The sequence below is a fragment of the Eurytemora carolleeae genome, unplaced genomic scaffold, assembly GCF_000591075.1.
Source record: "Eurytemora carolleeae unplaced genomic scaffold, Eaff_2.0 scaffold479, whole genome shotgun sequence".
Taxonomy (NCBI): Eukaryota; Metazoa; Arthropoda; class Copepoda; order Calanoida; family Temoridae; genus Eurytemora; species Eurytemora carolleeae.
The window spans coordinates 31,708-103,796 of record NW_019396369.1 but is presented as its reverse complement, the minus strand read 5'-3'; the positions used below and the strand labels follow the sequence as shown (position 1 = coordinate 103,796).

The 72,089-nt window shown below is 30.4% G+C and overlaps 1 protein-coding gene across 2 annotated transcripts; it reads left to right on the top strand.

Moving 5' to 3' along the window:
- Positions 1 to 13,415: 13,415 nt before the first annotated feature.
- On the top strand, positions 13,416 to 47,688 carry LOC111701867 (diuretic hormone receptor). 2 transcript variants are annotated; one of them, XM_023473335.1, is made up of 19 exons: positions 13,416 to 13,506; positions 14,197 to 14,513; positions 14,766 to 14,783; positions 22,041 to 22,106; positions 23,916 to 24,030; positions 24,483 to 24,542; positions 24,920 to 25,048; positions 25,858 to 25,915; positions 27,756 to 27,849; positions 29,350 to 29,420; positions 29,688 to 29,728; positions 31,563 to 31,643; positions 31,824 to 31,921; positions 32,126 to 32,245; positions 37,163 to 37,259; positions 42,700 to 42,800; positions 43,840 to 43,928; positions 46,077 to 46,198; positions 46,867 to 47,688. In XM_023473335.1, exons 2-19 carry the CDS (start codon positions 14,391 to 14,393, stop codon positions 46,938 to 46,940), a joined length of 1,557 nt encoding a protein of 518 aa, XP_023329103.1. In that variant the 5' UTR covers positions 13,416 to 13,506; positions 14,197 to 14,390; the 3' UTR covers positions 46,941 to 47,688. The 2 variants fall into 2 exon arrangements, with proteins under 2 accessions (XP_023329103.1, XP_023329104.1); XM_023473336.1 differs by lacking the exon at positions 14,766 to 14,783.
- Positions 47,689 to 72,089: the final 24,401 nt, after the last annotated feature.

Below are 72,089 nucleotides of genomic sequence, written 5' to 3'. Positions count from 1 at the left end.
AAAACTTGAAAATCAAATTTAGATTAATTTTTATATATTTGTATTTTAACTGACATTTTCTGTTTATGTCTGGTGTTCTAGGTCAGCAGTGTACACTAATTTTAAAACAAATACGGCATTGGTGTTGGGATTAATAAAAATCAATTGTTTTAAACGATTTTTTTATCATTATTGAAATTGTCGAAACAATTTGTTATGAATTAAAGAACTGAGTTTTTGCCACAAACTCAAATCCCTATTTCTTTACAATTTAATAGTTTAATCCTTTTATATTTTAAACTCAGATTATTTAATCTAACAGAATTCATAGTTTGAAATATCAAAGGTCTGAGACATTCGGTTGCAGAGTGATAAAGAGATTACAAAATTAAAAGTTGTGGCTAAAATTCAATTTCTTTAAAGGTTTTTTTTTAAATGTCTAAGAAAAAATAAAACAATGAACCAACCTTTTTTGAGAATTTTAAATAGCAAATGTCTAGGCATGTGTGATGTAACGGTGGGATTTTTCTAATTGAATTTGATCGATTTTATGTGCATTAAGCAAGAATGTAAGTATTTTGTTAGAAGGGCGAGTTTTAGATTTGTTTTTACATTGGATTGGATAGATTTAAACTGAATTGGAAAAATAAGAAAAGTATAATAATTATACTAAATCGAGTCTTAAATTTGAAATGTTAAAGAGAGACTACTGTTGGTTAAGTTATAGGTGTTCCTTAGACCGAATATAATGAATTTGAGTTATGTCATTAAACTACTTATTGCGGTCGGTTCAAATTTGAACCCCCATTTCAAAGTTGACGATTAAAATTCAAAGTTGATTAAAGCAGGATTTGAAATTTGAAACGGAGGTAGGCAGTACAAAGTCATGGCTCCTTGATATACTAATTTAATCTTGTTATTGGATTTTACACGGTTTATCTTTTATTTACCTTTTTTCTTAACTAAATGCGTAGTATGTGGTGTGTTCGTCAGTGTTCCCGTTCTCTGGTTCCAACTACCCACGGAGTAGGACGGAGAATATTCGCAGTTTACTCCGGGGGTCCGTAGAGACAGGAGCAAACTCGGGTTAATCTTACTCCATGAGTCCGTAGAGACACGAGCAAACTCGGTTTGATTAATATTATCCCGCCAAAACAAACCAAAGCAGGAGAATGGACCAAAGTGTCTTAAGTGACTTTTGGACAAGAAAGTTATGATTTCAATAAATGTAATGTTTGCATTAAAACCGGCCCTTTACATAGTTTCTGAATATCTGAGTAATTGTCTAAATTCTTCACAACCAAGTTTATGTAATAAGTGTTAAAAGAAAAGGACAAAAATGCAAAGGAAATCTAAGGTTAACAAAGTTGTTAAAAAGAGAACGCATCAAGGTATTAAGTGCAGTAAAATGCGCTAAAGGTAAGATGCTAAAAAACACTGGAGGTAAAGTTAAAGAGAAGTTAAGAATAAGATTACTTGTATGTGTCAGATTCTTGAGTAAATAAGTATTAAACAGTTACTAAAGGTCATTAATTACAGGTGAAGTGCTTTAAGGTAATGTACAAGAGGGCAAGAGAATATGGTCAGATAATAGAGGTCAGATAATAGAGGTCAGATACTAGAGGTCAGATACGAGAGGAGAGATACTAAATACTAAAGGTCAGAAACTAGACTAGAAATGAAGATACTATAGTATCAAATACAAAAGGTGTGATACTAGAGTTAAGGTAATAAAGAAGTGATACTAGAGTTCAGATACCAGAGGCCATATACAAGAGGTCAGATACCAGAGTTCAAACACAAGAGGTCATTCACAAGAGGTCATTCACAAGAGGTCATAAACTAAATCTCATACACTACAGGTCAAATACTAGAGGTCAGTTACTAGAGGACTGATACTAGAGGTCAGATTTTAGAGGTGGGGTACTAGAGGTTAGATACTATAGGTCGGATACAAGAGGTCAGATACTAGAAGTTAAGTTAATAGAGGTCAGAAATATAGGTCGTATACTATAGGTTGGATACTATAGGTCAGATATTAGAGGTAAGATATTAAAGTTCAGATACTTGAGGTCGAATACTAGAAATCAGATAATAGAGGTCGGATACTAGTAGTCAGATCCTATAGGTCAGATGCTAGAGGTTAGATACTAGAGGTTAAATAATAGAGGTAAGATACTATAGGTCAGTTACTAAAGGTCATATACTGGAGGTAAGATGCTAGAGGTCAGCTACTACTACTAGAGGTCTGATACTAGAGGTAGGGTACTATAGGTCAGATACTAGAGGTCAGTCAGATACTAGAGGTGGGGTACTGGAGGTCATATACTAGAGGTGGGGTACTGAAGTTCGGATACTATGGTCGGATACTAAAGGTCAGATGCTTGATGTCAGATACTATAGAGGTCAGGCAGTGCCGAAATTTCTAGTAAATATTTTCTTCAATTTTTTTATTAGAAATTAAGTTTAAATTTAGATTTAATTACAAGTGAGAAGTAGATATGTTTTTGCACAACAATGTTAAAAATACTTCCCGAAAAGCGGATGGGAGAGGTGGGGGTAGACGTCAGGGGTTCTTACTTTTGACAATTTTACTTTAATCACAGTGATAAAAACTTCAGCCTAAATTTTGGCGTTATGAAACAAGTACATTTTAATATCATAGCTTGGGAACCCAGCGCTGTCAAGGTTACTAAAAGTTACTCCCGCCGTTTACCCGCACTTCAACGATTTTACCGGGAAATTTAGAATCTCAAAACAAAGCTAAGAACATTCCTGTGGTTCCCCAAGCTCCCTAATCAAAATTGAGCCAAATCGGTAAAGGGGTTCCCGAGTTATGATCTGACAAAGAAACAGACATATATACAGACACCCTAACAGAGATGATTACAACTTTATATTTAGATGCGTGACGCAGTGTGAGGGTCTAAAAGTACAGATTATACGCATTTTATTTATATTTGTTATAACATTAATATCTTTCAAACAAACCGGCCCACATATGCGTTTACAAATGTGTTTCTTTCTTTTTTTGACAGATTTATGTTAAAATCAATTCAAATATATTAAATTTATATAGAAATTTGGTGAATTATAAAAAAGTAAATTCCGCTGTTTAGAAATACTGAATGACAATATAAATCTAATTTGTCTATATTACCTAAATCGTGTATTTTCCAAGCTTCACCTAGTTAAACAATTAAATGTTTTAAAAATTTCAAGAAATTCCGGCAAAATAAGAGGAAAGAAAAATGAAAACTATTTGTGTCTTTTGTAAATTTACATTATATTGTTTTGAATAAAACGAAGTGGTTGTCGTATAATTTAAATATTTTATTGTTTCAAGAGTTGATTAAAAAATAACATTTTATATTTGACACTTTTAATTCTTAAGCTTTAATTTTATTTAGCCACACGTTTCCAATCATCTGCCAGACTCCATTTATAGATATTATGGACGATTGTGGGTGGTATCATTTTGGCTCTTATTTATTCAAAGGAATTGAGTCTTTGCCACAAACTTTCTTTGCATCCCAATGTCTTAAAGCTTTGATATTTGCAAAAAATGAGAAACTAGAAAAGGAATTAAGTCTTTGCCACAAACTTAATCAATTTGATTTTACAGAACTAATAGTTTGAAATAGCTAAGGTATGCAACATTGGTTTGGAAAGATATAGATAATACTCTCAATTCCTTTGAGTTTGTGGAAAATACTCATTCTCTTTGGAAACTAAATAAAAAGGTGTATTGATAATCCAATAAAATATGCAAAAAAAGGTGAAAAAAAAATTTTCTTCCAAAAAATATTATTATTGTTGAAAATTCCAATCTATCGTTGAATAAATAAATAAATAAAGACTCGAAACATATGTTTATTCAATTCACAGATATTTATTTGAAATACAAGCTTTTTAGATTCCATTAACTAAATCATAATATATTGCATACAAAAGTTCAAATTACAATATTGTTTACAAATATTTTAAAACAGAAACTTTAGAAAAAATTGTATTTGATACATTTTTTTAATAGGAAGGTAAAATGTTAATCGCATCACATCGAAACTATAAGCAAAGTACATCCAGTCTGTTTCGAAATATTGTCAATCATATTTGGATTAATAATTCATAATCCGTCTAAAATATTAAAATATTAGCAATACGAAAAATCTACTTTTTTGGGGCACAAATGGGTTCTGAAATTTAGATTGGATTTTAACCAGGACCTCTATTCAAATCCCTGAATCTATTCAACTCAATTAAGTAAACCTATGATATTTAAAAAAATCTAAGTTTCTGACTTAATGTATATTTGAATTTGATAGGCATGAAGCAGAATTATTAATCTGTGATATTAATCTGAAAACATCTGTCGTCATATTAGCAGTTTAGGAAAACTTTATTTTTGGAAAAAATATTTTAAACTTTAACTTCTCCGATTTTTCACGTTAAACTAGAGTAAATAGGACGTTAGATCGAAATCTTGTTTTTAATCTTAACCCCTCTTAGTGTTCTAATACTTGTGGCGTAAAATCAAAACTAGATGAGCGCTGGACTGCGGGTCACAACATATGGCAAAAAAAAAATTGAGTATTTGCCACAAACTCTGATTTTCTAATCCCTATATCTACTTAACCCAATGTCGTAGACCTTAGATATTTCAAACTATATTTTCTGTTATATCAAATAGTCTAAGTTTGAAATATCAAAAGTTTTCACAATCAGTGTCCGAATTTAATGAATTTGAGCCGCGTCTTAAATCCGCCAAAAACCGGTTTCAATTGAGTGCCGGCTTAAATCTTGAAACATTGAATACAATTTTAAGTGAAACCAACCATATTTGAGCCGCGGCTTAAATTTAGGCCGCCGCTCAAATTCTTTAAATTCGGCCTCAGGTTGCAAAGATATCTGGATTAGAAACTTTGAGTTTGTGACAAAGATTCAATCCTTTGACCTACTCCTTCTGTCTAGTATGCAATGGTGTATTTCAGAAACTAAATTTGATATTTTGAAATTAATCATTGACCTTAAAATCACTAAATGATTTTCTTGCATAAAGACAAAATAAAAAAAAACATACGAACCCATAAAATAATGAATACTCCCGTACGACCTGTAGAAAAGGCCGACTTTTATCCAATTTAAAAGTGATACTTTTCTTGTTATAAAAATTCTACATCCTTTTTTAAAAAAATATAACACCGTTTCAGTTTTTTAAAACAACGCGTTTTCAAGACGAAAAATTTCAAACGCGTAAACAATCCTTTTTTATTCTAATTTATTTTCGTTTTTTTACCCTCAACAGTAGAAGTTAAGTATAAAAACTAGAAAATTATAAGTTATATTTGAAAAAAGAAAACTTTGAATACCATGCAGTAGTGTTTATGTTTTTGTTTATTTCCCTTTAGGTTTTTCTTTTCTATTAACTGTTGAAGTCTTTGATATAAATGATTATATTGAGCTTATGCCTAGACGAATATTCATTTATATATTTTCCTCGGAATATTCCCCTAAGCCAGCCTGGAATCCCCCTGGGCTACCCTGGAATCCCCCCACCTCAAGAATGTATAGACTAAAGCACGAAGAAATTATAAATGCTTTTTGGTAGTCAATCATCTTTTGTCAAAAAAAGCTTTTATGTTTAAATATTCTTTAAATATACCCGTAATGTAATATTTTTCTATGCATGATAAATCATGATGTATTGTCATAAATTATTATGATATAATTGGTTATAATTCGTAAAGAGTTTAGATACAAATATTTTCAACATCTGAGATTCTTATTGCTGGTCATTTTTTAAGTGCCCATATCTAGACCAAAGTACACCCGTAAAATCTGAGTGGGGGGGGGGGGGGGGGGGGGGTCAAGGTTATTCCCCTCGAAACAACTTTTAGTTAATGCGTCAATCTAGGTCTTTTGTTGACTTAATTTGTTGAAGGTCTGAAGCCAGGGATTTCTTCCTCTCTAAACCTTTATTAATCCTTAAACAAAGAAAGAAAAGGTTCTTCTAACTATTCTTCCTTCTTCAAACAAATCATTCGTTAATGCGGAATCATTAGTTACAAAATACAGAATATAGGATACAAAATAAAGGATTTAAAATGTAGGATACAGGATCCAGAACAGAATACAGAATACAGAATACAAAATTAGAATACAGGTTATAGAAAAAAAAGAATACAGGCTTTAGAAAAAAAGAATACATTATTTCACTTCGTATTTATTTCAATTTATCGTACAAAATATTATTCATGCTATTCTCTTGACAGAGACAACTGTTTCAACCCCATAGGCCCAAGGGTTTCGGTTTTACCTTAGTAAACTTGTCTTTTTGGGGCCATGTTTAAAACTGAAAAACCGCACTGGCTTTAATTTTAAAGTAATTTGCAAAATGCTGATATATTTTTGCATTAGAGCATGCACACTTAAAGAAATCTCTTTTTGTGTACCACAAGGGTCGATATTAGGCCCAATTTTATTTCTAATTCTTATCAATGACCTTCCTAAAGCATCATTTTTTACAATTCTTTTGGTCTTTGATACAATACTGCAACTTTATTCAAAAAGCTTACATGTCTTATATGATATGGCAAATTTTGAGCACTCTAAAATAGAAGATTGGTTTAAAGCAAACCAACTGACTTTGAATGCCTCTAAAACAAAGTGTATTCTCTTCAAAAAGAAAAAAGAAAATGTAAATATCACCTCTCTTAACTTCTATTAGATAATAAAGATATAGAAAGAGTAGGAACTGGATGTAAAAATGAATCTTTTAGGTTTGTAGGTGTTCATTTAGACAAAAATCTTAACTGGAACCATCATCTTAACTCGTAAAAAAAAGCATCTAGTGCAGTTTTTGCTTTGTCAAGTGTAAAAATATTATTCCTATAGTAATATTGATCTAACCATTTACAACTCTTTATTCTAATCATATATAGAATATGGAATTTTAGCCTGGGGAAGAAATTCACATTTTATGCAAACAAGCAATAAGATTAATTGATAACTCAAAAGCCAAGTCTTATATTGATCCTCTTTTCCTTAAGTATAAGATTCTAAAGATTATTGATCTGGTAGACTTTAACCAAGCTTTATTTATGTATAAATATACACATAAACTTCTTTCTGCATCTTCTAAAAAGCTTGGAAACTTTAAAAGATCTCTTAACTATCAACTTGACATTCTCAAAATGTGCTCATTACAGTATTTACCATCAAGCTCTCTTCTTAAGATGTGGAATAACTAATTAGATATGTTTTAATATGCTTTGAAATTCGTTGTGTACATGTCAGAAATTTACTATAAACTCTAGTTATTCTAACAAATGTATAAACTACTTTGCATAAGATAAAATCGCACCCTGATCTCTAATAGTTCTCCTCAAATCTATTTAAATGAATCATTTTGTTATCATTATTGAAATTAGGTGGACAAATAATCAAAACAGAGCTTTTTTCCACCTAAGTGCTTTATACTTTTACTGTATTTTAGCAATATACTTTATTTATCTTTCTATCTATAAATGAGGAGACACCAGGGAAATAACATTTATATCCTTAAACTTGGTCAGTGTAGGCTTACTTACAGCCTCTGACTTGAATTGATTATCAGCAAAATATTAAAACAATTTGTCAAAACTGCCTCAGCTCATACACTTTCAGCAACAGTGGACATATTTGTTTTCACAACATAATTTTTCAGGAAGAAAAAGCTCTGAAAAAGAAGTAAAACACAATCTGATGATTGCAAGAAAATCCTTGGCTCTTTGATATTCTCTCTACACAGCAAACTAAAATAAATTGTTCCTGAACTGGTTAGAGATAGGGTTTCCATGCGCAAAAACGTTTTATTCAATTTTAGGAAAGTTTAGCCAAATTTTGCTAAACATTTATTTTAATAAAAATCTATACATGATGGAGAAAATTGGTACTTCTTCTGACATACATTACAAGTCACAACAGACACACTGAAAAATAGTTTTTTGTCAGACCAATAGGAATTTGTTGTGGCATGCAATAGAATAAGTTTTAAAGTTGTTGAGGTAATTAAGCCAACTACAGATAAAGTTTTGTTGTTTTTATGCCCTATTGCAAATGAAACCCCTAGTTAAAAACAATCAGCCCATGTATTATTATAAACTAAAATTTTTAGATATGCTAACATTTTATATAAACGTGTATTTGCAGAAAAAGATTAAAACTTGTGGAGATGTTCTTGTTTTTCTCTGATAATTCTAAATTTTCTCTTTTGTTTAATCTTATCTTCTTAAAATAAAACATATTATCAATACATTAACCAACAGTAATTATCTTATCAATCAATTATACACATGAATTTTATCTTGAAATAAATCTCTAAGAAATTCTAGAATATACATGTACACAAGCTTAATACCCTAATTTGTAATTTTATAATTTACATTATAAAATATACATTTTATAATTTACATTATAAAACATACATTTTATGAGGGAAAGTAATCGGAAAAAGTCCTAAAGTAGAAAAATAAGAAAAAAGAAGATTTTTAAAATAAAGAAATTTTTTTCCATTATCTCCATAAAAAAATAGATCTAAAGTAAAAAAGTATGATTCCATGGCTTAACAACTTTTTATCATTTTAATTGAATAAAATAATCATAGAATGGAGGAGAATGATATAACCTCTCTTCAAGATCTAGGTTCAATAAATACTTTGAAGTGTAAGTTTTAGGGACTCTAATGCAAAGATGGCAATGCATGATTCCTTTGCCTCGAAATTTTTGTATAATTGTCATATTTCCTTTATGCTTTCCTGTTGCGCAATTCACTTTTAAAGAGAATCCATAATTGAAAATTTTAAAATGATAAACATTGCTATATAATTCATTCTTTTTCAAACAAAGCTTTTAAGGATGCTGTTGGGAATTGGACATTGTAATCTTTCATCTACGATCCATAACGGGTCAATTCTTAATTTTACTCTGAGAAACGATGACAAAGATAATTTCTGTTTAATTCTGAAAACACAATCCCTTTAAGAATGTTTTGATTAATTATCCCATTATTCACTAGACTTGGCACAACCCTGCTGGAAAACCTATTCATAGAATAATAAAGAACCAATAATAAATATACAGGATTAATATTAAAAAGAATCAATAATAAATATACAGGGTGATAAAAAGAGCTTACTTCTTTAACTGTAACAACTATCATTTTATCAACAGCTTAGTTAAAAACTAGCCACATTTGTATAATTTACATTGTACATACTCAATGTAAATCGTAATTGTTACGTCAAAAGTAAATTTCCTTTTTAGATGGAAATCTTAAATGTTTTCACTTATAAATTCAATTGTTTTTGCTTTGTAGGAAGTTCAGTAATTTCAAGTGATCCACCATTCACAGAGTTGCACTGGCACATCATCGATTCACAAAGGTCCCGGAAATTCGTTGTCTGATATCAAGATTTAACTTATTTATATCGATGTATTTCTCTTTGAAAACTAATCATTTTTAAATGAGGTTTCTCTACAAAATTGACTTGCGCTTGCGCATATTTTCAGCAAAAAAAGATTGAGTAATTGTCAGAATTGAAGAATTTTAAGCTAGAAATATAACAATATCCTCAAGATAAATAAAATCATTAGAAATTACCTCAACAGTCTCCTAATGTGTGGAAACAGAACAGTGTTATGATTCTATAGATATATAAATACATGCATGGTGCAGATATATATATATATATGCATGGTGCAGATATATATATATATATATGCATGGTGCAGATATATATATATATTGATTTATGGTCTCCCCCCGCGCCGAGAGAGCATAGATATATATTATATATATGCACCATGCATATATATATATTTCTGCACCATGCATATATATATATATATCTGCACCCTGCATATATATATATCTGCATCATGCATATACATATATATATCTGCACCATGCATATATATATGCACGATGCATATATATATATGCACAATGCATATATATATATATATATATATCTGCACCATGAATATATATATATATATATATCTGCACCATGTATATATATATATATATATATATATATTGCAGGCATAGAGATTAAGAATGATGGCCTATAACTGCTTCACAATTCCATTTAGAGACTTTTGGCAATTTGCTATATAAACTTGGCTTTTGTAGAATAATTTTAGATTTTTGGGCGGCAACATTTTTAAATTAGAAAAATCCGTTTACCTTTGAAGAGTTACACATAGATAGACAGATACAATTCATAAAAAGATTAAAAAAACAGAAGAATGTAAATGTGAATGAGAAAAGGAAAACATGCAGCAAAAAAATAAAAGAATATTGAAAACCAGTGTAAAAGCTAAACAGGCTTTTTTTGCCCTAGCACTCTAATTTTTGACACTATCACATTGACACTATGCAGCACAGCTTTCTTAGAATTCTTGGTTTTTACATGTAATAAAGTATTTTTAAATTTTTTTCTACTTAGTGATATAAGAATTCATTTAAGATTAATGTTGTTTATTGATTGTCAGGATTTGTAACTTAAATTGACTCATAAAAGTTGTTAATACGATTTATATTTTACAATAAAACATTTCTTATACGCAGTAAGGAGGTTATTTCGGAATTCATTTCTTAATTGAACTTTGTTTATTTTGTTTTAATCTTTGGTTTATGCAATACCTTTTCTGAAAAATTTATTTAGATTCAGATTATTTGTCAATGTCAAATTTTTGATTATCGTAATCTTATAAAAATTAAAATAAAAGTATCGCTTAAATCAAATATTTTAAAATATCAAATAAAATTACGATTAAAATTTATTCTCTAAATGTTTTTAATTTTGCGTAAAAAATGTTTTAAGTTTTATAAACCATTTTACTAGTAATCATTTGTCACTATTTATGATATTTGATTAATACTTCTGATCTTTGATAAACTTGTTATGCTAGTATCTTGAAAAGAAATGAAAAAGTTCTATATTACATGTGAAAACCTGGAGTCATTGGAGCTGTGCTGTATAGCAAAGGCTTGTTTACTGCATAGCGAAGGCACAGCGCGCGGAGGTTCATTGGGTCCAGGGGTTCTCTCCCTCCCGTAGCCTTCATACCAATACAGAATATGCTGACAATATTATTAAAGCAAATTATCAACTTTCTAAAGGTTTAAAACTGATGATAAAAACTTTTGACTTAAGTTTTCATTTAACCAATAACAGAAAACATATCTAACTGGCAGTGATTTGTGAAATCTATTTTATAAAAGAATTGAGTTTTTCTCACAAGTTCAAAGTCTGTAATCCCTATCTTCACGACCTGAGGGTGTAAACCTTTAATATTTCAAACTATTTGAACTAACAGAACTTCAAGTTTGAAATATCAAAATTCTCAAACAACTATTTGAACTAACAGAACTTCAAGTTTGAAATATCAAAATTCTCAAACAGCAAAGATATTGGGATTAGAAAAGCAGAGTTTTTGTCAAAAACTCAAATTCTAACAATCTAATTCATGTAAATATAACCACTTTTAATCTTTTTTTAAGTTTTCAAATACTTTTTCTTCATACTTTCATTTGAAATAATCTTTTGTGAATTGTTTATAAATGATCATAATTCATAATTCCTCTAATTGGTAATTTGTTAATTGCAATTAATAATTTTGAATAATTAGTTCACTTATAAAACATCAATTGATGGTAAAATTATAATTATTAATATATAATTATAATATATATAATTATTATAATTGTCTTTCTTTTCGTGTGTTTTTTTATTATTTAGCCTTGAATAGGATAAGAGCATTAAAAACTACCAACGGAGTCTTTGCCGCAAAGTCTGATTTTCTAATTCCTAAAACTTTGCAGCCTAATGTCAAAGACCTTAAATATTTTAGACTATGGATACTGCTAGATTAATTAATCTTTAAGTTTGAAATATCAAAAATTTGCAATATCAGGATTGTAAAGATATATGAGATCTGAGATTAAATATTAGGATTGTAAAGATATATGAGATCTGAGATTAAATATCAGGATTGTAAAGATATATGAAATCTGAGATTAAATATCAGGATTGTAAAGATATATGAGATCTGAGATTAAATATCAGGATTGTAAAGATATATGAGATCTGAGATTAAATATCAGGATTGTAAAGAAATATGAGATCTGAGATTAAATTTGAGGTTGTGGCTAAGACTCAGTTCCCTTAGAAAGGAAGCATATAAAATAATAAAAAATTTAAAATCTCTTTTTTTAAGTTTAACAAAGTTTTTTTATACTATTTTTTTGAGTAGTTTGATAAAAGAAATCCAGGAAAATAGGCCCTTTTCCTGGTTTCGAATCTCATCTCTAATATTTCCCCCATGAAGTCATGACACCCTTTCTGGCACAATAATTTAGGTCAAGCATGAGACAGGAGATAATATAGGAAAAAAGGGGTTTTGGCAAACTAGAATTTGGTTCACTTTCTCTAGTAATTTATTCAAGTTTATTTTTAAGATCTAAATATTTATTCTGCGAATAAAACTTAAAGATTATAATCACTGGTATTTAGACAACTCTTAAAGGGACAGACCAGCTTTGAAAGGTAGTTAAACTGAAAATCCTAAAGAATTTTTCCACAACACTGCATACTCACTTTAACTACCTTACATAGCCGGTCTGTTCCTTTTAAGTTGGGATCATCTAATTTATAGACAGCGTAGAATTTAACGTGTCGTAACGCCCGGCCTTTTGTTTTACTCCTAACCAACTTACTTGGCATTTTTTTAGGCATAAATATATTTTAACAATTCAACACGCTAGTTTCGAGATTTAGTTAAAAAGGAGTAATGGGCAAAATACTGCTCGATTTTTGCACGAAAGCGTGCAAATATTGGTTTGCAGTGCAATGATCGCAGCAGAGATTATCACTCATTAGCATAAGATTTCAATTTCTAAGATTACATTGTCCAAGTTATTTAACAACCTTTTTCATCCATACCTTTTACCCATCTGATATAATAGCTACACAAAATAAAGGAGTTTTATCATCTTTTTTCATTGCTACGATAAAAAGCTTGCTTACAAAGGAAGTGAACGCTCGCCACAAATTCTAATTTTCTATTCCCAGAGATTTGCAACTTCTTGCAGTAAATATTTGGTATTTTAAAATTAGAATTCCGTTTGATAAGATAGTCTTTAAAGTTTAAAATATCATAGGTTTACACTATCAGGCTGCAAAGATAAGTGGATTCCAAAATTTGAGTTTTTGGCAAGGATTCAGTTTTTCAATGTAATGTAATGTAATTATAATTTTAGAGAAATATTAAGCATATATCTCGATAAAATAGCGTTAAAAACAACTGATTTAAATAAGTAGACTTATATATTTTTTGACTTCAGGTTTAAAAGTTTTTGAATACTTGATATACATTCAAAACTTCATTTTAACACTTTTTTCATACATTTCAATTTTATTTCAGAATTTCAGAATGCACTGCTCAAATTGGGGGCTGAACTAAATTCAACACTAAAAACAGGTTATAAAGACTTTTTTTACGTACCCTGCACATATACTGTATACTGTACAGTGTACATTGACTGGACAGTGGGCATATTAAATCATAGACAAAGACAGTGCAGTGTGCATACTGCACAAAGACTTTTTTATTGTATTGGACATAGACTTTCATATTGTATTGGACATCAACTGTACAGAGTACACAGAATTTTATGGGCTGTACTGTACAATATTTGGACATTGAACAAAGACTGTCCATAGATTTTATGTAGACTGTATAAACTGATGACTGAAATCAGTAGACAGTGGACTGTAGTCTGTATACTGTAGACTGAAGACTGTAGACTGTAGACTGTAGACTGTAGACTGTAGACTGTAGACTGTAGACTGCAGACTGTAGACTGTAGACCGTAGAATATAGGATGTAGACTGTAGACTGTAGACTTTAAATTGTAGGCTGTAAACTTTAAACTGTAGACTGTAGACTGTAGACTGTAGACTTGACTGTATACTGTAGACTGGAGACTGTATACTGTAGACTGTAAACTTTAAACTGTAGACTGTAGACTGTATAAACTGTTGATTGAAGACTGTAGACTGTAGACTGTATAAACTGTTGATTGAAGACTGTAGACTGTAGACTGTAGACTGGTAGACTGTAGACAGTAGACTGTAGACTGTAAATTGTAGACTGTAGACTGCTGTATAGGATGTGAGGAAGATATGAGCTGGTGTTCTTAATACATCTTAGCTTTGGACAGATCTTGCCTTTTCTTGAACATTGTCCAAAAAAGGACAATTAGCTCACAAATACAAATAACCAAGTATCTAGTAAAGAAAATTACATAAAAGCCACATTAACAAAACAAGAAATCTGTGAAAAATCTCTAAAAAATCCGCGAAATGATAACGGAAGATGATACAGCAGAGTTCAAAATATCATGGGAGACTGGCCCACTAGTTTCCAGGCCAGGATTCGGCTTTTATCCAGACTCTGTATGGAATTGGTTGGATAAAACTACGGAGGTAATTACATTAAAAAATGTTGTTAAATAGAAATATAAAAAAGTACTTCACAAGACAAATTAGAATAAAATTAAAACTGAGAAAATTCAGGACTTAAATCTTCTCGAATACCAAAAGCATGAGAATTAAAAGAGTGGCATAGGTTGTTTTAATTAATCAACTTTAAAACAGATTTAACTTAGAAGTTTTGTGAGAAGCTTAAATAATTTTAGAATAAAAATGCTTTTTAGTAACTAATATTAATTATTTCAGTACTTTTTAGAAACGAAGGTAACAATTAGTAAGTCTTTTGGTTTAAAGCTAAAAAAAAAAAGTTTCAATTTTTTCACCTAAAAATTTAGGCTTTTTACATCTAGTTGTAGTGTAAAGCAGGATATCACTTTGTGCTAATTTGACTTTTTTCTTGTTGTGGGAGTGGTTCACCAAGCTTTATGCTTTCACTTTCACTTTACAAATTAAATACTTTTTTTCTACTAAAACCTTTTTTAAAGATCAAATAAAAAACATACATCCAGAGCTGGGAACTTTAGAATGGATAAACTTTAATCCTGACTTCTTGATCCGAATATCCACTGTGGAAACTTTTCATTTTAGTCCTTCATCCACTCTTTTTCTCTCTCCTTGGATATCCGTAAATTGTTTTCTCCAATGAGAATATTCTTGTTCTCTCATTGGTTGCCCGCTTTTCTCTGATTGGCTGCTACACTTTCTCAGATGATTAAATATTAATTTGAATTTTATCGTTTTTCATACACTTTTAAGATAATCTTGCAAGATTATGTTAATCTTGAGATTATCAAAAAGAGAGGATCAAGCATTAATCCCGATATCCACCATTCTAAAGTTTTCAGCTCAGAGGCCAACACTTTTGTATCCAACAGCGCTAATCTACAATTCTTTAGCACGATATCCACAGTGTTAACTTTTTATTTGATCCTTGATTCTTCAATTTCAGTCACATTATGGGATATCCGAGATAAATTAATATTAATCCAAAGGACTGCAAACTCTTTAATCCAAGGATTCGCCACTCAAACGTTTTTATCTCAACTGTTCCAAAATATTTGCTGAAACAAAACTAATCATAATTTTTTTATTATTCCGATTTATTTTCAAGGTTTTGGGACACCTTGGATATCCATTTATTTTGCAAAATTCAATTTATCATTTTTATCTAAAAAAAATACATTTTTACTGAACAGGCTGAATTAACAAACTTAAAAAAAATTCTAAAATGAATCAAAATTATAGTTTTTAAGAATGCATCTGGGTGAGATGAAAATAAACTTTATAACTTTTTGCCAAATCATTTTTCACAGACGCAAAATTTGCGCAGAATTTTGAGCAGTGCTTTACACTATTCTAAATCAATGTCCCCAACAAAAGAGTGAATCTCTGAAGTATATAAAAATCGGCAAGAACACTTGTCCCGAGATTCACTCTTTCATTTCCTTTATTAACTAAATAATAAAAAATGTAAATATAAACTCTTTTTTATGTAACAGCTCTTGTATATTGCAGTTCAATCGTAGGTATAGGTATTCACATACAGTATAACCAATCAAAGATAACACTATTTTGACGATTTTAATTTTTCAAGTTTAATTTCGATTTTCTAGGTTTAAACAAAAATTGTGGCAAATTGATGTTGTAAGTATGAAAGGTTGATTTTAGAAAAAAATACTTTGTTTTATCGTTTGTGGGTAACACTATATGAATAGCATCTGGCTTTATTTGGGGTTGGATGCAAAAATTATCCTAAAAATTCATCACTTATGAGAAGGTAGACACCTATAAATCTTTTTTTGTTTTTGAGCTGAATAAATTGAAACTAAGCAGTCACACCTAAATGACAGGTTTCTGTTGCCTGCATACATTGAAAGATCCTCCATTTATTATAACTTTGCTTTAGATAATAATCTTTAGGAATTCTAAAAGTTAACAGCCTAGCTTTTCAGCTTTTTATTGTAATAATGCTCTTAATCACAAATCCAGTGCAAGTCTTTAGAAAATGATGTTTTAGAATTTTTAAAGTTAAAGGGACTGTATGTGTTTATTTAAGTGACCCTCCATGCAAAGATGACAATGCCCGATTTACAACAGTACCCCTAAAGCTTTGTTCGTTCAAGTATGAATTTGATATTAATGCTTTTATTTTTGAAATCTAACTATTTTCAATTGTTCGGTTTAAACCTAGAAAAACGGCAATATCTTCCATGATATTGATTAGATAAAGGTTTCAAGGGTACCGAATGATCTGTATATGGAGGATCACTTTAAATAAAGCATGTAGTCCCTTTTATTGCAATATTTTTCTTAATTCTTAAGGGAATGCTAGATCTTGAATCTTGATACAAAATCCGTCAACAAGTAAATAAGATTTTAAACATTTAATGCTTAGTTAAACACAAAATAAAGATTAGTAGGTTTCCTTTTTGATGTGTTTAAAGGGACTGTACAAAATTAAAGGGGGTATAGACTGAAAGCTGAGAATCTCAGGAGTTGAACGATACATATAAAACATCTATCAGATGTTCCTGTCTCGAGAAATTGACATAAAACTGTGTCAAAATTATATCAAAACTTTATATGTAAGATATATGTCCGTATCACGTGACCAGAACTCCCTCTGATGGCAGTGCAGTATACTGGTCACGTGATACAGAAGGAGACACATGACAATAATAATGCAATGCTATTGGTTCTGGTGACATGTTCTGGATGTACAAATAATATTATCAATCATATCTATTAAAAATGAAAAATTAGTAAATTCAAATAATTATAGGAGCAAACCTAATTTCAGGCTCCTCTCTGTGATATCGTCATTTTCAGATTGATTGCGTATTTGTTGAATATGATCTGTTTAATACTACAAATCTACAACATCTTACATATAGACGTGTTGGTATAATTTTTATACAGTTTTATATCAATTTCTGGAGACAGGAACATCAGATAAAACTCTTATAGGTCTCAATCAACTCCCGTGATTCTCACGTTTCCGCTTATATCCCCTATCATTTTCCCCCTACAGTCCCTTTAAGCAAAACATTAATGGATAAAGTGCTCTTTTTTCCAAGGATCCGCTTTTAGAGTTTTTTCGGCATTAAATATTTAATTCATATTTTTACTTTTATCGAGTTTTTAAAGTTTATATGTGTCCTATGTATAACGCAGAGAATACTTGATGGTTTTTTTCCCAAAATTTCTGTATATTTGAATCCAAAGGATTTATTTTGTATTCAGATATTCTTTGTCAAAACTTGAAAAGGTTGAAAAAGCATAAAACTTACAGCTTTTAATTGTAGAGACTGTAAGGTCTAATTTCAAACGACTTTCATTTTCAAGAGGGAACTTTTCAATACACAATCACAATGCTAACCTTAATTTTTTTTATCCAGAGAAATTGAGTTTTTGCCACAAACTAAAATTTTCTAATTCCTATATCTTTTCAACCATATGGTATAAACTTAGACCATTTGGATCTAACAGAAGTCATAGTTTGATATATCAAAGGTCTACGACATCGGGTTGCAAAAAATAGGGGGAAACAGTTAGAGTTTGTGGCAAAAACTCATTTCCTTTGTTGTTTCTTTCTTTGTAGTTTCTCTTTAAATGTGATGGAGGGAATTGTCAAACTGTTACTCGTTGAAATGAGGTTCACAAGAAAATATGTCAACAATCTCTTTAAGCTTATCTTATTTGATGCTAATAAAACACTAAATATAGGACAAATTTACGTGAAAAAACAATATTTTGCTTAACATTTTTTTTTCTTTTGGGGTCAAAAATCGTTCTCTAGGAATATGCCTTCTTTTGAATTTTGGAAACCTTGTTCATTCCCCTCTCACCTTTTGTATAAAATTTGATAAACAGCTGTGTAAATAAATAATATTTCTCGCAAACCATATTAGGATAAAGATCAGTAAAAAGGAAAGTTCACTTTATGGCACGTTGTGAGTTGAAACAATACTGGTTTAGGAGTTAACTATTTAAAGGGACAGACCGGCTATGTAAGGTAGTTAAACTGAGTATGCAGTGTTGTGGACAAATTCATTTGAGACGTATAACACGTTTACACGATGTATAATTACTGAGTGTGAGTGCAAAGTCACCGTTCTAAATCTTGCATTTTGGTGGGTACGTTTACAGAATCGTTTTTTTATTATTAAAAAATAACGATAATCAGAGATTATAGACACAAATAATTAAATAAGATCACTTATTTTCGATGATAAGATTAATTTTTATTTTCTTAACCTGTTCCTAAACAACTGATTAGTTTACTGTAGTTTTTTGTTTACATTGTTTACAAAAAAAAATTCCGAAAACTTATCCACCCAAAAATACGTTTTTGAACGTCGACTTTGCCCAAAAAGTTAGGATTTAAAGATCTTTAAAAAGTTTATGTGTCTCAAATGCATCCAAAAGAATTTGTCCACAACACTGCATAATCAGTTTAACTACCTTACATAGCCGGTCACTCCCTTTAATTATAACTCACATTTGGACATTAGGATAGTGGTAGAAAATATAGTATTGCATTCAATATTTTAATTACAATGAAAGATAAACAAGAGCAATTCCGATTAATTATATTTAATATTCATTTATTTATTATTTCATTGATTTAAATTGAGTCTTTGCCTGAACTCTGATTTTCTAATCCTTATATCTCTGCAGCCTTTAGATATTTCAAACTATGAATACTGAGTCTAAAACTAAAGAACGAAAAGTTTTGACTTAAATTTAAGTTCATGGTTAAATGCCACTTCTGACTTAATTTAAACCTGAACTTTAAGCGTGAGGTTAAATATTTAACCCTGTGGTTAAATATTTAACTCTCCGAAATCGACGAGTTAAAATTTAAACACAGGGTTAAAATCTTGAAATCCCGCAATCCCATATTTGTCTATCATCATTCAGTGCTAAGCGGCATTCAACTAATTACGATATATTTAAAAGTAAAAACCTTGATTTAATAAAATTTCACGTTTTAGATTAATTAATGTTTGCACGCAAACCCAAAATATGGTTGTAACTGGAAATATGTTTTGTTTTCCGTCACGTAAATCATTTAAATTTAAAAAAACAGCTGATTACCGAATACCGATACTTACGTAATAATTCTTTAAATCCTTTTCTCTGATTAATTCAGATTTTTCCCGGGAAATTCAAATTTAAATTTGAGAAAGTTTAATATTTAAGTAGCTATTCATTATTTTACAGAACTTTTAACCTCGAACTTAAAATTCGCGCATTCTTTAGTTTTAGACTCAGAGTCTAATAATATAATAATCTAAGTTTGAAATTTACACCATGAGGTTTTCAAATGTGGGGATGAGAAATTTAGACTTTATGGCAGAGACTCAATTCATTGATCATAATCATTTGACATGGAATTAGTATGGTTGTATATATATAGTTTTCTTAGTTTAGAATGGAATATTTTATAGAACAAATGTTAGAATAGATTTCATAAAACCATCCAGCAGATCAAAGACATATTGCTGCAAACTGCGCAATGCAGCCTACAAAGTGCAGAAAAACAAAACTATAAATTAGATCATGATTTTTATTTATTAAAGAGACACTGACTTGTCTTCATTTAAACTAAATCCGATATTTGAAAAATAAAAACGATCCTTACTTGAGCAGAGTAAAAGCAAGTACTTAACACCAGAAACTCTCATACCATATTTTACGTAAAAATGTCCTACAGTGTCTTTGAGGAATATACACAAAACTCTGAATACTAGAGATGGGCATTGTTTTTGTCAAACGATCAAAATTTTTCGTGAAAAAAGATGTCGCACAGAAAAAAAGGACGATGGACAAACTATTTGGATTGTTCAGAGAACAAAAACTATCGCTTATTAAAACAAACAAAAACCGAACCATTTAAAATCGTGCGAACAAACTTGAAAACACTATCGTCTTTTTGCTAAAAAAATTAATTTTCCAGTAGGATTTGAAAAAACAATAGTATATTAACTGAAAGGACAAATTTTGGAACAAACTTTTTGAACAATGATTGTTTTAACTGAACAATCAATTTGACTGAAGCAACGATTTTACAAAACGATCATTCAGCGAGAAGAAAACAAAATATCTAAACAATTGTTCAGATAGAAACAACAAAATATCAGGAAAACGAACGATAATTTGAGAATAAACAAAAACAATTTTTTTAACCATTGACAAAAAGAATGAAGGGTCGTTAGCGAACGATGAACAAAAAATAAATAAAGGCAAACGCGCCCATCTCTAATAATACAACTTGGGTTGTTTTCATTTCTTACAAAAATGTCAGTCCACAAGCTTCTTTCAGTTGTAGACTTGTTTTTAGATAAACAGATATGATTGATTTTACGATTCAAAGTGATCATTAATAACAATTTAGCTTGGACAATTTTTGTAATATCAAAACTCATGGAATTGATTCCGTGTTTATCATTGGCTGATTTATTATATTGTTTAACCAATAAGAAGCCATCAGGTTCCAATCAAAGAACCTGGCGAAAATAAAGATCAAGGGTACCGAAGTTTGAGCTTTTATGATCTCAGCTCTCTGTGCCCGACATAAACTCAAGCCACGTACACTAGTCTTGGCACCTGTTTGGTTCTGATTCGACCATTGAGACTTCTTCAAAAACATATCTCTGGATTTGCAGACCGATTATATCTGATAAGGCGGAGATTTGCAGATGTAAATTTCAAACACTGAAATTTTACAAATGTGCATTATTTCAGAGTGTTTATTTTAAAAATCTAGCCATTTATGATACAACAGATAATTCCTGAGATTTTAAATGTAAAAATATAATAGTTTTCACGAAAATCTCTTGCTTAACTTAGAACCGAGTATAAGCATAGATAAGACCAACTAAATTGGTTTTATCTAATATGTAAATAGTCTAGAGCTAAAACTCCTTACTTTGACATAACTGGCCTCTAGAGATGGGGTTTAATCTGGTTTAATCTGCAAAATCCTCGTTATGGTGTATTTTCTTTGTCTAAAAGGAGACAATTATAATGGACAAGATGCATGGTTTACTGCATTAAGCTGGAGAATCAAGATAAAGCTAAATATAAGATAATAAAAAATGTTTGTTTACATGTTCACCCCTGCAGTACACCTGAGTGCTAAATGGTTGTTTTGATTTCTATTTTTGGAGGGTAAAGGTATACGCCATTGTGGGTTTAATTTCTTTTTCATGAAATATTTAGTAAAAGTTAGAATTTTAATTTCTAGTAAATTTAATATCCCCCCCTTCAGAAATATTGTGTACGTTTCAAAGTACACTAATGTACATTGTACAGAACACTTAACATTACACTGTACAGAACACTGTACACTTTAACAAACAATAATGGTTTCTAAAATCTTTAACCCACAGTGATGTGATGAATATTTAAACTTGCTGCACAATTGTACAGGATTTTTAGTTTTCCACTATTTAACCTGCATGAACAGGTGAAGGCGCATGTACCACATGTACAGTAATATGTTTGTATTTACAGGATCGAGGTGAAGAACTAGGTTTGGATCTTAGTAACTTCTCAATTGCTCGGAAAGATGAATTTAGGGTAAAAATACATTTCTGATAGATTTTGTACTTTCAGATATCTTTCGGTATATTATTCTTAAAGTTCCCAATTTTAAGGACTGTGAAAATATTCTGATTGTGAGATTTCACAGATTAAATATTAACTTTTTCAATGATTTTTAGACAAACTTTGATTCTTTGAACAGCGTAAACAGATTTTACAATTTCTAAACAAACTTCAAGTTTATGTTTTACCTCAAACATATTGTTGAATAAAACTGCAAAGGTGTCTAATATGCACACCAGCACACACATTACGCCATTTTATTTTCTCGAAAAGCTGACAACAACATTTCTTTAATTATTTTTTACAACTAAAATGTATTTTTCGTAATACTGAATTATTTCTTTTTTCTCCATTCAAGTTTTTTTCTCATCATGAAAGCAGTCACCGAATTCTTTTATTTTCTCCATCAAATTAGTAAACTGTTCTTTAAATTACTTCATAAAAGAAGCCCTAAATTCTTTTTTTTCTCCGCGAAAAAAGTAAAAAAAAAATATTTTTATTTTCTCCATGAAAGAAGTCAGCAAAGTTCTTTATATTTACTCCATTCATTTAAAATCCCTGAAATGAAAGAACAGAGACAAAAAAATCGTCGTCAAAAGTACATCGGGTACTTTTAAAGGAAACTTGAAAATAAAACATTATAGTTACATTAAACTTATAATAGGAGTCTAGGCAGCTCTGGGTTATCCTAATTTTCAGATTTGTTCCGTATTTGCTTAATATGATGTGTTTAAGCTTTAATTCAAATACCATATCACGTATATTAGTGTTTTTGTGTAACTCGGACTCGCGATCAACTCCTACAATTTCTAGGCTTTAGCCTATGCCCACTTTTATTTTACCTACACAAAAGAAGTCACAAAAATGTGTTTTTATTTCTCCATGAAATTAGCCCTTGAATTCTTTTATTTTCTCCTGAAATATGCCCTTGAATTCTTTTATTTTCACCATTAAAAGAGTCAGACAGGCTCTTTTTATTTTGTCCATTAAACTTGTGGAAAACTGATAATGGAAAGGATAAAGGAAACTTAATTAATGCCGAGGTTTCTTGTAGCTTTCATTAATTCTTGTCTTTTATCCTCCTTTCCTAGTTCTGAAACAAGCATAAATCTTACTCAATACTCTTTAACCTTGACAAGGTTTGAGATTTATTATTTTATTTCTTTAAATCTAAACATAGCTCTGCATTTTTGTGTTTTAACAATTCTACTTTTTAAAGCTTAGGTTTTAGTCTGTCTTGGATATGATATAATTTTAGTTGTATACGGTGGTAGCCAGATCCTTAATTTGGGACCAATATTGACGATTTTGGACATTTTATTTATCTACCAAATGTTTCTAATCGAATGGTGTTAGAGTGAAGAGTAAGAAACAGTTATTTTGCTTTAGAAGAATTTCAAAAATTAGATCTTTAATAAAATTTGCTAGAAGAATAATGAAAGGCTCGACTTGTGTACACTATTCGATCAGTACTTTTTTAGTAGATATCAAAAATTTTCAAAATCCTCATAAATGGTCCAAAAGGAATTGAGTTTTTGCAACAAACTCTAATTTTTTAATCTCTATATCTGCACAACCTGATTTAGTGGACCTTTGATATTTCAAACGAAAAATTTTGTTAGATCAAGAAGTGTTTGAAGTATCAAAGGTTTAAACTATCGAATTAGAACGATTTAGGAAATAGAAAATCAGGGGTTGTTTCAAAAACTCAATTTCTTTCGAGGCTCTAGCTACCATGAGTTTTTGGGACACCCTTTACATTGTACATAATTGTATTTTTAGTGTTCTGTATTGTCTGAGTACTGGGTGCTTCTGTTCCCCCAGCTGGAGGATGCAGATGTACCGCCCTGTTTCCCGTACTGGGACGGAGCATCATGTATTCCACCTACACTTGAAGGATCAAACCAAACCAAATCATCGGTTGCAAAAATAATGCTGGCACTAATTTGTAATTATAATAAATCAAAAATGGCACAAAAATCATAGAAAACATTAAAAGTAAAATCAAACAGCAGCAATAGCTACATTATTTTTTTTTCGCTTTAAGAATTTCATTATTTGAAAGTATAAATGGTTCAAAATATTTATGCCTAGAGCTGGGAGCTCATCTTTTATCTTGATCTTTTGTTAATCTGCAGAATAATTTAATCCTGCACGGTAATCATACCGAGAAAAGGATTGAAGACCACAGTGGATATCGAGAGCAAGGGATCTGGATTATGAATATTCAACACAAAAGTTCCCAGCTCTGTTTACATTGTACAATAGAACTCAAGTGTCCGAAGAAAGCAAAAGCCTAGACAGAATCCGTAACTAAGTATTACTAGACTGTGTTTGTATGTTGTCCAGGAGAAACTGCAGTTTGGCCTTGTATGGAGATGTATGGAGATAAATACTATACAACCTACAGTAAGCAGAATCAGTAAACATTTCTCAGAAAATAAACCTTTTAATTATTCATAACTACTAGTCTTCGATTCTAACTTTTAATTGTTGTATTATCGGCGGCATTTTTTTTTAATGATTAAACAATAAAAAAAATCTTGCGGATTTGACAATTTCTTGTAAGGAAAATTTTTTTAAATTCTGACCATCCATTAACCTTCCCCGGGGTTATATGAGGTACCACAAAAATGTATGGGCTGGATGTTGGTTATTGATTTTGTTGTATGGATAATTAAGCCATTTTTTCATATCTTTCTTTAAATAAACAGTCAACAAATTGTCACTTTTGTCACTTTGTGTAACTTTTTGTAAAGCTATGATCGGCTACATTTTTTATTTAGACAATGCCACACGTGGTTGTTTGACAGATGGTGTGTGGGCTACTTTGACAAACTATACAACATGTGCTGAGCTCCCTGGACCCCCGGATACTGTGGATGTGGAGATATCTATAACAGTATATCTTGTTGGTAACATACATCATACCCTCCAATTTTAGTCTTTTTCAAAACTAACAAATAATTGTTTTTTTTTTTGTCATAGCACTCTCATTTTTCACACTATCACCGTAAAATTTTGTGACTTTTAATAAATAGAGATTTAAAGAATTTTTAGTAAAACTCTTTTTTTTTAATTCTTAGGGTAGGTTACATGGCGATTATATTTTTTTTACACAGACCAGACTTTTTAGTGTCCTTTCTGTACCCTACGCTATGCATTAAAAAATTGTTTACCAAAAATCCTTTAAATATCTATTTGATAAAAGTAAAAAAGTTTCATGGTGATAGTGTTAAAATAAGAAAGCTAGGGCAGAAAAAAGCCCCCCCCCCCGCCTGTTTAGCGTTAATAAGCATTTATATTATGTATTTACGTACAGAGCTGAAAACTTTAGAATGGTGGATATCGATATCATTGCTTGATCTCCTCTTTTTATTAATCTCAAGATTAAATATAGCTTGTACTCCTCTGTTTTTAATCTCCAGATTAATTAAGAAATCGAGATTAAGGATATCTCATTCTAAAGTTTTCAGCTCTGATTTAAGAAAACTATTAGATAACAAAACTATGCTTGATTTATAGAAATAAAAAAAAACAAAAAAAAAAACATGGTTTAAAGTATTTTTAGTGTAGTGATTTTAGTATAGTTTTTTTTTAACTTGGGACTCTATTCTTAATATTTTTATACTTGTCTCTTAACATATTTCTAAGCTCTAAGACCTTTTCAAAAACATTTTTTAATTCTAAATAATTTTCCTAATTATATTTTGTTTTTATTTAGGTTACTCTATATCCTTGATAGCCCTGTTCATCGCAGTTTGCATTTTCTTATTTCTACGGTAAAAATTTCAATTATTGTAAAATAAATTAAAGTGTATTAACTTAATAATTTCATATTTTTCGTTTAAAATGTAGTTTAAAAGAGTTTTGCAGTTTGTAATTGATCTAAGCAGTAAGCTCCAAACACAATTCAAAATTACAATATATTTACTGACATTTCTAAATCAAAAGTAATAACGACAATATTCCGCACATTTTACGGTCTCTTAGTTAACTTATTAAGTTTTAATGGATCCTGCCATTCGATCGTCATATAAACAGTGTTCTGTGTTGCCATTTATCATAAAATAAAATTAAGATAATATTTTGTTGAACAAAAAATTTCTTTTCTAAAAATAATTAGTGGCAAGAATGATCTTTTTAATGTTCACCATCGCCATTGTTTAGTTACCAGTAAAACTATTGCTATAAATTTCTATAAAAACCTTCTATCAAACTATTTAAACTATTTCAATTATTTACAATTTATAGAGCAGCTGGCAATCCTTTTTTGATAAAGAATTCAATAAGAAAGGTGCAAATTGATACTGGCAGTTACAGCATTTTTCTTTTTCAAATTAAATTGGATTAAATGGGATGTTTGACGTTAACTTCAGAAAAGAAGGGAATTAAATATTCAAGAATCAGAAAAGTTCTTAAATAGAAAATAATATGATATTCTAAAGCAGAGAAAAAAGTTTTATTTAAAAAACTTTTGTCAATGCAATTTTAATATCTGAAATAAGCTGGTTTGTCCTGGCAATCAATGATTTTAGCTAAGATCAATGGATTTAAAGGGACTGTATATGTGATCCTCCATTTAATAAGAGTGGCATTCCTGATTCACAATCTTATCATTTAAATCTTTATTTAGGCAACATGTTAACGAATATCGTTGTTTTCCCATTTTAAATAGTTAAATAGTGTTCAATTCTGTAAACTACGTTCTTTGTCTCTGCTGCATAAAATCCACAAGGCACTATTAAAGAGAAATCACGATTCGAAAAAAGAACAACAATTAGATAATTTGTCATTTTAAATTACGTCCTTCTTAGTTCCAACTTAATACAACAAAACTACTTTAATTAATCTTTGCACTTTACATTGTTTCTTTAGCTTGGAATCATTTCCTTTTATCAATTATTAAAACCATAATAAATAAAACAATATAAGATTATTTTACAACTATGACCTTCCTCATGTAGCGAATAAGGTTAAAAAACTGTTAAGTTTTATGTACTTCTCCAATGCGCCTCAAATGAAGGTTAATTGATATATCTCTAATATTCTACACTACACTCTACGTAGAAAAGAGAAAATAGTAACTAACTCAATTATACTTTATAGTACCCTTTGGCATGGACATTTTAGAACTTAAATTGTTAACCTAAATCACAAATTTCTAGGCTGCGGTAAAAATTTGCATCAATTTTCAAGATCAAGTTGACTTTAAAGCATAGTAACTAACTCGATTATACTTTACACCCTTAGGCATGGACATTTTAGAACTTAAATCATTTGCTTATAACATTAGTATTAAATAATTGTAAATGACGACATATTCGCATCGAATGTTGTCATTTAATAGAAACCTTAGGATCACTTTGATGTTATAATTTAGGGTTTGCCTAGATAATAAAATCCATCAAAGGAATTGAGTCTTTGCCACAAATTCATTTTTTGTAAAACCTATATCTTTGCAGCCTTGAGATGTAAACCTTTGATATTTCAAACTTACATTATTTGATCTAATATCATTCATAGTTTGAAATATTAAAGGTCTACGACATTGGGCTGCAACGATATTGAAATTAGAAAATCAGAGTTTGTTGCAAAAACTCAATTCCTTTGTTTGTTTAGTGAGATGAGATGTATGAGACACAAGATCCATATTGGACTCTTCCTAACTTATATATTCACAGATCTAGCCTGGATCATAACAAACCTACTTCAGGTAAACAGAGAATAAGAAAAATACCAGCCGTTTATCTTGAAAACTAATATGAACATTTATCTTAGTAACCGTACATGGTGTCCCATGAAACACTTTGCAGTAGGGGTATTGGATTATAAACACACAATATTTATTCCATTTTTACATTTAAGGTGTCATTGGAAAGCTCTTTTTTCAGTTATTTCAAAGTATTAAAAGAGAGCATTTGCAGCGAAACCTTGATTGTGAAACTAGAACAAAAACCGTTCCCTCAATACTCAATACCCCTTCTGCCAAGTTGTTTTTGGGACACCCTGTACATACAAAAAGATCTCCTTTAAATTGTATTAACTGTAAAGGATTTCTTTTGTTTTTAATGATATCTTATTTCTTAATTAAATCTAAAACTAGGTGAAGTTCCTAGCTTTGACAATGGTATTATATTCAAAACTTTCTAATGATAAGAGAAAACCACTTGTCTCTTAATAGTTAGGAACTGTAACCCGTAACTTTTAGTGACCTCCATGTAAAGATGGCAATGCCTGATTTACAACGGTACCCTTAAAAGTTTTGTCTGATCAAGTATAGATTAGATATCCATGTTTTGTCTATTGAAAATTGATCAGATTAAGATTTCAAGGGTATTGTTGTAACTCGGATATTGCCATCTTTGCATGAAGGGTAACGTGAAATTATGCCTACAATCTTTGTTGAGTTGTCACATCATTGTAAGTGTAGTGGTTTGGATGTCTTTAGATTAAATATACCATAGACATTCATATCTCTGTATTATTATTTAGACGTATAGTACATTATTCTGTCTATAAGGTAGATATTATGTGCAGTTAATTATTTATAATACTATTATTATAGTTGACAGTGCTTTAAAGTTTTTAAACAGAAACATTCTCTTTATTAGATTATATTTAGTCCCAAGCACATGACTCATGATACACTGGTTATTTCTATATGATATAAGCAGAGATAAAAAAAATCAAATTGATTTCAATTCAATTTTTATTTGAACTTAATTGAACGAATTAATCACAAAGTATCCTATTTTTTTGAGAAAATCTAGAAACCTTTTTTTTCATTTTATCATGATGAATTTATAGCATGTCTGCAATGAAATTTGCTATAAAATAATTTCAGAAAAAGTATTTTATGCATAATGTAGCGTCTGATCCAATCAGAGTTCAGTCACATGCTGAGTGACGATTCAGAACAAATGTAAATTGTAATTGCGGTCACATCCAAGGGGTGTATTCAGGAATTTGTCCAGGGTGGGGGTTACATTTTTTTTTCAGGGGGGGGCTTAGCCCCAATAGCCCCCCCCCCCTGAATACGCCTCTGGTCACATCTATCTATCTATTTGTCTCATCTTTCACTTTGAGATAAATACTGAAATCAGTGTTAAATATTAAAGAAAATGTGTGTACTTCTACTGAAACAAGAATGATTAATGGATTGCCGAATGGCGTATAAAATATTAAACAAAACAGTTTCCAATTTATATTTTAGAATCTGGTTGTTGAACAGGGAGATGATCAAACCTCGTTTATCCTGTGGTGCTTAGTAAGAAATCTCCTTAGGTTGGATCTTATTCAAAAATAAGTTTGATGCTGAGATTTAGAATTTAGTTAACTTACGAATAAATGATTGATTCTAATCTTTTGATGGAAAATTTAAAAACAAAAAAAAAAGATTTGAACCATATTTTGAAATGACCTGAATAAAGTAAAAAATTCTAGTTTTAAGTTGAAGAAAAGATAAGATTTAAAATTTGGAAATATTAATATTAATTGTCACTCATATGAATAGATTTTTTTGTTTTGTTTTTAATTCTGTATTTATTTTAGTTACTTCCACTTGACCACTTTCTTCTGGATGTTTCTGGAGGGTAGGTTTTTAGTAACAATCTTTTACCTTTCAATTCAAATTTGAAAAAGTAAAAATTTCAGCTAATTTTTTGGAGCACACATACAAAACTTATCACCACAAAGCATATCTTATCAGCGACAAAACTTATCATCACAAAACTTATAAAACATACAAAACTTATCTAAAAACAAAACTTATCAAAACAAAACATATTACCTACAAAACTTATCGAAATTCATGAATCTAAAATTTCAAATCATTGAAATGTTCAAAAAATTGTTTGAAAATCTGTGAATTTTAAAGAGAAAATTCGGTAAACTCAGAATTCTCAGTTTCCTGGCCCCTGTCCTCCGGGATGGAAGCTAACTTGGTTGTGAAGGAGGATAGCCTGGGAGTAGGCGTTCCTGGAAAACAGGATAAGAGCAAATCTAGATACAAGTGAAGGTCATAGTTGTGTGCAAGCACACATACAGCTGTTCAATTTTGCCAGCTTTTTTACAGATGGTTAATAATTTATACAAACAAATTCTGAGTCAATCCTGAGTTGTGCAACATTTAAAAATGTTAAAAAAATAAAATTTTGTAATTATTTTGATAAGTTTTGGGTTTGATAAGTTATGTAGGTTGATAAGTTTTGTTTAAATAAGTTTTGTTTTCATAAGTTTTGTTGTTAGATAAGTTTTGAAAAGATAAGTTCTGTTCTGATAAGTTCTGATAAGATAAGCTTTGTGGTGATAAGTTTAGAGACAATACGTTTTGTATGTTCTTAATTTTTGGGTGTTCTTTGTATGATTATAATAAATGGCTTGGTAAAGATTCAAAGTACAAAAAAAAACTGTAGCTTTTTGTCTTTTTTTTGATTTTTTTAAAACTTCAAACCTTGGTATTAAGAAAAAAGATAACTAAGTGTTATTTTGAAGACTTTGAAAATGAAAAAATTAAAGGACAATCCAAAAGTTTTAAAGCCAAAAAATTTGATTTTTTCAAAATTGGTTAGAAAATCCTGAAGCCAGGTTAATGAATGTTGCCTCAGATACGTTTGTTTTCATGAATTTCCTTATTCTTATAAGCAATAACTCCATAAAAGCAAGGTTTCATAAACGGTATTTTAAAATATTCAATGTTGTTTTACTTTGAAAATTATCTTTAAATAAATGAACATTTTGTTTCCATTTATTTTTCATCGTTTACAAAATGATTAAAGTTGTTTAAAAAACATGAAAACTGCTCATCCCTAATAACAAGAGGATAAATGGAGCTTTGAAAATAATATGGTTTATATATCTTTATCACTTAGCTAACATCTTTAACATGAAAAAAGTATTAAAAACTATTTTTTTTTTATAATACTTGACATTGTTTATAAAATTTTGCTAATTCTATTTGAACTTTTTATCCAGGAACAATTTACAAAAACCTATATCTATTTATAAAGCGATAATAGCTTTCCTTGCAGTGTATTTACATTCATAATATGTAAAATGATAATGGTAAAGTTTTCCAGGAATAAACTTTACTATTTAATATTCATGTTATTACGGTGTCTTATTGTGTCCTGTCATGCATTATTCATCCACTATTTCCACCTCTTTTTAAACTCATTTGTAATTGTCATCATGGACTAAAGGAACTGAGGTCTTGCCTCAAACATTGATTTTTAATCCCAGAATCTTTGCAATCCAATGTTGTAGACCTGTTATAATTCAAACAATGCATTTCTTAGATCAAATATTCTCAGTTTGAAATATCAAAGGCTTACACCATAAGGTTATGTAGGTGACAAGAACTCAGTTTCTTTAGGGAAAAAGTTGTAAAACTGTTGAGCAGTGATTTAACATTATGTTTGTTTTTAGGTTTGTATCTGTTTCTCCAGGTTCAGGTTCCCCTTAGCCTTGCTAACATCAAGCACAAGCATTTTCTATTGTTTGGCTGGGGTAAGTTGAAATTAATTTAACATAAATTAATATTTGATATTGATAACCTTTGGATTGATCAGGACTGTATGTTATCAAGCTTGATATTTTTTTGGACTATAAGTAATTAGAAAATAAACATTTTCATACCCATTGGCTTGTTGAATTTTGTCCCCCTTGTTTTATTCTTTATTATTATAGGATTTCCTGGTCTTGTTATAATACTATGGGGGTTGATGAGATATTACCTACCAGGGTTTCCACAACAAGATGAAGAAGTTCAAACATCAGGAAAAGAGGTGAAAAAACATATTTTCAGACAAACCTTATTTTATATCAAACAAAAACCTTCTAATAGCAAACTTTATAAACTTTATCAAGGCATTCAGTTTCAGAAATTAATATTTATTTAAACCCATTCATTTTTGACTTTTGATAAAAAAATGTTGTTTTCCAAAATTGTATTAGAGAAACTGCTTACAATAAGGAAACTGTATACCTAGGGTCACCAAGTATACAACTGTCCATTCTACCGTGAACACCCAGTAGATTTCTTGGCCTACAGTGTACCAGTATTCACTTTGCTCATCTGTAATACATTCTTCCTAGTCTGGATTATGGTGGTAAGTTTAGTATCACTACCGAGCATTTTGTTGATAGGACACAAATTGTGTTCTGTTCTCAGTGATTAAACTCATTTTAAACATGATCAAAGGTTTTTTTTATCAAAGTCATGATTAGGGTTGTTAATCGTTTTTAAAACAATAGTTTTACGTTTTGTTTTTATTTTTGTTCCTAAAAACGAACGTTTTTTTTTGAAAAAAACTGTTGTTTTTGAAAACGAACCACTCATTTTGAACTTTCAAGAAACGAAATCGTTCGTTTTTGAAAACATCGTTTTTTTCAAAAACGAAAAATGATCACTTTTGAAAAATATTTTTTTTTTACAATTGTTTTTTAAAAAAAACGATCGTTTAAAAAATGTCACTAATGAATCTGAGTTTTATGACAATATATTTCAATTTTTTTCAGAAAGATAAGGTTATGAACTTATGAATGTTGCCTGAAATTTTATTTTATCAAAACAAATAACCAGAATGTGTTCTGACCTCGGATTTTCCGACCAAAAACTGTATCATTTTTGAAAACAACAGTTTTAAAACCGATATATTTTTAAAAACTATGGTTTTTAAAAACAATTGTTTCGTTTTTCGCTTTTTCTTTGTTGTTTTCAAACAAGTGGAAACAATCCATCCTACACATGATCAAAAGTTGGTTTATGTATTTTCACAGGCTGATAGTTTATGAATAACAATCATGATCCCTTGTGTGTATTGTATGATTATAATTGTAAGCTTTGGACTCGATATATATTATATTTTTAGTAACACTTTTTATACTTTATCAAATAATGTTCTTTTGGTTTCTCAACAAGATTCTACCATCAGTTTATACACAATACACAAGACAAGATTTATCTAGTGTGTTTCTGGGTTCCTTTGTTTCTAATTAATGTCAAGATTATCTGAAGTTATCAAAGTTTTTCAGGATTTAAAAGTTTCCTCGAAAAAAAAAATTCTATTAAAAAAACAGGCAAAAAGTGAATTTGAAACTTAATTATATATGTTTTTTACAGTACTAAGGCTCTTAAAGGGACCGTTCACTTATTTGGATAATTTCATTGTAAACTAATTAGCCTATTATTTATTCATTGGTGTTAGTCTTACTTTTCAAAGATATCAATGACCGGAGAAAAAAGCGATTTATTGTTTAGAATTCTGGCGGAAAGGTATGATACCTTTGCATAGACACTATTTAAACGCTTTTTTTCAGTAACAACAGCCTAATAAAATATCATATTTTAATGACATCATGTGTCCCCCATTATAGAATAAAATATAAAAACTTTTTATTTAAGAACAAACCGGTTTCAAGATTGAAACTCTTCAATTAAATCACGGGGATTTCTGGGGAAGTTGAGACAAAGTTTTATGCTAAGGTATCATACCTTTGTGCTGTAATTCTCGCCTTTTTTCTGGCCGCAGTGGGCTTTTAAAAGTAAGACTTATACCAATGAATAGCTAATAGGCTATTTGGAATACCATTAAATTACCAAAATAAGTGAACGGTCCCTTAAAAAAAATATTTTCCCTTACAAATTTGTAATGGTTTTAAATTTTGTCGAATTTTTAAAATTTTAGGAGAAACCACTTCTTGGATTGTAATCCATTTTCACAAAGTTCTAAATAATTCTTTAGTATTTTTAAGTGATTTTTTTCTTGAAAATTTATTATAGAAAATTTTACAAATAAAAAACATGCATCAAATCATTTTAGAAAAACACTTTCTCTATTTTTCAAAAAATATTTTCCCCAGAATAACAAAATTTATTCTTTTAAAATCTTAAAAAAAATACTGTGAAAGTTCTGAAAAGTAAATTAACTTTTAATGCAAAAGGCTTCGATCTAACTTATTTAGGAAATATGAAAACTTAACATTAAAAGTCAACTAGATAAGAAAAGTGAAAATGATACGTTAAAACCAGAGAAGTAAGATGTTTCCTACAGAAAAATAATTAATGCGTTATAATAAAAGGTGGTTTAAAAATACATTAATGTCAGAATTTGTCAGTTTAAAAAAATGGTTTTAACTTAATTTGAAGACAATTAGAAAGGGTTTAATACTTCTATTCCTATCCTTCAATCTTGAGAGTTTAAGTTCTAATAATCTTTCAGCCTCGCTGTTTGACATCTTTCTCTACCTGGCCAGAATAACAAGTTTCTCAAGATCAAATAAGACCAGTTATCTCAAATTTTTAAGTTTTTTTCAACAAAATTACAACATTCCCAGAATGTCTATGAAAATGGCCATATATTCTGTGTCTTACACACTGCTAGAATATCCCTCACATTATGTTCAATATTAGAAACATTTTGTTCAAAATCAGGAACATTTTGTTCAAATTCAAGAACATTTTGCTCAACATTTCGAACATTTTATTCAATATTAGGAACATTTTGTTCAATATTAAAAACATTTTGTTCAATATTGGAAACATTTTGGTCAAAATTAGGAACATTTTGCTCAAAATTAGGTACATTTTGTTCAATATTATAAACATGTTGTTCAATATTACAAACATTTTGTTCAATACACAAACATTTTGTTCAATACACAAACATTTTGTTCAATATTAAAAACATTTTGTTCAAAATTAGGAAAATTTTGTTCAATATTATAAATATTTTTGTTCAATTTTACAAACATTTTTTTCAAAATTAGGAACATGTTCAATATTTCGAACATCTTGGTCAATATTTCGAACATCTTGTTAAATATTACAAACATTTTGTTCCTTATTACGAACATTATGTTCAATATTTCGGACATTTTGTTTAATATTAGGAACATTTTGTTCAATATTACAAACATTTTGTTCAATAATACGAATATTTTGTTCAATATTACTAACATTTTGTTAAATATTACGAACATTTTGTTCAATATTACAAACATTTTGTTTAAAATATAGGAACATTTGTTCAAAATTAGGAACATTTTGTTTCAAACATTTTGTTGAATATATGAACATATATTCATCATTTATATTTGTCTATATCAAAATTACATTAAACACTATATATATAATTGTCTATAAAAGTTTACAATTTAATACTAATACACTTTTCTGTGCATTTTCTATGTACCTTTCTTCAGATTGAACATGCAAGATTTCCAGATCATGTCAGATTTGTCAAGCATTGCCAGGCAGAGAAAATGTTTTATGACTGTTTCTGTATGTTCTCGTTTCAAAGGATACTTTTTCACTGAATGTTCTTTTAATTTTTTTGTGGCATCGATGCTTGAAAGCTTGGTTATCCCACTCAGGCATTTCTGCTTGACCGTAGTACTCTAATGTGGCTTGTTGAAACATTTTTTCTGCATTGTTTGCGAAGGAATTTTTGCGGAGCCAAAGCCTTGTGTTTGCTCACATTATAGTTGTTTTGTACAGGGTAGATATTGTAGTGATGTCTTGGGCAGGTTTTAAGTGTAAAGCAGCATTTGTTGCACAGGCCCAGGGTGGGAATCCAGTCCATTTAAAAAAAAAATTATCAGTAAACTGTTAATGTGTCTAGTTTCTTCAGATGAACATTGAGCAGAATTAGAATAGAAGGGATGCAAAAATGTTTTTAGGTCCAGACTTTATATTAATCCAGAATAAAAATTGCATTTATGTTGATGAGTTTTGTTTCAAATTCACTTTTGATGTAATCCAACGCATCCCTTAGTTTGCCAGTAGGAAATAGAAGTTTGCCAAAGAATTTCTGTTCTTTTTAGAATATTTTTGGAATTTTAGTTTGGCCAATAGTAAAGTTTATTCTGCTAGGCACTCCTGCTCTGATCGATGGAAAATGACATTTTGCTGGTTTTAACCTCATTCCCATACTTTCAATCTTGAATTTGATGTCATTCTGACTTTCTCCGGTTTTTAAATCTGTTGTTATCAGGCAAAAATCATCAGCATAGGGCAGAGTAATAATTTTCTCCCCATTCTCCACAATTATTCTCACTCTATAGAAATTCAAAGATTGGGTTAAAAACCATCAGAAATAGATGGGACTAAGCGGGTCACCTTGGAAAAACCCCCCTTACTAGGGAACAGGGAAACCCATTAGTAGAGAAGAAAATGCTGGAGAAAGTTGATTATTATGCAGGGTGTTGAATTCATTTTTAAATAGTTAAATAAAACAATCAATTTTATTCAGATAAATTAGTTGAATAATGTAACATTTCATATCTTTCAGTCAAGCCACTGTACTGCACTAGCTTATCAATTTCTGAGTTTTGTTTATTATTCAATTTGATGAGTAGGAAAAGTTCAAAGCAAAACTTCTTTCAAAAGTGTCTTAATTGTTATTACTTATTGCAGAACTACTTTTGCAAAACAACTTCTTTCCTCTTTGGACACAAATTCATTTAGCACATTTGCTAAATTTAGTATTAAAGACATAATTTTCACTTTTTTCAAAACCTTTGAATGAATCATTCTATGACAAATCGTAATCTATTGTTATTTTATGAGTGTCCACAAAAAATTCAGCCCCATCGGTCCAGCCGTTTGGCCGGCTACAGACAACATATATATATACAAATGTCTTATTTCGTTATAGATATATAAAGTATAGTAATCTTGTTCTGTTTGTCTGTTTTTATGTCTGATTATAACTGGAACCTCGGGACCGATTTGCCCAAATTTTTATTGATGAATTTGGTATAACCACAGGAATGTTTTAAGTCTGGTTTAAAGATTCTGAGTGGATTAACTTTTAAAAGGAAGGTTTAGATTTTCAAGGCTAAGCTGGGTTTCAAAGCTAGTTTTTTATATTAACCCTGAATAATGTAAATTAATTAATGACTTCAAAGTCGTCTTTTACCTTAGAAATAGTTTGCGGCATTTAATAAAGGTATCCTGACTAAAGCAATATTTTTTATGAAACAATAATCACAATCAGGCTATTTCCAATATGTTAATCTTTTAGATTGTTGTATCCAAACTAAGAGCACAGACAGTGATGGAATATGACAGAAAACATTGGAAAGCCGCCAAGGCGCTTATTGTCGTCATCCCTCTACTAGGTAAATACTAAATTATGTTATCACTAAAAACTTTAAAATCTGAATTTAAAGTCTGAACCGAGTTTTAGGCATCCATAGCAAGTTATACAGTTGTACCTTTGTAGTTTGTACAGCTAGTAATACAGTTGTACCTTTGTAGTTTGTACATCTAGTTATACAGTTGTACCTTTGTAGTTTGTACAGCTAGTTCTACAGTTGTACATTTGTAGTTTGTACAGCTAGTTCTACAGTCGTTTCTTTGTAGTTTGTACAGCTAGTTATTCAGCTAGTTGTATCTTTGTAGTTTGTACAGCTAGTTCTACAGTTGTACCTTTGTAGTTTTTACAGCTAGTCCTACAGTTAAACCTTTGTGGTTTGTACAGCTAGTTCTACAGTTGTTCCTTTGTAGTTTGTACAGCTAGTTTTACAGTTGTACCCTTGTAGTTTGTACAGCTAGTTATACAGTTGTACCCTTGTAGTTCGTACAGCTAGTTTTACAGTTGTACCCTTGTAGTTTGTACAGCAAGTTTTACAGTTGTACATTTGTAGTTTGTACAGCTAGTTCTATAGTCTACAGCTGTCATGCAGACGGTAAAACGAGACAGTATGAATCATCCTCTACTAGTGAGATTATACTGTTAACTAGAAATGAGCGCGTTTTTTCTTTTATTTCGTTCGTTCATTCTTCATGAACGGCACATTTCGTTCGCTTTTTTCATTTGTTCAGTAAAATTAATTTTTCGTCCACTTTTATTCGAAATATTGTTTGTTTATTTAAAAAACTATCGTTTTTCAAAAGTTAGCTCGAAAAATCGTTCGTTCAAAATCAGAAATAAAACATGGAACCTTTTTTATAAAACTCTATTTGATAATTTGTTCGTTCAGAAAAAAAACAATCGTTTTTTTCAAGTTCGTTCCAACGATTTCAAATCGATGCCCATCTCTACTGTATACATACTTACATGCAAGGATTTAATGCAAGGAAAGTTATTTTAGAAGTGTACGCATCTTTTATACTGCAGTGTACTGTCTCTGGGCGGTAATGTAAACACAAGACGGATTTCAAAGACTGACATGGGATCCATCTTTAACATAAAAAAATCAATGAAATATTCTGGTCATAGGAAACTATTAAGTGAATTATCAAAATTATCAAATTTAATGCTTTTAACCTCCTCGGATACTAAACAAACACTGATGCATCTATTCTTGTTTACAAATTCCGCCCAAAGAGAACTGGTTTCAATATGTACGCAGAGTATACACGACCGCAATTAACTTTCCTTGCATTACACCCTTGCTTACATGTAAATCTCAGTCATTTGACAAGCCAGACCGAATTGTATACATTGTCAATAATTCATGGGGCGAACATAGTGTGAGGTTTAGGCCGAACCGGTACGAATTTAGTAGAGCTTTCATAATCTCTGATATTCTGAGATAGCAGTTATTATTTTCTGCTACAACGAAAAAAATAAGCATAATTTGCGTTTAGCAAGCTACACAATACTTATGCTAAACATTTTATATATATAATCCTCATAAGACTTTAAAACTTATTTTGATGACTTTGAAATTAAAAAGAATTATTTTAATCATCATTGATGCATCTTTTTTTGTCAAAATTAGATTGAATTTTGAGATTCTTCCTTTTATCAAAATGATATCCTACAAGGTGAAACGGAAAAGGATATATTTTGATTATATCTGAGATGATTTGCTTTTTCCTTCTTCATAAATAATTTATCCTAATTTGTTGATAATCATTTAATGATTTTACCTTATCAGGAAAGCCTTAACAATATATAATACATCTGAGATAATTAAAAAAACCCTCTTATTTTTAAACATCTATATCTGTGCAACATGATGGTGTAAACCTTTAATATTCTAAACGGAGACTATTTCTTTCAAAGGATGAATAGTTCAAAATTAACATACACGGTTTAAGATTTAAGATTGCAAAAAAAGTGAGAAAATTAGAGTTTGTGTTGAGTGTTCACTTCCTTTACAAATAGAATTTATAATTGTGCTTAATATTTAGCAAATATAAAAATATTATTTCTGAAGATGAAATCAATGTAACCACTTTAGATTCTGTAATTCTGATGACAGATGCCAAAATTAATCATTATAATTAGTCTAATTAGCACAGATTTGCATTTGTGCATTTATGTCAACTTTTCAGATGCCTCTAGCACTCCTAAAGACCTGATTAATTGTCATAAACCCAAATTTTCTCACCTCATATTGTATACCATTCTTTGAATAAATCTTATTTGTTCATTTCAACGACAGAAGTGTAAAAAACTGATAGTGTAAAACAACTGACATTGTAAAACAACTGACAGTGTACAACAACTGACGTGTACAAAAACTGATAGTGTACAACAACTGACAGTGTACAACAACTGACAGTGTACAACAACTGACAGTGTACAACAACTGACAGTGTACAACAATTGACAGTATACAATGACAGACAGAATACGACAACAGACAATGTACAACGACAGACAGTGCACAACTACAGCACATTGACAGTGTACATACAACGACGGACAGTGTACAACGTCGGAAAGTGTACAACGACGGACAGTGTACAACGACGGACAGTGTACAACGACGGACAATGTACAACGACAGACAATGTACAACGACAGACAATGTACAACAAATGACAGTGTACAACAACTGACAGTGTACAATGACAGATAGTGTACAACCACTGACAATGTACAACAATGTCAAACTGTCTTTGATTTGAGGAACAGCAAACGGGAGTTGCAAACTTTTATTCAAATACAAAGGAACTGAGTTATTGCCACAACTCTGATTAATAATCCCTATATACTATATACAATATACTATATAATCCCTATATACTATATAATCCCTATACTATATAATCCCTATACTATATAATCCCTATACTATATAATCCCTATACTATATAATCCCTATACTACTATATAATCCCTATATACTATATAATCCCTATACTATATAATCCCTATACTATATAATCCCTATACTATATAATCCCTATACTATATAATCCCTATACTATATACTTTTGCAAATTGCAATCCATTGTTGTAGAACTTTGCCATTCAAAATTATGAATTATGTTAGATCAAAAAATCTAGGGATGAATTATTAAAGTATTAAATTATTATTATTATTAAATTATTAAAGATTAGAAATAAAGTCATTAACAGTTTACAAGGAAAAATCGAAACACATTTTTAACAATGTGTTAAAGTGTTCTGGACCAAATTCTGTTTTCTTCAAAACATCACATCTTTAAAGGAATTTAGTTTTTGCCACAAACTCAAAATTTTCAAAATTCAATATCGTTACAACCCAATGTCGTAGACCTTTAATATTTCAAACTATGAAGGATATTAGATCAAATAATGTTAGTTTGAAATATCAAACGTTTACGTCATAAGGTTACAAAGATATATGTTTCACAAAAACTGAATTTGTGGCAAAGATTCAATTCCTTTATAATGAATTACTTTTCGCTAAGAAAATCTGTAATAAACCAATCAGAACAAAATACTGCAATTTCCAACTTTTGAGATAATCTATATTTTGAAGGCGAGGACACTGTTTCCTTTTATTGACATCTAGAGTGCGTACAATGGATGATAGATTAATAAATTAATGGGGAGAAGAACAATTTACAAATGCATTATTCCAGACATGCATATTGCTACATTGTGATCAACTTAAGTATTATCAAAATACAACTTCCAATTAATTGTTCACATTGTTTGTAACAATTCGAATTTGCTGCATCACTGAGCAGGATATTTCATCCCTTACTTTGAATATTTTTGTCATAGTGAAGGTTTTCATAAATTACACTGTAATATCAATTATATATGTATAATTTCTTCAAAATTGTTATTTAATTATCTATTTCAAAAAATTTCTTTTTTTACGTTTGATATTTTGTCCTTTCTTCCCAAAAAAATGTGAATAAAACATGGCTATTTATTTTACTGCTGCGCCGCGACCGCGCGGTGTTGAATCTAGAGATGGGCCTTTTAGATTTTTTCATTTCGTTCGTTTATCGTTTGTGAACGACCAATTTAGGTAATCTTTTCCAATTGTGTAAAAAATTGATTTTGTTCGTTCTCAAAATAACCGTTCATTTTCCATTTATTTCGTTCTTTTTCTCACAAAATGATTGTTCAGTAAAACTGTTCGTTCAGTATAATCTTTCGTTCAGAAAAAAATCATTCATGTTTTCGAAACTTTGTCCGAAAACAAAATCGCTCCTTTAAAAAAACTATTGGGGTTTTCCAAATCCTGTTCCTTCAGTAAAAATCTTTTAGAAAATTTGTTCGTTCAGTAAAAAATAGTTTATTTCTAGTTCTTTTGAATATTTTGAATGGTTTGTTTTCAAAAAACGATAATGTTGTCATTTTTCTGAACGATCCATTTTCTTCGTCCATCGTTATTTTTTTCTGAACGACATCTTTTTTTCACAAAAAGATTTCGTTCCTTCAAAAAACTATGCCCGGAGTTGAAATCTATGGAACCGGTTTGCCTGAGCGAAGGTCATCTTTGTATAAAATGTGTTAAATGTTTGGATAAGAAAACGTTAATTTCTTGTTAACTCTAATATCAAAATTTTTGATATTATTGTAAGTAATGGCTAACACATTATGTCACTGAAATATGATAATTTTAGATTTTCTTGGGCTGTTACTAAAACAACGTTTAGATAGTGTCATACGAAGATATTCTGAAGGGAAAACTTTAGAATTTGATATTATTTATCCTGATAGCTTAATCTGAATATCCAATGTGGGCACTTTCAATTTCCTTCTTAAACCGTTTTCTTTCTTTTCCTTTCCCTGCCAGTGAGAGTTCACTTATTAAATGCCGCGCAAAATTTATCTTTGAAAAGTAAGACTAATACCAATGAATAGCTCTAACGCTATTTAGTTTACCCTTAAACTGACCTAGCTGTTAACCCTAATATATTGTAGTGTATACACCAACTGTTTAGGAGTGACCTACCTGTTAACCTTAATATACTGTAGTGTATATACCAACTGTTTAGGAGTGACCTACCTGTTAACCCTAATATATTGTACTGTATACACCAACTGTTTAGGAGTGACCTACCTGTTAACCTTAATATACTGTAGTGTATATACCAACTGTTTAGGAGTGACCTACCTGTTAACCCTAATATATTGTACTGTATACACCAACTGTTCAGGAGTGACCTACCTGTTAACCCTAATATATTGTACTGTATACACCAACTGTTTAGGAGTGACCTACCTGTTAACCCTAATATACTGTAGTGTATACACCAACTGTTTAGGAGTGACCTACCTTTTAACCCTAATATACTGTAGTGTATATACCAACTATTTAGGAGTGACCTACCTTTTAACCCTAATATATTGTACTGTATACACCAATTGTTTAGGAGTGACCTACCTGTTAACCCTAATGGGCCCTGACATGGAACACTACCCAACTGGATATTTGATCTTTCAGTTCATACGAGCAGTTTTCCTTTCTACACAGGTTAATTAGCCATTGAAACACTGTTTTTTCCTTTTAATCCAGTTTTTTTTTAAAAGTAGCTTGGGAACCCGGCCTTGCCTAGAAACAAAGTTTTCTTTAAAAGATTCAACCTATTTCACTAAGAACTTATAGGCCTGGATAAGATCATTTTTGTGGTTTCAAAACAAAATTTGAAGCAAATCGGTTCTGGGATTCATGAGTTATAATCGAACATTTATAAATATTTTACAAACAAACAAACAGAGATACTACTTCATAATAAAAATAATAAGATATTAAAGAATACTTCCATATTTGCTAACTTTTTTTATTAAATTTCATGATACAATCTTTTAATTTTAATCAAAAATTCTTTTTACACTGCCCTCTACAGCAGAATATGATATGATTAAATGGCACAAAATTAACATTAAACAAACTGTATTTCGAATGAATATACTTTTTTTAGAGCAGTAAAACATAATTTCATTCATTATTCATTTTTATACATACATGAATACATAAAATATAAAGTTCAAAGAGTAACATTTCTATTAAAGGGAGTGTTCGCGAAAAACTAGGGTTGACCAATGAGCGCAACACAAAGAAATCTATAATGCATATTCTTAGCGAAAAAAAAGTTAAAAGTTTAAACACAGCTTAGACTTTAGGATAAGAAATTAGATTTTTTTAAAAATAGATTCGACGCCGTCAACATTTTTGTAAAACTCTTTACCTTATCTTAATTTTTCTTTGGCTTCAATCGTAAAAAATACACATTTATGATTTATGTGTTTGGTCTTCAACCACTGTAAACACACATTTTCAAAGCCAACAAATATAATATCTAACAATAGTGAAACCCTTCTAGCGGTTGAGAGGAAAAATATTAATCTTTAGATTATGATTCAGGATGTTGAATGAATTTTTAATTAGAGAACAAAAAAAGTCCCATTTCTTATTCTGAATTATGTCGTGGAGTCTTGATTAGACCATTGAGTTTTTTTCCTCCCAAGAATATAATGATTGCAAAGAAATTCACTAAAGGTTGAATATTCAGGGATTTGTGATTACCCTCCCCTACTGCTTCTTAAACAGTGAGGTGAGAGGCGTGCTGATGACAAGATGGAACCGTTGGCAACTAATCAGGAATATACAATTTATCTAGTTAACGACAAACTAAATACAATTTATATAGTTCACGACAAACTAGATACAATTTATCTAGTTCACGACAAACTAAATACAATTTATATAGTTCACGACAAACTAAATACAATTTAGCTAGTTCACGATAAACTAAATACAATGTATCTAGTTCACGACAAGCTAAATACAATTTATCTAGTTCACGACAAACTAATTACAATTTATCTAGTTCACGACAAACTAAATACAATTTATCTAGTTCACGACAAACTAAATATAATTTATATAGTTCACGACAAACTAAATACAATTTATCTAGTTCACGACAAACTAAATACAATTTATCTAGTTCACGACAAACTAAATACAATTTATCTAGTTCACGACAAACTAAATATAATTTATATAGTTCACGACAAACTAAATACAATTTATCTAGTTCACGACAAATTAAATACAATTTATCTAGTTCACGACAAACTAAATACAATTTATCTAGTTCACGACCAACTAAATACAATTTATCTAGTTCACAACAAACTAAATACAATTGATCTGGTTCACGACAAACTAAATACAATTTATCTAGTTCACGACAAACTCAATGCAATTTATCTAGTATACGACAAACTAAATACAATTTCTCTAGTTCACAACAAACTAAATACAATTTATCTAGTTCACGTCAAACTAAATACAATTTATCTAGTTCTCGACAAACTAAATACAATTTATCTAGTTCACGACAAACTAAATACAATTTATCTAGTTCACGACAAACTAAATACAATTTATCTAGTTCACGACAACTAAATACAATTTATCTAATTCACAACAAACTAAATAGAATTTATCTAGTTCACAACAAATTAAATACAATTTATCTAGTTCACGACAAACTAAATACAATTTATCTAGTTTACGACAAATTAAATACAATTTATCTAGTTCACGACAGACTAAAGTTTATAGCACATATGATATGCTTTTAATCAGAACTTCTCTTATTAAAGGGCTTTTCAGAAGAGCAGAAATGTTTTGAATTTCTAATGCAGAGTGTTTTACGAAACATGACGGAATTTAATGTCTTCTTCAATTTACTGTGTTGGGTATTAAAGACTTTTTACAGATTATTTCGTTAAAAAATCGTTTACTTATATTTTTTTCTTCTTTCTTTATGGTATTAGTCAACTTAAGAAATAAGGAAGAAGACATTTATAACTATTCACAAAATGTGATGTTTCGTGAGACACCCTGTACATTAACAAGGATATAACTAATCATAAAATAGACAAGCACAACTTTACAATATTTAAAAGGACTGTAAAAGTAATTTCAAGTGAACCTCCAGTAACTGATTCACAAAAGCACTCTTGAAACCTTTATCTGATCAATAAAGGGGAAGATAATGGTATATTTCTAGGTTAGAAAATATTCAATTTTGGTAATATCCTTCCCTGCAGTAGAAATGCGATATTTAAATATTGGAGGGTCACTCGAAATTGCGCTTAATTATAAGCTAGTTCTTTTAAGCGAATTTTACAAAACTCATTTAACTCATTTACACATTGTAAACATGGAACAATGTGTACATAAACTAAACACATGGTTTTATGCGTAAATGTTAAGAATTTTCTTTAGAATTTGACTTTTGGTATTTCCAACTATGATATATGTTAGATCAACTTGTTTAATTTTGAAATATCAAAAGTTTATGCCATCTGGTTGCAAAGATAGGGATTAAAATATTTCAAGGTCCTTCGTGTAAAGTGTTTTTTTTCCGGTGAATATCCTAGTTTCCTAGAACTGTGGAAAAGCCTCTGTGAAATCAAGCTATCACTATATATCGGTGTAGGCCTGCCTATTTCTGAAACCATTAACAAAATTGATACATTAATCAGTTTTTAATTAATGTTGATATTCGTCAAAAATAAAACAAAGCAATCAAGTCTGATTTTCTAAACCATATACCTTTACAAAATAATGTTGTAGACCTAAGATATTTCAATAAAAGTTTGAAAAATCAAAGGTTTAAACCATCAGAGGGCGAAGATATAGGTGTTTTAAAATTTGAGTTTGTGACAAAGACTCTACTTTCGATGCCCCTTATTATAGTGACGACTAGAATAAATGTATATATGAGTCCAGGAGTGTGGGAGTAGACTCTATGAGAACCTCAATGGCCTGCTCGACTTACTTTAGCCAGGTGGAGAACAAGAATATAGAGAGGGGCAGAGGGAAGCTTCTAGAAGTTCCACTCCATCACCAAGGTACACATTATTTCAACTCGCCTTATTCTGTCGCATAAATTGCGTTGGGTTAACTACATCATACAGGATAAATTAGACTGGTCCTCGATATATGCGTACACTCCAGGAGATATTCTCTCTATCCTTGATATATGCGTACACTCCAGAGATATTCTCTCTATCCTCGATATATACGTTGCACTCCAGAGATATTCTCTCTATCCTTGATATAGCGTACACTCCAGAGATATTCTCTCTATCCTCGATATAGCGTACACTCCAGAGATATTCTCTCTGTCCTCGATATATGCGTACACTCCAGAGATATACTCTCTGTCCTCGATATATGCGTACACTCCAGACATACTATCTATCCTTGATATATGCGTAAGCTCCAGAGATATTCTCTCTTTCCTCGAAATTGCGTACACTACAGAGATATTCTCTCTATCCTCGATATAGCGTACACTCCAGAGATATACTCTCTATCATTGATATATGCGTACACTTCAGAGATATTCTCTCTATCCTTGATATATACGTACACTCCAGAGATATACTCTCTGCTCTCAATATAGTGTACACTCCAGAGATATACTCTATGTCCCTGTCAGTAAACTCTAGTGCATCATGTGTACTTCAATTCGACCTTAGATCTTCCCACATTGGTTTAAACTACGTTGTTGCAGGACTAACCAGTACTTCAACATCACGGATGCAATCTTTCACGGAGATAAATACCATTGGAGGAGATGCCCTTTAATCCAAACCAAACCAAACCATGTTTACTTGATCATACATACTTTATATAAGATAGAGCTCAAGCATAAACTAAATTTGAGGAATGCAAAAGGTTTCATAGGTTAAAAACATGTATGATTATTTTTAAAGGGACTGTACACATAATTGCTGAGGACCTTCTATTTATAGAGTATAATGTCCAATTCATAATAGAAGATTTATCAGATCAAGAATGAATGAGATATTCATGTTTTTAATTTTTAAATGAAAGGTCATTTGAAATTATAACTCGACAGTCCCTTATTACTTAGGGCCAATATGGCAATATAATAATTTGAAGATAGATAGATAGAAATTCGGGCTGGTACAATAAAATCTTCTCAAGCTTAAGCTTAATAGTGTTTGAGTGTGGATTAACATGGCGGATCCAATAGTAAAAGTTAAAAAAAAAATCATAATGTTTGGGACAAAGAATAAGAAGGTAATAAGGTAAGCTTGGGTCATATAAAATTCTATTGATTTCACATTTCTCGATAGAGCGTTTTTAAATTTAACATTCTTAACATATGCTCATGGACCATGAGCGCTTTGTTAAATAGTGTAAACGGAAATGTAAATAATAAAAGGTCTTTCTCTTCTTTGTGTCTAGTTATTTAGAATATGTCAATGTGTACCAAAGAATTATATGTATAGTACGTAATTTAACATACGTAACTGTTGTAATCAAGTCTTTACCAATTTTCTAAACAAATATAAATGTTTTAAAAATAGATAATGAGAATATAAACCATTTTTTAACAATTTTTTTCCCTACAGGCCAGTTAACTTAATTAACACAATAACGGAATTATGTTTGAGCCACAAACTCTGATTTGTTAGGCCCTATATCTCTGCAATAAATTATGGTTGACCTGAGATATTCTAACTATAAACATCTGTTAAATCAAATAATGTAAGTTTTAAATTTAAAAGAATTACACCATTAGGTTGGAAAGATATAGGGATTAGAAAACTTGGGTTTGTGGTATAAAGGCTCAATTCCTTTAGGGATAATATAATTAATATTTAAAATATGTTGTACAAAGTATTCGTTAAACCTCATTGTATGCTGATTTATGATTAAAAACCAGTTAGGGTCAAATAACACCAGCCGAAAACTACTTTTTGGTAAGTTTTCTGGCTCTACCTCATCTATTTTTCCAAATGCTTTAATTATTCAAAATTCTAATGATATGTATTGTATATGATATATGATAAATGAAAAAAGTGTAAACCCACCATTTTGTGATGTTGGGTACTTTCAGTGAGGCTTTTTTACAAAAGAGAAGTTCCCTAGCGTGTTTTCCCAAGTGGCAACTTCCCAAATGTGCAATTTCCTAACAGTATTTTCTTGCTGCAGGGTTCGACCCTTGAACCTGTTAAAGCCCCTGGACCACCCTTGCAGCAGCAATCAGCCCCCCCCCCCCCATTGCAGCATGGGATGCCTAAGAAGGCCTAACCTAACCTTTGGGAATTTGCCGCTTGGGAAATTGGATATTTGGGAAATTGCAGCATGTGAAATTGTCACTGGGAAAATCGCCTTTGTGAAAATACCTAAACAAGTGGGTACCCCACCCCTCACTATAGTTTCAGTAGAAGTAGACATTTCCATTTACTGTTGGCGCCGATTAAAGGATTCATATCTTTAATTGGATGATGAGATAGCTAGAAAGATAGATGTTACCGCCATACTATTTCTATTGGTTCAGAATAGACAACAAACACATGACTGAACCCTGATGGAATCGGCATACATGTGTGCCCTAAATCTGATTACCCCTAAATTGACTATAGTTTAACTCGCTAAATGTAAAGATGATGTATGAGTGTTTGCAAAGTTTTATAAACCTCTTCTACCCACTTTACAAAGTAAATATACTTACTTGGAAAACTATAGCTTTGCTACGGTGAAGGAAGATAAATTGTTAACTTGAATATTTTTCTTTTAAAGGGACTGTAAGCTTAATTTCAAGTAACCCTTTATGGAAAGATTGCAATGCCGATTTACAACGGTATTCTTAAAATCTATGTCTGATCAAGATTAGATTTCAATTCGTTTATAATTGAAGAAACTGATTTTTTTAAATGTTCAAAAGTGATTCGCAAATTTAAACTACAGGAAATCATATAAAAATGATCAAAACTTAACACTTTTGAATCAATAAAAACAACAATAGCTTCCACATTATTGATTAGATACAGATTTCAAGGGAACCGTTGTCATTTCGGCATTGTCATCTTTGCATGGAAAGTCACATGAAATTACGCTTACCCCTTGTTACCTTTACTTTTAATCAATGTCCTTTAAGACTTTATCTGATTAATGATGTCGTTTTCATTCTTATATAATTAGTCATCATTGTATTTTTGTATAAAAATATATAAAAGCTGATGAAAATTTTTTTCCCTCAAACTCGGATTTTTTATCCCTATATCTTTGCAACTCGATGTCGTAGATCTTTCATATTTCAAGCTTTAAGTTCTGTTAGATCATGATAGTCTGAAATATATACACCATCAGGTTGGAAATATATAAGTCTTAGAAAATTAAAGTTTGTGGCAAAAATATATTTCCATTTTAAACGGAAAAACAAAAATATCTCCAAAAAATTTTCTCCGATAAAAGTTAAAAAGCTTATGTAATTTGAGATGTAATGTATAAAAGGAGCACTGTAATAATGTATGGAGTACCTTTGTGATTTAGAACATATATTTATTTATCAAACATGTTGAGCATTTATTAATTATATGAATATTAGACAAATTAGTTTTATTATTTTTCTATAAATAGAAGATTGTTGTTAAAACCACACATAAAAATTATATTTATTGAATTTTAAGCATTTAGACGTATATATTAGATTATATATAAGTTGTCCAAGAATCCGAAGAAAATTAAGTTATATTTTGAATTAACACAGGATTACACACTAAGGATGAGACTGTAAAGACGACCCAAAACTCTAAACATATAACGATTTAAAGCTTGATTTTAGGTTTCTGCAGGCAAATGAGTATAATGATGATTTACTAAATTGTTAAGCACAGAAACAAACCATATTTTACCTACAAGGAACCCTAAATACAAGGAAACGGACTAAACAACTTCCGAACAGTCGTCTCTGAAGTATAATCCTTTTTGCAAGGTAACCCTGTATTTAATGGTGTAAAAAGGAAAGATGAATTTATATTCTTCAAGAAAAGTATCTAGTAAAATATTTTTGCTGCTTTTTTCAAGAATTCAAGATTTCTGATTTCTTAAAACTATGTTAACAATATTCCTTTGGAAACATTAACTTTACCCCTTTGGAAACATTAAATACCCCTTTGGAAAAATGTTTGTGGTAAGGTTGTAAAATGATAAATTTAGTTTTATAGTTGTTAATGAATAATGATACATTAAATATTAACTGTAATAAATGTAATATGTATTCTTTATAAATGAAATATATTTAATCTTTATGTTATTGTCCTAAAGTCTTACACGCAGATTACATTTACATAGATTACCTATTTTTCAAAAAGTTTAGACAAAGAAACAGTTTTTGACACAAATTCAAATTTTATAATCCGCATATCTTTGCAACCTGATGGTGTAATATTTCCACAGAATCATTGTCGGAAAAATGAAAATAATAATAAGAAAATATCAGGTTGCAAAGAAAAAGGGATTAAAAACTTAGGGTTTGTGGAAAAAACTCATTTTCTTTTCCGGAATTTAAGTCTTAAAAGATTTGAATAAGTTTTAAATTTTATTAATATGAGTCTACAGTTTAAACTTTATTATCAATTTATAAATACAAAATTATTTAGAGTGTAGTAAACTGCTTACTATAGAGTTGAAAGGACTTAAAAGTGTCGCAACTCTTAGGCCATTCAAACTTACTCTTCGTAGCCTTAGACATGAACAGCTTAAAGCCATACAATGCACTAATTTCTTGCTTAGGTTTATTAGTTTATTCTCCACACCAAGAAAAAACTTATTTTTTAAAATTTGATCTGCACCTGAAAACATCATTTCAATTTTCTAAAATAAACTCTCATATTGATGTTTTATCATCAAATGGAAAAAAAACGCTGGGCAGACACGACAAAAATTTCATGTTAGACTCTAAAAAGAATTTATGATAACCTTTAAAAATGCAATTTATCACAGATCTTTATTAAAGTCCTTTCTTACTCTTTACTCTCTACTGCAGTGATTTCTTATAGGACTGCCTGTCAAATACAAATTTTGAGACTTCTTACAGGACTGCCTGTCTAGCGCAATAATGATGTCAGGATGATAGAATGACAGGATATTTATAACTAAACAAACAGGAAACAAATATTAAAGGGAGTGTAAGCGTATTTTAAGTGACCTTCCTTGCGAATATGCAATGCCCGATTCACATGTGTATCCTTGAAACCTTCATATGATCTTATAAAGTGGAAGATATTGCCGTTTTAATCGTTTTCATAAATGTTCAATTTTAATAATTCCTGTATTATTTTCTGACTTGTCACTTTTGTCATAATTGAAAATAATCATATTTTTAAAACCATATTCATTGATACCTAATTCCGTTTTGATCAGACAAATCTTTTCAGGGTTCCGTTGTGAATCTTGTACTGCATTTGTTTAATGGAAGGTCACTTGAAATTACGCTTACAGTCCCTTTAAAGGGATATCCTCATTTCTAAATACTAAAATTAACCCAGTTTTTATCATATAACGACCTGGATACCACAGATTAAAAACTTATTTTTTTCAGAAACGCAGGCATTCTCATTTAAAAAAAAAACACGTATGTTAAAATCAAAATGCATTAAAATGGAATGGAATGGAATGGAGTGGATGCTTTTTATAAATTACTCTAATTTATACAATGAATGATAAATGATAAAGTGTTGGTTTGAAGTTGGTTTGAAGTATTTCTGAAACAGGTTCAAAAATTAAGATATTTAAAGTTAGTGAACGATCCCTTGAAATGATAAATATCTGTCTCATGAAGCCACCTTCATGCAAGAAACTTTGCAAGTGTCAAAGAAAACAACAAGAAGTCAAAATACATCTAGAGTTGCATATATTTCTTTATGAATAGCTCTTAACGTTAGTCTCTTTTATGTTTATTTCAAATAATATTTTTTTTTTCATGCGTCTTTAAAACCTTAAATTGTGTGGTCTGAAATTTGAAAATTTTCCTTATGAAATATATAATCAAACATTCTTGATATATGGTACAGCTTAAACTGCTTAAACTATAAAAAATTGCTTTTTCAAAATTATTTTCTCATGTTTTCGTTAATAATTCTTAACAATATTATTGAAAATGTCACTAAGACAATTTCCAAGAATTGAAATTGGCTTTTTAAAATTTAATATGGATATCCGCATTTTGTGTATCCAGGGACGCAACTAGCACTTTCTTTGGGTGAGAGGCGAAATTTTTTTTCAAGTGTTGGGGGGGGGGGGTAACGAGGGGCTAGCCCCCCGAGTAGAAAATATTTTCAAAATGAAAGTCTTGTTTTACAGCTTTGAAGGCGATAAAAAGTATCCTATGGTTAGATATTTCTGTGGAATAAAGAAAATAAAAATATAGTAGATTTAGGAAATTGCCTTACAATCAAGTTAAAAAAGCTTTAAAGGAACTAACTCTTTCCTAGAAAATTAAATAACAACTTGATGGTGTTAACTTAAATTATTTGATGTAACATTTAATAAATTTGAGCCGCGTTTTAAATCCGCCAAAAACCGGTTTAAATTGAGCGTCGTCTTAAATCTTGAAACATTGAATACAATTTTAAGTGACACCAACCATATTTGAGCCGCGGCTTAAATTTAAGCCGCCACTCAAATTCTTTAAATTCGGCCTCAGAGCAGAGATATCTAAGGTCTACAACATAGGGACTCGAAAATTAGAGTTTGTGGCAAAGACTCAATTTCTTTACCTTAAATCTTAATATAAGGAAAACTTGTTTGATATTAAATTGAGATGAATGTCAGAATACTTCAACTTTATCTTCTATATAATTTTTTTTGGACACTCAGGGGTGGCCAGGGGGTGTTATAGGATAAAAAAATTCGATTTAAAAAAAATAATATAAAAGAATAGATTTAGCTGATCATGCATAAAGTAACATATGTTTGAAATCGAGGGGGGGCATTAACCTTAAAATCACGTGATTTGAAGTTTTATGAAAAGATCTTGATACAAAAACAAAAAATTATAAAATGTATCGAGAAATAGTTTTAGACCTTTTAAAGATTTAAATAAATATTCTAGAATTATTAGCGAGACACACAGTTTGAAAGATATCTATCTTGAGACTTGAAACCAAGTTGACCGATTTTTCATGTCAAACCTTACTTACATTTTAGTATTAATGAAACTTATCATTAAATCCTGTTAACAGCAAGGAAATACATAGTTGTCAATAATGAACCAATATTGTGAAAAACCTTATACCGTATTTTTGTACTCGTAATTGTTATCTAATGGGTGTCAAAAAAAAACTTTAAACTTTTTTCTTCCCCAGGCTTAAATACTATCCAATCGTATAGAATTTATATCACAATGTCTGTGAGATGTTAGAACTAAATGGTTAAAAAAATATCGGATTTGGTGAACACTAACCAAGAGAAGTTTCTTTTCTTTAATTAATCATATTTTTTCATCCTTACGACACATTTATATTCCAAAATATAAATATGTTACAGTGAATGCTTGCGAAAAACGAATTGAAAATAGATGAACCGTGGTTGAATTTTGAATCGATTCGTTTAGCATTTTTTGTTTGTTTGATGTTTCTGAAACCTCATACATACACAGCGTGGTTGCTACCGATCGATTTAAAGTTATCTTTGCATTGCATTTTTATGCACGTTATGCATAATCCCAGTTTTAACTTTTTTTTTCAAAATTTGTAATTTTCCTGTAATATAAAACCAGTTTCCTTAGTTTGTTTAATAAAGTTTTTCTAAGAATACATCCTAACATATCATTGGTAAATATATATGTTTTCTAAGAATACATCCTAACATATCATTGGCAAATATGTTTTCTAAGAATACATCCTAACATATCATTGGAAAATATATGTTTTCTAAGAATACATCCTAACATATCATTGGTAAATATATATTTTTCTAAGAATACATCCAAACATATCATTGTAAATATATCTGTTTTCTAAGAATACATCCTAACATATCATTGGTAAATATATGTTTTCTAAGAATACATCCTAACATATCATTGGTAAATATATTTTTTCTAAGAATACATCCTAACATATCATTGTAAATATATATGTTTTCTAAGAATACATCCTAACATATCATTGGTAAATATATATGTTTTCTAAGAATACATCCTAACATATCATTGGTAAATATATGTTTTCTAAGAATACATCCTAACATATCAAAGGTAAATATATATGTTTTCTAAGAATACATCCTAACATATCATTGGTAAATATATATGTTTTCTAAGAATACATCCTAACATATCATTGGTAAATATGTTTTCTAAGAATACATCCTAACATATCATTGGTAAATATATATGTTTTCACTTTCACTTGCTACAGAAAACACAGAATATTGAATTCCAATATGTATTATCAGGAGCATTATATTCAGGGAATTCATGTGGTGGCAGACATAAGTAAAAAGTTAGGTAAGGTAGATGAACGATAAGTTTCCCCATCGTTTAAACATGTTCTTTTGTAATTTATCTATTGTCGTTGGCAACCATTTTAAAATAAATTCATATATTGTAAAGCAAAGTCCCAAACTTTAATTTTCGTTCCTTATAATTTTGCAACCAAATTTCGTGGAACTTAGATTTTTCAAATTATGAATTCTGTTAGTTCAAATAAGCTATTTTTGAAATCTTAAGGTTTTAACCATTAGATTGAAAAGATGCATAAATTAAAAAAATTGTGGCAAAGCCTAAATTCCTTTAACTTGTTTATTTTACATGAAAATGCACAATTTATTAGTTATTTAGTAAGGACTAAGGATTCATGGTTCAAAGTACATACGGCAGTAGGGGAAATTAAAAAGAGAGAGAGGGGGGGGGGGCGTAATATGAAAAAACATGACAAACATGTTGGTTTCCCAGAAATATTAATCAACATGGATAATAGAAGAATATAAACATTTTACAATAATATTCATTATTTTTATTTTTAACATGTTTTTTTGTATAGCAGGGCACTATAGTTTCGCTTGCCTATTTCTGCTGGGTCAATTTCTTTTTACAACGTAGACTGTAGACTGTAGACTGTAGACTGTATAACCCGAGTAACCACTATAAAGGCTGTGAAAAGGATGAAAAGGAACTCAATAAATCTTAACCTTTCATAGTACTTTACAGCTGCAGGGGGTAACCCAGGAGCATCATTCATGCAGTATAATGAAACCAGGGGTTGTATGTGTGATTTCAGGTGACCTTACATACAAAGAGCGAAATGCTAAATTTACAACGGTACCCTTATAACCGTGTTCGTCGAGTACAGAGATATGTGTGTGATAACTTATCGAAACCCACTTGTATTCAGCTGCAAATCTCGGTGTATGCTGGGTTGAGTTCAGACAGTACGCATTTTTAAAAAGTGAATAACAGGATAAAAAAATATCCTCCATTAACATCAGCATCCGGTTGTTTATGGCTATGCTTAGACTATTTGTAACTAAGGAGAGTGGGTTGAGGTGGGGGGGGGAAGGGATTCGGTGAAAAGATAAAGAAAAGTCTTTTGCGGTGTTTTAATACTTTGCCAAGTTTTTATATTTAAATGGCTTTTAGCAACTCAGTGTGTAATAAATATCGGGTAACACGATATTCTGCAAACCTAAACTATGTTGTACATTATAACGTACAAATAAACTATCTACGGGTGTAAACTTCTATGTAAAACCCTTTATTCATTCGAACTGTACACCAAATGAATACGTAACATGATTGTCTTAACCCTATCCCTGCTGGGGTACTTGAAAACCAGGATATGCTGGGGGGGGGGTTCTGTCTGGGTGTCTGTTTGTTTGTATCCAATAAACGTCAAAGCGGCTGAACCGATCGGGCCCAAATTTTTTGTGGGACATCACGTGACCACAGGGAAGGTTTATGAATGATAAAAATTTTTTTAAAAATGTGTTTTAAAGGTTTTTAATTTGTAAAAAAAATTTAAATTCTTGAAAATCCGCGAATTTTTTTTTTTAAAAAACCGCAAAATTATTTTTTCTTTGTTTTAAAATGTAAACAAAAAGAAAATGTTCACAATTTAAATAGAAGATGGACGCGAAGCGCCCTAAAAGCCTAGAAAGAAGGGCGCGAAGCGTCTTGGATTTCTAATAATAATAATAAGAATAATACTACTAATAATGATAATAGGACTATGAAGAACCAGTCAGGACGTCCTAAAGAGTTTTTTCAAGGGTGCTGTTGTGAATTGGACATTGCTATCTTCGCATTCACTTAAAACTACACTACATGCAGTCCTTTTAAATCCTGTTTAAGAACCGGAATCGAATGTATTTAAGAGGATTAAACCCATTTTAAACATCTGTTTAAGAAAAAGTAGTAAACCAATGGATATATCATATAACACAACATTCTTTTTTCTAACTTCAGAATTTCGAAAATGGTGGTTTTCTGTATAACCTCTATTAACTTCACTGCAAAATCTTTACAACCCTGGTCTGAAAAAATATTTTTTTGTTTCTCTAATCTCGAGATTTTTCTCGTGAAAGCTTGCAAAATAACTGATAATGTTCAATACAATGGAAGCTTAATTTAAGCCTAAACTTTTTGCACTTGCAGGTCCGATCAATGATATTGGATGTAAGGATAATAATATAGAAAACCAAGAATAAAATATGTAGGGATATGGTTACATTATAATTTTGGAAAATCCAAGGTATTTATTGTATATTGTATATAAGGAATAAGGATATACTTGTATATGAAACCCAAGTATATTGAATGTAAGGGTGTAATTATATAAGGGTACTTAATGTTATTGTATTTAGGAGGGTGTCAACTGTAATTAATCATAGTTGTTCAAGAAATATATTTTTTTACTTTGTGAAATTTTGACTATAACAAAAAAGAAATAATTTTTACACAAATGATATTAAATATTTACATTTGGATGGTCAACCAAATTTTCTAAGTTTGTTATTTCTCTTAAGTCTTGTTTTGCTTTTAAGATTATGTCAGACCAGGGCGCATTTCTCTTTTCGAAGAAGGACGCACATTGATTTTGCAAAAGATTTGTGTAAATGAAAGTTCATTTTTTATGCTTTAATTTAATTGTCATTCTAAGCATATTTTTTAATATTTTCTTCTCTTCTTTGTTGTTCTTTTATTCTTGTACGACATAAACGGAAAATGTTCAAAAAAATGGCGAAAAATGTTTTCAAAGTAAAAGTAAATGAACTTTAGTTAAATATGATAAAGACACTATAATACTGAAGAGTTAGTGTAAACACTATAAACAAGTCAGAAAAGATTTATTTGGTCTTTTATGTCTTTTCTGCCGTTTTTATCTAAAGCAGGAAATAAATAGAAACTTTTTCTCCTTCTTTATGGTATGGGTTCTGTTGATTAGTATCTTTAAACTGTATGGTAATATAAGGGTTCATTCTGAGATTTCTTTGAAAAAACTAGCTGAAAATTTGTTCTCAAATATATTTTTTTTTCAAAATTGATAAATGTGTATTGAATTGAAATTTTCTTTGAGGTTTATTGAATTCAAAACTAGTAGTAGATATTGTATATTGTATATGCTGCTTTTTCCTGATTGTGGAAAAAATAATAAAATTCGAATTTTTGAATAATTTGCCAGAATTCATACACAGGGAGTAGGGTGTGGGCCTCTTCATCCTCGTCCTGTAGGGGCTTTAAAGCTTGGACTCCACCTGCCACGTCGACAGGGAGCTCTAGGTAGTAGGTACCACATGGTTGGCAAACCTGAGTGGAATGGATTAGAGGTTGTGCGGGGTAGTGCAATACCGTTTGTTTGACCAGACAAGTTATCAAAGGCACTACTTGGGCTGGGATTACCTAGTGNGGGGGGGGTTATGGACTTTTATGCCTGCTGCATGGAAACGTCAACCTAGTAGAAGATAATGATTTTAAAAAGTCAAAAAAAAGTTTTTAGTCAATGTAAACATCATTAGGCACAATCATTACTATTTGCTCTTGGTTTTTGATTCAATTATACTGATGGTATTCATACTTACTCTAGTCTTCATAAAAGTAATTAGATCTTTTCATGAATAAATTACTCTGAAATATCTCATAAAAATGTTGGTAAAACATATTTCTTTTTCATGGTTAGAATAGCTTCTATTTATGAATTTCCATCATACTTTGTAGTTTTACTATCCTTGTCTCTCGATAATAAACCTTGGAATGCAGGTCTAACATGAGCATAGCATTGAACAATCAAGATTTTTTCTTAAACTTGTCAGGAACATTTTCTTTAAATATTTTGGTTATGAATATTTAAGAGAACATGTAATTCACCAACAGATAAAGAATGCCCTTATTTAACCCTATCTCTGCTGGGGTACTTGAAAACCAGGATATGCTGGGGGGGGTCAATTTGACCCCCCCCCCTCTAAATCCCATGTTTGATGTCCAAATATGACAAGTGATACATCATTGGAAAGCCCTTGTGCTCTACTTTTAGAATCTGCAAAAAAAAATGCAAATTTACAAAAATTGAATTTTTTATCGCAAAATCCAGTTATATAGTAAAAATGTTTGCAAAAAAAATTTGTCCAAAAAATGAAAAATTATACATTTTTGAAAAACCCTTGACCATGCCATTTCAAATATGCAAAAATTTTTGCAAAATTTTAAATAACCTGATTTTTAATCAAGATAAACTAAAAATGTGCAAATTTCCTTTGACAGGTTGTTTGCAAAAAAAAAGCAATTTTTCCAAAAAGCTAAATTTTATCAAAATCTGACAAGTGAAAGTGGGTCAAAACAAAGATTTAGTTTGTTACAGGAAAAAGCAGTCATTCAGGCAGTGTGCCTGAGGACTCAGGCAGTTAGTATTAAAGCCCGGTTTTAGACCTAAAGGGAGGGCTTTGGGTATGTAGGAAAAGTCAGAAAATTTCAACAGCCTCAGACCAATATTTTTTGAGTTAAGTAAAACAAACTACAGGGGGGGGCAAATTGCCCCCCCCCAGCAGGAATAGGGTTAAAAAATCTGTGTCCTCTATTCGAAATGATTTACTGGACATTGTTCACATAGAGTCAGCCAGATTATGAAAAGTATCATCAATTTTTAAGACAGGGTCGACTTTGAAGTTTTGCTACACGCCACGAGCTTTGATTTTACCGCTCTTACTCATGTATGCTCTTTTATGATCTTTGTACTTGTTGTTAGCTTTGGTATTTAAGAAGTAATTGGCAAAATTCTCATCAATTTTTTCTGGAGAGCTTGAGAACTTTAAATCACAGTGTGCTTTGATACCATTGAGCGTTTTCCCCACACCCTGATTAAATATTTCAAACTTTTACATCTCTTAGAACAAATAGTTTTAAATACGAAAGAATAATACCATCAAGTTGCAAAGATATAGGGATTAGAAGGTTTGAGTTTGTGGCAAAGACAAAGACATTGAGTTGCAAAGCTATTGGGATTAGAATAATCGAGTTTGTGGCAAGGTCTCAGTGCCATTGCATTTTTCATTCTTAAAGAGACCGTTCACTTATTTGGGTAATTTCAGGGTAAACTAAACAGCCTATTCGCTCTTGATTAGTAATAGTCTTACTTTTCAAAGACAACTGTGGCCGGATAAAAAGTCGATTTTTCGTTCGGAATTCGAGCGCAAAGGGACGGTCCTTTTCTATAGACACTAATTGATGTTTTTTTTCAGCATGTTGTGAATCAAAATAAATTTAGAATATAAAATTAAACTGTAGTATCTAATCGTTAATTGTAGATGTCATTATTTTTATTTGTTTTTTTGTTTTTTAACTTTCTATTTCTAAAATAACACTATTTTATCGCATTCAAAATTGTGTATTGCCTGTGTAAAAAGCTGAATTGAACGCGGCATGACAAATGAAAAGTTGTGCACATACGGGAAAAAAATATACAAAATCTACGAACCAAAATACGAGTAATATTTAATTGATTGTCGTAGAGACGTCGTCTTTGTAAACACATTTTACATGTTTTAATACGAAAAACGTAAATTTCTTGCTAACTCAAATATCAAAAGTTTTCAGATTTTAGTACATAATAACGAACACATAATGACATTAAAATATAATAAATTTAAATGTTATTGGGCTGCTGTTACTGAAAAAAAACATCAAATAGTGTCTATAGAGAGGGACCGTCCCTTTGCGCTCGAATTCTGAACGAAAAATCGGCTTTTTCTCTGGCCACAGTTGTCTTTGAAAAGTAAGACTATTACCAATCAAGAGCGAATAGGCTGTTTAGTTTACCCTGAAATTACCCAAATAAGTGAACGGTCACTTTAAAAGAATTATCTTCAAAAGTTTTTCTTCAGTTTCCGACATAACTTTTATTTTTATTTTGAATTGTTCAACGTTTTTCTAAGATTAAAAAAATATATCTAAAGCGGTGAGTTCTCTTAAAGATTTCCCACGGGAATTTTTTTATTTAAAATTTTATTTTCTAAACTAACAGTGGTAGATTTTGTCTTCTTAGTACACATTTAGAAATATAGATTCATCTCTCAGACTTGTAACAGAAAGATAAATGGTACAAGATATGAATGGTTTCAGCCAACATTGATGATAGTCCATTCTACCTTTAGGTCCGGCCATAATGATTATATAGAACCATAGGTTTCTCGCTTTGTCTTTCGTTAGTTACAAATTCCAATTTCACTGATCTGGGCGTTGTAATATCAATTTAAAAACAGCTGTTTTTGAATAAACTGAAAGTTCATGTTACTGCTGTTATTTTCTATTATTTTCAATTCTATCCGATTTTTCTGTGAAACATTTTTAGTATTTTATGCAAGGATCTAAAAAAATGCATTGCAAAAATGGTGATTGATTTAATTCTGATTTATCTATCCCAGAATATAATTCTTTAAAATGATGTAACGTTCACTAAGGTCACAGAATATGTAAATAATAAAACAGCTAGGCGGAATCTAATTAATCATGAAATCCTAAATTTTCCATTTTCCATGGCTTTAAATGAATTCTAACTCTTCATTAAAATCTAAAGAAACTTTCTGATAATACATATTATTTTTTATTGTAATAAAGTTAAGCTTTGCTGTAAAAAAACCGGCAAATCAGCCAGTTATTTTAATGTTTGATAATAAGATGGGCTCAAAGCTCTTTTTTTACAATATTTTAATGTTGGTTGATTCTTCCAACCTACTCTATGCATTTGTTAATTTTTTCTTTAATTCTATAAAAAACAAAATTGATTAAAATTAATTTTTGTCTCTTTTTTATTAAGATAATCCTTTTCTAATTTTAGGCTTTTATTAAAACTTGTTTTTGAAAATACAATTAGTTTCCATTAGTTTACAAATTCAAATTTTCTCATCAAATTCACTAATGATATTCCATTGTCATCACAAAGCTGTAGAAATAATTTGTTTGATGTTTTAATTCTACAATTCAGAACAAGTTTTTAATATTATTATCACTCTTTCTATGTTATTTTAATAAATCCCGAATAAATAAATCAGGGATTTCAGTTATTGTTTAAATATTTTCAAATATAGGTGACTTTACACGTATAGCATAAAACTACCAACTCTACATTCTGGCGTACTCGAGTATTAATCTACAGAAACATCTTGTTTAAAAGCTGTTTTCTAAATATGAAAAATTGATATTCACTTTCTGAATTTAAGAGAAAGGAAATATTTGCATCGAACTTTCAAAAACTCGCCATGCACACAAAAAATTCAATATTTTCATGAATATTTGCATCGTCAGATGGGCTGAATTCACAATGTAAACTCCAGTTTTACAGTAATTTAAAGCCTCTTTGAGAGATAAACACATTGAGTATGGAATGTCACTTGAAATTACGCTTAAACCCCCTTAAACGGGTGATATAGTTTTATGATTATATTAATTTGATCAAAGGTCGTCATTTAGAATATACTAAACACTAAAATTCCGAATTAAAATATGAACTCTTCTAAAGTTGAACAATTTATTCTTCTGCATTACTAAGGGTTTCTAGTCGAAATTTTTTGCAAGAAATTCGTACAAAAATTGCGCAAATATTTTCTTACGTTTCTTCGAGTAAAAAATTGCACAAAATTTCGATGTTTTGGCGCATTGATGCGCAAAAGCTATTTCGCGCAAATTCTAAAGAAAATCTTGTATTTGCTTATTTCGTTTTTTCCTGCTATTTCGTTACTTCGCGCTATTTCGTTATTTCGAGCTATTTTGTTATTTCGAGCTATTTCGCTATTTGGAGCATTTTCGTTATTTCGTTTTTTCAACACATGTTTATCATAAAAAATTTTATTGGAGAAAGTAACCAACATTTTAACAGTGTCTGAACTAAGAATATAATAATTTGTAACTACATATTGTTGAAAATACTGCTATGTAACTGTAAGTTGTTTTTTTTCTGAAACTAATTCACTGTCCAAATATTAAAATCCTTCATATTTATGCCTATACCTTAGTTTTCAATAAATAGGGTTAGGTCTATATGGCATGCAACAAATATTACTTAATTTTGTGTTGATGCGAAATACTGCAGAAAAAAAATCCAGTTTTTCGTGTTCATGTGCATTGCACAATTACATGCAAAAATGAACTGTATTCATGCAGAATACCATGAAAAAATTTTGACTTAAATTTCGTAATCATGCGAATTTTCGTCCCAAAAAAATATTTATTTCGAATTAATCCGCAATTTCGTGCCAAACTGGTTTCGTATAGGTACAAAAAGGATGCGAAATTTCCTGCAAAAAAGTCCTTTTGTGCAAAACCACGAAACTGTTGCGAAAGAGAATCAACTGTTTGGTAGAAACCCTATTTACTAAGAGAATATAACATCAAGACTTTAATGCTTCAATGTATTTGAAATTATCGTAGAGATAAAAATTCTATTTCTTGTTTTCATCATGGAAAATTATTTCAAAGAGAGTAGATTCTGACAGTGCAAATACGGTCGAGGCAGAGGGGGGGGGGGGGCAATTGCTTTTTAATTTTTTACCCCCCTCCCGCCCCCTATCTTAAGTTAACTCTAGTTGAGTCTATGGAGATGTAACATTTTAAATTTTGAAATTATTTTCTTATGTTTCTAAAATCTTTAAGTTATCTTTGAAAGGGACAGACCGGCTATGTAAGATATTGAACTGAGTCTGCTGTAGTGTGGAAAAATTCTTTAGGATTCATTTGAGACATATAAAAGATCTGTAAATCCTGAGTTTAAGCGCAAAGTGAACGTTCAAAATCTTTTTTTTGGGTGGATACGTTTTCGGATTTTTTTTTAATTATTAAATAACGACGATAAAAATGTAAACAAAATTCTACAGTAAACTAGTTAGTTGTTTAGGAACATGTTGAGAAAATAATAATTAATCTTATCATCGAAAATAAGTAATGTTGTTCAATTATTAGTTTCTATTTTCTCATTATTTTCTGCAGATTTTCTGAAATTATTATTGGAAAGACGACATTTGAAGAATTTGTAGAAATCTGCGAATAAATTCATAAAAAGAAGAAATTCAATATAAGGATGAAAATATAATGGATTCTACCATTGATTTATTGACAAATTTGTTTTGAGAAATATGTTCCTAACCATCTAATATTATAGATTACTGTATAATTTTACTTTATTTTTCGTCTTAGTTATTTAACAATTTAAAAAAACGATTCTGAAAACGTATCCACCCAAATTCATGACTTCGAACGTCGACTAAGCTTCAAACTCAGTAATTATACATCATGAAAATTTTTCATATGTCTCAAATGAATCCTAAAGAATTTGTCCACAACACTGCATACTCTGTTTAACTATCTTACATAGCAGGTCTGTCCCTTTAAGATTTTTCTGAGCTTTCACTTTTTCCTCATCCAATAAATATCCTTCAACTCGTACTTCTATTTTAGTTGCTTTGACGTGCATTCTACTAGAACTGCATGTAGGTGAATAGGGGGGTTAGGGGAGGGGAGAGGGATAATGCTCAGTTTTTATTCACAATACTTTTAGTGATAATATAGTAATATGTACATTGCGGATTTTATTACCTCCTTTCGGGGATTTTCAACCACAAAAGATCCGCTATAGCATATCATAACACAATAACACAAACAGTTTAGAGTTTTCCTATGTTATTAATTGCGTCAAAGAAACAAGAGACGCACTCAGAAAATACAAATAAAACAAATACTGTCTGAACAGGATAAACAAGATTGTCAGAAATATATTGAACAATGAATTGTAACAGTAAATACAATACGAATGCACAGCACAAGTGACATGTGAAAAATGAGAGAATAACAGGGGCTTTCCTAAATCTGCAATGCGTCTTCTCTTACGAAAATCTGAGAAGAAAAAGAAATTGACAAATTATAAAAATTGTGAAAAAACATTTGTTGAGGCAGGGAGAGTTTTTTACAAGCAGGAAGAGTGATCTTTACAGGCAGAAAGTTTGATTTTTATAAACAGGGAGAGTGATTCAAGAAGCGTAGATGAAGATTACAACCTCCCTGGCAGATCAATAAAAACCCTCTCATGTCTATTGCCATTGTCATTGCAATTAAAGTTTTTAAGTTTTGATGTAGGCATTGATTCCCATTAGAGCTGGGCACATTCCAACTTTTTCTAGCCGTTTAGTTAAAGGTTAGCTCCAACTGTAAAAAATAACAATTTCAGGTAGCTGTTATGTTCGTTTTGTTAACAGCATTTACCTTTTTTTAATTACTGTTAGTTAACGATCTCAATTGTATTAATGACATTAACGGAAATTTTCAACAATCGTTAACGGCTCCACTCGTTAACAGGTCTATTACATTATTGACTGTGCCAAGTCCCGCCGTTAACAGTCTATTTCAGAATACACGGCGCGAAGCGCCGGGGAAAAAATCGTTAACAGTTATAACATCGTTAACAATACAGCCATTAATAGTCTTTTGTAGTATTAACGGCGTTAACAGTTTGTCAAATCGTTAACGGCACTAGCAGTTGAACTATATTTATCCTTGTCTAGATATCCAAATCAACTATATTTATCCTATTCTGAGGAGAACCTAGATTCTTTCACGTCTGGACAAACTTCAAATTATTTAATCAAAATTCAAAGGTTATCTCTATTCTCTATTCTCTGCATGTAAGGTTGTGAACACAGACGGCATTTAAAAACATCAAAACACAATAAAAACAATTTTTATTTTAAGTGTAATGCAATTTTAAGCAGAAAAAAAACAAAATTAACCATTTTAAAAAGACAATCTGTTCCGTTTTCGTTTTTAACTGTTAATTTTTTTCGAAAACAGCTAATCCGTTTCGTTAACGGTTTAAAAATGTTGCCCAGCCCTAATTCCCATCACTGCCTACAACAAAACACTTTTGCAATAGAAAAAATTCCGGGATTATGTCCTACATAAAGGACAAACACATATTATTTGCATTTTCAGCAATATTCAAGGGACCCCCCCCCCCCCCTCCATTTATATAATGGTATTTTTAATTCACAACAGTCATCTTTAAATCTTTGTCTGAGTATCAATGAGAAAGGTACGTATGATTAATAAAACTGCTGTAAGCAGCCAGTGTCTTAAAATCAAATTTATAATCCATCTTGTATGCGGATTCTGGGTCTAATCATTACTGAGGTATTTGTTTCTCTCTTTGTCTTTGAATTTGTACTTTGTGGGTTCTGGTATAAAGTTTGTAAACAAATGGAGTCCAGTTTATTTAGTACTATATGTATCATAAATACTTGTGACATAAAATGTCGTCATAAAATTATAAGTTTGACCCACTTTAGTATTTATTTACTTTGCTGGAAAACAAGTGGACAAATGGGATGTCTTTAACGAAACATTCCTGATAGGCCACTCCTACAAACCCTTATCTTTATCTTCACTATCTACTATTTAACCTTACCACAAGCAGCGAAATGTGACTGTTAGATCCTACAACAAAATAACCTCTGAGCAGGTCACTTCGTTGGAATAGCAACCCTCCTTGTATGGGAAAGTAGAAATGTGACGTTTAAAGCAGGGAAGCTATAGCTCCCTCGCTGCAAATAGAAACTTACTTGAAGTGCTAGGAGTGGTGACCCAGCACATGCAAGTAGACAGAATGTGCAGAGCTGAGGCTGCAATTACAATTAAGCAAAACAAAAAATAACAGAGAGGGAAGTTGGGAACATATCCATTCCAGTGAAATGTTGATCATAACTATTCTTTCAAAAGCAGCGCCATAAATAGACGGGCAAAGGAAGGCAAGAAAAAGAGAGCCTCGGACGTGCAGATGGAGAAAGGAGAAAAAAGATGAGCATTTAAAATGATTTATAAAAATAAAATAAATAAAAATTATAAGACGTTGTTAAAATTTTTCAAGATGTTTCTGTAAAGTATATTGTGATAACACGTGTTTTAGATTCAATAATATTTTTTTCATTTCTTCAAGATACTTGAAATTGTTTTCAATCAATATTGAAAAGGATTATTTCTAAATAAAAAAGAGATATTTACAAAAATAATGTTTTTTATACATTAATAATAAAAACAAGCCTTTTTAAAAAGCATAATTACTATCCAGTAAAGTCACAAAAAAAACAATACATCTGTGTCTAGCAACGTTCCATAAAAAAGAGCGTAAATCTAATTAATTGCAATTAAATTAAGTATATTTCAAAGATACAATAACATCCATTAAAATTATATATTTATAATATCAAATTTTAAACCTTTAAACAAAATTTTCTGTTCAGTGCAAATTTTCAAAAAGTACATTTTTTGTATGGTGCAAATCCTTAAAAAGTACATTCATTTTCTCTTTAGTACAAATTTTTAAAAATCTAAAATTCACATAATTCAGACTAATTTTAAAATGAAGAATGTTAAAAATGTGAGATTCAGCTGAAACATTAAATTTAATTAGTTTAAAGTTAACCCCGGGGTATTAACTTTGTCGCATAGATTTGATTAAATTTAAAAATTAAATGAAATTTTTAAACAATTTGTATTTTTTGCGTTAAGTGTTTTTGTCAAATTGAGAATTTATTTGTTTTCATATGCGTTGTATATATTATTCAATACATACAAAATAAATGCATTTACACTTTTTAGCCTACTGTACACTGTTGTATTGTGTACTGTACAATCCCCATAAATTGTGGCTGTCATAGATGAAACATTTTCTCTAAAATGCCGTTTTATAACCTTCAAAATTAGCCCTAATATTCAAAAATATGTTTGGTCTCTTTCCGACGATTTTAATAACTTTTTTATCTTGTTGACAGGGGTCCATATAATTCCTTTTTCAATCCCATTTGGGATTGACAAATTTGAAAGAAATGGGGGCAAATATTTTTTAATGATAATTTAAAAAAAAAATTGGGGGCATTTTTATTTAATTGGGGACATTTTTTTTAAATTGGGGGCAGGAATTTGAAAATTATTTTTAATTGGGGGGATTTTTTTATAATTGGGGGCATTTCTTTTAAATTGGGGGCAATGGGGGCAAATGTGTTAGTGGAACTTAAAATGTTTTTCAATTGGGGGCATTTCTTTTTTAATTGGGGCATTTTTTCAAATTGGGAGCATTTCTTTTTTAATTGGGGGCATTTTTTCAAAATGGGGGCATTTTTTTCAAATTGGGGGCATTTTTTTCAAATTGGGGGCAATGGGGCCAAATCTGTAAGTGGAATTTGAAAATGTTTTTTTAATTGGGGGCATTTTTTTACATTTGGGGGCGTTTTTTTTAAAATTGGGGACAAAAAATTATTTTGGGATCGAGAAAATCAGTTATTTTGGGAATTATATGGACCCCTGCTTGTTGATGAAAGATTTTTCTCTAGAATGCATGGTGTTTTAAGTTTTAAACATAGATAAATAAATAAACTTAGATAGCTTATGTACGCAAAATCACCAAGAATTGTATAGTCCGCGAACTCATACTTCTAGGGGTCAAGGTGTACTTCAATGATAAGCGGGATGGTTTGGTGTTTTATTGGATTTCATAATAGAGTGTAAAATAACTCCGGGAACGGAACTATTAGAACAACAATATTTCACTGCGCAATATATCATATTGACGAGAACTGAAGAAGGTCATGAGAAGGACTAAACTAACTTAAATGTCTCTCTACAGAACTCATGTACACCACAAGTACTCAATCACATAAGAACAGCCAATGTTCACAACCGACCTAGATGACCTAGATAATCTATATAATAGGAATATCTGTAAAACATCTCCGTACATTTATATCTTTCAAGATGAAAATGTCGTCTTATGCGCAATCTATCTTTATCTATGGTTTTTAACCTTCAAAATTTACTCATTTCATAAAGATAAAATATCTTTTTATGTCATTTATTTTAAAAAATTCTCATTCCCCCTCCTATCAATTTTGTACATGGGTCTGACAGGAAGTGTCTTAACTTAAACTAACCCGTGGCCGCAGCGCTTGGCCCCCTAGCCTGTCCTAGCCGCAGCGCTCGGCCCAGAAAGTGTCTTAACTAACCTAACCCGTGGCCGCAGCGCTCGGCCCCATAGCCGCAGCGCTTGGCCCAGAAAGTGTCTTAACCTAACCTAATCTTAAATAACAAAAAAATAAAAAATAATAAACTTGCTTAAAAATAAATGGTCATGTACAAAATTGATAGGAGGGGGGGGGGGGGCCAAAAATCGTTCTCTAGGACAGACCCATAAAACGTATAAAAAATCATAATTAAAATATTTTTGTTGATTGTAACTAAAGACGAATTTTTATTACCATAACAACGATGTTTATTAGGCTAAAAAGCCTAAAAGCACTTTTTTCTGAAACACCCTGTACATATGCATCTGTATATTTAAATGTAAGCTTTTTTGTAAAAGCAATAACTATGAAAGCAAAGATGATCCATGGTATAAATGGTCTTATGGACTTATTTTATAAGAATAAACCTATACATTTTGCTAAGTAAACACGGGCTGAAAACTAAAGTTTTTATAACAACATAAATATTGTTTTGTTTTAAAAAGTATGATATATTTCATATATTTCAGCTTGCAATAATAATATTTTATTGAAAACTATTTATGAATTTTATAAAATACTAGCTCGGGAACCCAGCTTTGCATTGAAACAAAGTTTTCTTTATAAGAGTCAACCTATTCAACTAAGAACATTCCTGTGGTTATACAGAGTTCTCCAATTAAAAATGTTGGCAAATTGGTTAAAGGGTTTCTGAGTTATGATTTGTCATATAAACAAACCAACAGACAATACTATTTTATATATTCATAAGATGTTTCATTGCCAATAATTGTTTTGTAATATTTTGATTCCTCTATCAAAATAAGTCTAAAATTTATTCTCAATACACAGAAAGTATTATAAACTTTCTATATGTTATCGCGTTAATGGAGAGGCCCACGTCAAACTAAAGTAAATTCCACGTTAGATTGAACGCGTTCGTGACCGTGTTTTCAAAAATAGCACTCCTGTCTCTACTTATAGAAGAGCTATTGAGAAGAACAAATATGTTTTGAATTTCTAATATGTAACTTGTTAAATTTGACTTTCTCATACTTAAATTCACAACTAAACAAGCTTCGAGGTCACGAAGTTGTTCCAGTAATGTCGCATAAATTTGATTTTCTCCTACTTAAGTACGTAAAATCAAAACTAGATAAGCTACGAGGTCACAAAGGCATACCACTAATGTTGCATAAATTTGAAATTATGAAGAAATTGAGTGTGGACGGGCTAGGTAAATATTTGAACAACAAATTAGTTTACTACTAAAATCAACCTTTCTAAAGCTTTCTTTGATACATTTCTTTAAAAAAAGATATTTTTTTACATTTACATTTACATTCATATTTTTGATTTTTTGTGTAAATTAAAGCACTAATGTCAGCCAGACAAAAAAAATTTCTAAATAAGTTAAGATGTGTATCAAAATAATGTCTCTAAACATCCAGTTCAGAACAGCTAAATTCATAAAAAAAAACTTTGGAAATTAAGGAGGTTATAAGAAAAAATGTTTCGAAAAAAAGCTTTCCAAATAAAACAATTTTTTGAAATATCAAAAAACGAACGAATTGGCGGTGTTAAGCGGTTCATGACGCATATTTTGATTCTAATTTCAACATGTTATTTGAAAATTTAAAAAATCAAACCAAACTTCCTTTCAGGGAGTGTTTGCTTAAAACAACTCATACCGAAGAACGTAGCGTCCAATTCCATACAAATTCAGAAAGTTGCAATATTCGACACGGATCGGAAAAAACTATTTAATTCCATACACATCGTTTAGATTTTATACAGCCTATTATCATCGATTTATTTTCGACGCATTCGTATATAGTTAATATTTCTTAATATATTTTACAATGCAATTTAATTGACGACTAGCTGGCCGTCAGGTGTCTCTGCTATCGATGTTTCTGTGTGGTTTCTGTGGTTCTATGGGGGAGAGACAACAAATTCTCGATTAAGTGCTTTGTTTTTAAGAAATAAAATATTAAAAGTATATTTACTCTATACAGTATACAATGTTGAAAATCAGAGAATAGCGATTAATTACACGACTTTTCCTGGGTGTATGTTGCCAAACCTAGACTAGTAGTTAAACTAGGTTAACCTAGTTCAACTTCTCTTTCTTTTGCAGACTCTAATGTTATTCTTCCATAGTATATTTTTGCAACCTGATGGTGTAAACATTTGATATTTTAAACTTAGATTATTTGAATGAGAAAATCAGGGTAATTGCGGCAAATACTCAATTCCTTTGCGCATGTTTTTTAATGAATAGAAGAACGTTAACAATCAAAATTAAATGTAGGATTGTCTGTCTATCTAAAATATCTTTTTGTTAAAACTTTTTTGCAAGTAATGTAGAGGCTTGTCTAATGCCATGGAAATGAAACTAAATATCAGCTCAACATAAAGCTAAATTCAAAACTAAAGTTAGATAGTTTTCCATTTTGCTAACCCTTCCGTTAAATTGATTTGGTAAAATAGACCCAGCTTCTTCAAATCCACCCACATCGCTCTTCTTCTTCTTATTGTAAACATATCACGTTCAACTAGACTAAACTGGATTAAGATTAAGATCTTGCATGTTTTCAATCAAGTTATTACATGAGCTCTAGAACAGAACAAATATTATTTTTAGTTTCTGCAATATAACCGGCAAACTTTGCTTTTCTTACACTTTTGATTTAATTAAAAAATGAAGGAGCTACGAGATCACAAATTCTGACTAGTAATGTCGCATATATTTGACCGGTAACCGCCAAAAAAGTTCTTGCTTTCGGAAATAAAGTTCTAAATTTTGGGACTAAAAAAGTCCCGTGGAAAAAAGTCCTTAAAATAAAAAGTCTCTGGGAATAAAGTCCCACCATTTTGAGACTGTCTTTTTTAGGACTTTTTTTGTTTCCATGATATGAATTTATACAAAAACGTCCGAAAAAAGTCCTATTACAGTAGAAAATGCATGGCAACAAAAGATATTTAAAACCATGCAAAAAAAGTGCAATTGACATTAAAAACACCCAGGCTATATTAAATATGCAGATGCATAGAAAGAAAGAATTTTTTTATGAAAACGTCTTAGACTTGACCTCATTTTCACAAGACAGGACTTTTTTCATGTTTTTTTTGTCCCAGGAATAAAAAACTCAGGTCTTTATTTCCATTGACATTTTGTCCTCATAGGACTTCAGAAAATTGGAACTTTTTTACTAAAGTTTTTATTTCCAAGTTTTTTTTCAGAAACTTTTTTTGGTGACTTTCTTTTACCTTCTCCTTCTGTCTAGTTTACAGTGATAATATTAAATAATTCATTCTTATAGCAGAGCTTTGTATACACCATGAAAACCGGAAAATCGAAATCGTGTGACAAATAAAATTTAAATTATCAGAACGTTATTGTTGCAAATGTGCACCTGGGCCTGCTCAATATTGACAGTTTTTTTTTTA

Bases quoted from the DNA above. Each gene is read 5' to 3' on its own strand.
- LOC111701867 (XM_023473335.1), top strand. From the start codon at position 14,391: ATGATAACGGAAGATGATACAGCAGAGTTCAAAATATCATGGGAGACT. The intron at 24,031-24,482 runs GATCAAACCAAA...TATGTTGTCCAG, and splicing joins TATTCCACCTACACTTGAAG to GAGAAACTGCAGTTTGGCCT. The intron at 25,916-27,755 runs GTAAAAATTTCA...TTGTTTGTTTAG, and splicing joins TGCATTTTCTTATTTCTACG to TGAGATGAGATGTATGAGAC.